This window comes from Poromitra crassiceps (assembly GCF_964638095.1).
Source record: "Poromitra crassiceps genome assembly, chromosome: 1".
NCBI lineage: Eukaryota > Metazoa > Chordata > Actinopteri > Beryciformes > Melamphaidae > Poromitra > Poromitra crassiceps.
Window position 1 is genome coordinate 82,296,977 of NC_139623.1, and position 72,089 is coordinate 82,369,065.

The 72,089-nt window shown below is 43.8% G+C and overlaps 1 protein-coding gene across 1 annotated transcript; it reads left to right on the forward strand.

Annotated features, from left to right (window-relative positions):
• The first annotated feature begins 8,752 nt into the window (after nucleotides 1-8,752).
• Nucleotides 8,753-57,632, forward strand: LOC310784735 (14-3-3 protein epsilon-like). The gene is made up of 6 exons (XM_083645769.1): nucleotides 8,753-8,952; nucleotides 39,135-39,334; nucleotides 40,817-40,923; nucleotides 44,153-44,359; nucleotides 49,280-49,416; nucleotides 56,041-57,632. The coding sequence occupies exons 1-6, from the start codon at nucleotides 8,889-8,891 to the stop codon at nucleotides 56,091-56,093; spliced, it is 768 nt and encodes a 255-aa protein (XP_083501895.1). The 5' UTR covers nucleotides 8,753-8,888; the 3' UTR covers nucleotides 56,094-57,632.
• The last annotated feature ends 14,457 nt before the right edge of the window (nucleotides 57,633-72,089 follow it).

Below are 72,089 nucleotides of genomic sequence, written 5' to 3' on the forward strand. Positions count from 1 at the left end.
AGTTTTCCTGTTGGACACAAGATGTCTCCTACTTAACTGTAAAGTCCATTCTCAGTGTATGTGCACTGGAGACTTCAAGTTTACACATCACACTTGTGTACATTGAATATTGGACAGGGATTGGCCTTCAAACTATTTGTGATGTCACAAATGATGCTCATAGGCCCGCCCCCTAAAAATGAGATTTTCAATGAGCACAGAGAAACTTTACGCTTTCAGCAGATGAATGTGAAAACAGCCTTCTAGTGTCAAACTCTGCACAGACATTCTGCACAGTGAAGCTCAAACATCCAACTGAAAGAACAAGAAAAAAACAACTTCAGGTGGTCTTTAAAGATTTACAATATTGGCAGAAGATATCACCTTCGGTCAAAAACAAAACCTCAACAAAAAACAACACATCAGTCAAACCCTAGTTCAAACCTTCAGCCCAGTATTGAAGTCCGCATCACTCATACACAGCAGTCCACCTACCCCTCCTCTTCCTATGGTATATCTTCCCGTTTCAATCAAACACACTCAGGAGAGGAAACATTTGGGTTCTCTCACAGAATCATGAGCCCCCCCCACCCCGTAGTGCTAGACTGAATCTTAGAGTGACATGAGAAAAGACTTTCCTCGATGACTCCCTCTTGTGGAGAAGGACTGCCCTCACAGCAAAGAAAACGACACTACAAAGTCCTCTTTTTTTGTACTCGAATGGAAAATATTATGATGGAATTGACTATATGCACATTACATGCTAAATACTGTAAACGTTTTTTAATTCCTTTTTATATTTGATTTTCTTTCACCAGTCGTGTGTTACCAGAGACTGTACACTTATTATTTTGTGTTCCTCTTTAAAACACTATTCACCCCCAACATGGATCAGTGAAACTGGCTATGCAGTAGTAGTGTCAAAGAAGATGATGAAGACCCTTTCAAGAAGGAAGAAAAAATTCCTCAAGGCTGCTTTAGGAGATATGATTGTCTCCGACCACTCAACAAGTGTTGGGCTTTCAAACTGGTTCGACTTGACAATTGACTACAGGTATTTCCTAGTTAGTAACATCAGAGATGGGGATGGGAATCGAGAACCGGAACAGTTTAGAACCAGTTCCCAATTGTCCAATTACTCTTAATCATAGGCTTCTGAGGTTACCAATTCCTTTTGTCAATGCCGGCGTGTTTTTTGGACAGTTGCGCATGCGCATTGCAAAAACATGTCATGATGTCAAACTCTGCATCAACGCTGCTGGAAACTTGCAAAGAGTCATGGCAGAGAGAAGGAAACGGTCCAAAGCTAGGAGTCATGGCAGAGAGGAAGAAACGGTCCAAAGTAGGGTGTTGTGCGATGTCAATCAAATAACCATCGTGATGGTTCCACAGTGAGCCATCGTGATGGACGATGGCATCGTCATTGATGGGGGTGGGGGGAATAATTAATTATTTATTAAGTCGCTGCGGTGCCATTTGGCTACGCCGCTGCAATGCGTTCACATTAACAGGACAGCTGGGTTCTACATGAGACCAGCGGGCTTCGATAGGCTACTATTAGTAGCCTCTGTACTAACAGCACAGAGCCAGGTGACTGAAGCAGTGGGGCTGTCACTACCAGCAATTTGAACGGCGCAAAACAAATAACGTTAACGTTACAGATCCTCACCAACAACGTGTGTGTTGAATTTAACTAGCTGGCAGAAAACCGACTGAATTACTGGCTGATATAACGTTAGATTCGCGTGGGCTTTTGAACCTAATGAGAGAGAGTGAGTTGAGGAGAAATGGCTCGATAAACACAGCAGCAGCAGCAGCTGCTGTATCTAATGGAGCGACTCCAACTTTCACTTTGGAAACAGGCGAGTTAAATTCACAGTTGAAGTCTTGTACTCCCTTTGGGTCGAAAACAGGAAAGAACGTGAAGTTTCTTCTTTGTCTTAAAAAGTTTTCACAACAAAACAACCGACTTCTCACGCGCGGGGGACGCCCCGGCGACATTAAACAAGCGCACCCAGTTCAGAGAAGCAGTAGAGGGGAGGGGGAGGAGAGGATTCTCTGAACTGAACTGGGTGCGCTTGTTTAATGTCGCCTGCGTGTCACGGTAAGTGGACTTGGCCTTTTTTATTATTAAAGCGGCACAATTTTAATTTGAACAGATAATTAATTACGATGATCCGATGTAGAAGCCTCAAAGGTCGATGGGGGGTCGGATCATCACGATGGTCGATGCCATCGTCCATCGTGCCAACCCTAGTCCAAAACAAGGACTCATGGCAGAGAGGAAGAAATGGTCCAAAGCAAGGAGTCATGGGAGAGAGGAAGCGCTGCTGGAAACATGCAAGGAGTCATGGCGGAGAGGAAGAAACGGTCCAAAGCGTGGCTTCATTTAACAAAGAAATCTAACAGTGCTGCTTGCAACATCTTTCAAATTATCATTTTGAGAGTGGAAACACCAGGAACATGTTATATCCTTTTAAGAAAAGGAGCATTGTAATTTATTTTAACATGTTCAAATGTTATTAGGCAGACATCTGTTCAGAATCGAGATAATGAAATGGCTGTGTTGATCCTGAAAACCTGTGTAGGCATACTTTTTTCTACACAGAAAATTAATCAGGAATCGATAAAGAATCGGTCCGAATCAATAATGGCATTGGTATCAATAGAATCTTATCAATTCCCATCCCTAATCAGAGAAGTCACGGTCCATCACCAAACCTGGACAACATCGCACATAGAAAAGATAAATGTTTTTGTATGTCAATCAACAGAGAGGGTCTGCTGATTTTTGTCCTCTCTACCTCGTGTCTGATATTGTAAAGATGACGACTTTTGAATAGGAAATTCACTGACCTGAAGCTCCAGGCTTGGTCCATCAGTATTTTATAAAGAATGTTGTTTTTTAAGAACAATTTACACAGACACAATATATCCTGTTGTGGTATTTTATGCTTACTTTTTGCATTTGGAATCACGATTTCAACAAAGTCCCGATGTCCTCAAGTCTAGTCTTTGGATTTACAATGCTTTGTAACTGTATGCACTCGTTGATTTCCCCTTAATTCCTTTCATCATTGACATTCAAATGTAAGCAAAATAACTTTTTATATCCTGCGTTTATGCCATTTCTTTTATCGACTAGCTTTTGTAACAAATTTAATCTACACCACGAAGTGATACTGAAGCCTGAGGTGCCATTTTGTTACAGCAGTACATTTACACCAGTAAAATAAAATGGAATAGCTATGTCCCTTATAATCCACATTTCTGTGTTGGTTATATTTGGGGGGGGGGGGGGAACTGTTTTAGTTGAGAATGTAGCACTTTATGTGCTGATGAAACCTCCCCTATAACTGCATTATACACTACTGACACCAGATGCTTGTAAAGAGCTAACATGGGTATAAAGTTTAACACTAGTCCAAGGCATTTGTTGCTGGACAAATTTTATGGGAATGCGGGACCTCCAATGGGCACGCCTGAAACAATGCAAGCTACAAACAACGAACCAAGTTTACTCCTGCAACCATGGCCGTAACTACCATTGAAGACACCGAGGTCATGACCTCATTTCTTTTTTTCTTTTGTTTTTTAATATAGCCCCGGCCCCCAGATCTATTCATCTGTCTGATGTTTTAAAGCCCTCAAATAACATAATATATAACATAGTTGATCAGAAATGCAACAATTTGCTTCCTCTCTGTGTGCTATATAGAAGGAAGAGACATAGCTCTCACCACAATGTTCAAATTTTGCATTGGCACTAGATTGGGGCTAGACTTTGGGGACCGTTCTATTGAGGTGAATGGGTAAGTAACTCCCCTGTAAGTGATGTGTGTGTGTAGATGGGCCATTGTATTTAATCCAGCAGTATTCTACCATATGTGACCTGTATGCAGAATATATATTATGTGGGGAGACATTTATTTTTTGTATCGTCGTATCTGCGGGGAGTCCAGAAATCCCCTTGTGAGATCCCGTGCTGTCCGGCCCATCTGTGCCCGACCGGATCTCCCCGACGATGATATACACAATTTACTTGAAGTCAAGGCTCAGCAATTTACAACACTTGTATTTACTGCAGCAACTAATGCTCAGTAAATAGTATGCATTGAATGAGATCTGGGGTGAATTGTACCCCAGCAGGGTCAGTATGTGACTGTTTTTGTGTAACTGGGCGTTCACACAGAGCACGAATTCGAGTGGTGAGATTATATACAAAAGTCAACGCAAACACGCAAGCAGACCCCGGGCATTCGCTCTAGTTGAAAATGTACAACTTTGGCGATTAATTTGCTCGGTCAAACTCAAGCAAGTAACTCAATTTTTGCTCTTGGTGTGGAAGCAAAATAAGACATACTTTTTCCCCCTTTTTTTTTTTTTACTAAATTTGAAATCATACAATCTGTAATTTAAAATGACAGACAAACTTGCACAAATGAATCAAAAAAATCTAAACTGAAGATAAGACATGGGAAACTGCCCGTTTGCTCAACTTGAAATCAGTTTGATATGAAAAGGGCAACATTACCATGGTGGTTAGTGGTGTGCTGCTGTCATGTTTCCCTTTTACCTATCTTTGATTCTCTTGTTTTTTAATGGAAAGAAGTGGCTTTTGTGCTTCCCAGACTTGTTTGTGCCCACTGTTCAAAGCCCCCCCTCCCCCCATGTCTTTATGCAATATCACAACATCAGAATGCTACTCTGATGCATTGCATTCAGATACCTGGAACTGGAACTCCCTCTCATGCTTGCCTTTTTGAGAGGACGGGTCATCCCGATTTCACAGTCATAACACTATTTGAACTTAACTGTGCCATCACAGTTTATGACAGGGGTTCTCAAAGTTTCCATGACTGAGGGCCAATTTATGGACCCAACATTGGATTGAGGGCCACGGAAAAAAATCCCCTTCGTACATGTTTTGACAGATACCTGCCATATTAGGCTGTGAAAAGGGTTTTTCCCTTGCCAGAATTTGGAGCGTTATTTCGCCACCTTCCTGACATGCTAGCATGAATTGGTTGTTACCAATGGATGCCTTAGGTCAGCCATTCCCAACCTGTGGGCTGGGGCAAGGGCCGGCCCAACCCTTCATGGGGCCCTAAGCAGAATTTGATGGCCCCCCACCGCCTCAGCGTCGCCATTGACTATTATCAATGCTTGATCATTGGCAAACCTACTAAAAATATATTGCCTTGACACTCACCTGTAATGCAAAATTTCTGTTTTTGTCATCTTCTGTTTTCTTCTTTCTATTGTATGTCCTTTTTTACGAAATTACTTTTTTGCTGCATCAACGCAGAGGAGAGGACTATACCCTAACGTTAGTCTGACCGTGCTTGTATCAAAAATGGGCATGCATTTGACACAACAATATTCCATTTTTGTTTGATTAGCATTGACCAAGTGCTCTTAGGGGCCCTAAGCAGGTGCTTAGTTTGCTTATGTATAGGGCTGGTGTTGTGCCAAAAAGTGATTGCTAACAAGTGATTGCCTGCCAAAAACGGATTGCCAAAAAGTGATTGCTGTAACTCATCCATAAATCATGTTTACAGTCTAGTTTCCAAATAGGCCTAAACAAGGATAGACATACCAAACACATATACATTGCAAACAATACTATTGACACATAGGCCTATGTTATTATAGACATATTGGCAAAACAGCTTTAACAGGCTGCGCTGCAGACAGCAATCACTTTTTGGCACAATACCGGCCCTGGTCCCACTGGTGGGCCCCGAAGGTATTGCAAATAAGCAGCCAACTCATTTGCAAAACATTACGATCTTTGTGGAAAAAAGTAATTATTATATCTATGACAATGCATTTCTCCATTCTTGAATGATACCATTATTTAATTTGTAATCAATTATTTGTTAATTAGCCTATTGGCAGACAGCCCCTCACTTTTAGTTTGTGATTCATGTGTGGTGCTGATGGACAGCTCCTTCTATCATTAAAATAAGAAGTGCTCTGAGAATGCATTATTTGGCCTCCATACTGTTTACAGTCAGATGTGGGCCATGAACATTTTTGACATTTTCAAGTGGGCCATGAGTCAAACAAGGTTGGGAATCGCTGCCTTAGGTCATCTAGTTTCTTCATAGGATACCAGAAACTTCACTCTGGCCTTAAAAGCCCTGAGCATGCTACAACCTCTGAAAGACAGTAAACCTATCAAGAATCGGACCAACTACCATCATTTCACCTAACTTATTGCGGCCCACCAGAAATGTTCCCAAGGGCCGTACTTTGAGAACCCTTGGTTTATGAAGAACCATGATTGCTTGTGACATATATATATATCTATATAGATAGATATAGATATATATTATGTATTTTATAAGAGAATACCACTGACGATCCAACAATATATGCACCTTATCTCCTCTACGGATCAAGAAAAACACCTCACCATGCCAAATCATGTTTCATTGCTCTGTTTTGTTTCCCCTGTGATCTCCCCCCACACCATTTTATCCCATTTTTGAAGAACCAGCGAAATGGGAAACTTTTTTTGTTTTTGTTTTTAGATTGTGTCATTGTGTTATGAAAGTACATTATTTGAAGTTAAAATTTACCCTTTTTATTTTCTGTAGCATGTAATGTGTTAATATTACCTAGTCAATTAAAAAAAAACTAGCAAACTCAGTTTGGTCTATTCATTCCTGTATCAATATGGTGATATTACATGTAACATCATTCAGGGCATTTGATGCTGAATTATGGAAAATATGCATATTAAAACCCTTGTGTCCTACTAGTCCATCTGATGGATATTTCCTACAGTCGCGTATGGGCCGTTTCGACATTTTTTGATTAAATGGTCTGAAATTAAGGCTAGGTATTTTTTTGGGGGTATTTGACAAAAATCAATCATATCTATCATCTTTCCACCATCCTAAGACCTTGTTTCAAAAGGACAACTCAATTTACTGTTAGTCCATCTGATGGACCCATTGACTTCCATTGAAAACACTCTATTGGTACTCCCAGCTAATTTTTACAAAATTAATTTATTTCATTTGTTTCAGCGGGCATCCTGGACCAAATACCTTGAAATTTGACCTTAATATCTAACCTTGGAGTTGGTAGAAAATTTGGGGGAGTTACATGGTCTCAAAGTCCATTGCATAGTTGTCCCATTGGTTTCAATGTTAATTTTGCACAAAAACAACATTTTATTTTTGACTCCCAGCAAATTTTTCAAAAAAATAATTATTTCCTTGATGTTACACATCTCACCTTGACTCAAGCGGTTAAAATTGTAGTTTCTACTGTGTTTTGCTATTTCCCCATATTCCCCCAGTTTTGGCATAGCAATCAATTCCATACAGTTTACATGAAATGTAAAAAAAACTGATTCCTATGCCAAAGATGGGAAAATATTAGAAAACTGAATTTGACAGTCCACACTACTGATTTGAAGCCTTTAGACCAGGATGGATGCTGGACTAAAGCTCGTTTGTGTGTTTTGGGGAAAATGGCTGGTAGTCCAAAACATGCGCTTTTTGGATTTTTGGCTCAAAATATGAAAAAATATTATTTTTACAAAAAATACAAAAACCCACTGATGATGTCACAATGTCTGTGAAATCATCAGTAATGTCATCAGTGACATATTATTGACCAAAAATCATCTCATGACATCACTGATGATGTCATAGGCTAGTGATGTCATAGGTATTGTGACATCATTCCTGCCAATCTTTGACACCAGGCATCTTGCAGTGGTGACTTTTGTAAAACACCCCAACCTGCCCATAATATCAGACCCAAATCCAGTTTGTCTTTATGGAAAGGGGAAAAAAATCACTTTTTTTTTTTTTACTGTACACTGGCATTTGAGGGGTTAAAATTCGAATAGGTATGAAATGTTGGTATGAGGTATTAGGGAAGAAGTTACCAATGAATTATAAACAGTCCAAAATTTAAAAATTTAAATTCATATTTATAAATTAGTACAGTATTCCCATTAAGGTCCATCAGATGGACTAACAGTAAATTGAGGATTATTCGTAATTGGGGTACAAGGGTTAAAATATGGGAAATTAAAAAGCGGGTCAGATCACTTTGAATTGTACATTAATATTTTGGTAATTCTACAAATTTCAAGTAGCCCTTAGGTTTCTGATCATGGTTAAATCAGCAAGTTTATTTTACCAGGCATACGCAGCTCGCCCACAGCGCTACGCAGCCTCGCCTGCTCTATGACATCACGGATGACATCATCACTGAACTTATGCCTCAGCCAGGAAGGATGACATCACTGATGACATATCATTAGGTAATTAGGGCAATTACCTCATTAAAATTTTTGGCTCTGTCAGGTCACCTGCAGGGGTGCTCTTTACATTTCCTGAAAGTTTCAGCCCGATTGGTATCCGCAGTGGAAGTGGTCCCTGAGTCCCTGGGAAATTTGAGTTGGTACATAGTGGTACTTACTTGGTCTGAAAAGGTTGGGAACCCCTGACTTAAAATAAATCCATTAATCATTAGGAACCATATTTGGCCATGGCAGTGTATCCACAAAACAGCTAAATTCATAGAATGGTGGGCAGTAGTAGCGAGCAGTGTGCGTGAACCAATTGTAAGTTTATATTTTATTATCTTGGTGGATGATCATTAAAATAAAATAAAAAAACGAGCCCACATTAAGGCTCCAGATTTTTTAATTGAGTTTGTTGCATGTAGGCGTGTAGAGGGAAGACTGCAACTGTTTCCTGGATGCACTCTCGACGCCATCTTTACTACCGGGTGGCTCTTCGGTTACAGCGGAGGGAGGGACGCTGCTGTTGCTGCTCCACCACCACCACCAGGAATCGCCGACTGGGACCGACTAGCCCACGCTAAATCCTCTCTTTCCACCAGGACACTTAAAACAGCATCGATACCCGAGCACCATGGCAGATAGAGAGCACTTAGTATACCAAGCCAAACTCGCCGAGCAAGCGGAGAGATATGACGGTAAGGCTCTGGGTAGATGACGGTCATTGCAGAATGCCTGTCCCCTGTTCCCCTCCTTACTGTCCCTCGCAGGGGGCTTGGAGGAGCAGGTAAGGCAGTTCAGATGGGTTTGTTTCGTGAGAGGAGACAAAATGGCGGAGGTTTCGCCAGGCGATTTAATTATCAAACGTTTAAATGGGTAAATGATGGTTTCTAATTTCTAACTTGAAGGGGAGGAGATGTTTGTTGAAAGCGTCCAGTTCTTGGTGCTCTGGTCACTGGCTAGGCGGTGAGCTAACTTGTCGCCAGCCAACGTTAGCTCGCTAGCTAGCTAGGTGAGTCCATATGAACGTCACGCCAAACCCCATTCAAAATCCCGCAATTTAAATTAACGTTGTGTTGCCAACTGGTAACCGCACACGTCAATCGGGACCTAAAGTATTTACTAGTAACTGGTGATATACGTCCAATCCAACGAGTAGCATTTTGTCACACAATTGCAAATACTACGAAATGAGTCATTCGCTACTGCCCCACTAACGTGTATTTGGTGGAAGTGGTTGCAGGAATGGGCAAGACTAGTGTCAAGCGAACCAATTGTAAGAGACGAGTTGAGATTTTACCTAAGTGCTGCATGTTGTGTTGGGTGTGTGCCGAATTCAAGAGGGTCTCAATGGTTGGTAAAAGGCCACATTTATACGAGGTGTGTACGTTTGCTGAGCAGCAAAGCTACATAAACGGGCTATTTTAGAAAGGAGTTTGGCGTGCTTAGGAGAGAACACGGAATGCACCGGTGAGGCGGGTCTCTCTGGTCGATGCCATCGTCCATCGTGCCAACCCTACTGTTGCCTATTCAAACCAAAAATCTGTAAACATGTAGGTAATGATAACAAATAAGATGTCCATTAATCACACATACATAGTCCATCTGGAACTGTCAGGAAGCTTCTCTGTTCACATGTCACAATACTGAACCTCACAACTGACATATGACTGTGACCCAGAACCTCCATCACCAGCCTCTCCTCTGTCTGAGCTACCTGGCTGGACTGCTTCTGTCATCTGACAAAATAATAGACGTATGCCATAGGAAGAGTGACACATGTTATGCCAACTTAATTAGTTGAGTAGGCTATTGTGATTAATATACATCACTAGCCTAACTTAACATGTCACAATACTGAACCTGGCCGGACTGCTTCTGTCACCTGTCAAAATATTACATTGAATGTATATTATTTATAAGTTGAGTTGTGTATTATGATTATAGACCTTATTTGCTAACCCTGGATGCCACCATATTGTTGACATACCGTCCTGCACGCACACAGCGCTGCAGCTGACAACTAGTAACAGCCTTATTGTCGTTTCTGTTCCATTACAAAATAGCGATGGTGATGACAGCAATAAAAACCACAGTTGTTGTTTGTATGCTGCTGTTAATGCCTGTAATAAAAAACAAAAGAAAAAATGAGGTGAACAGACTTTGCTGTGAGGAGCTGTCAGAAAGTTTCACCTGTCTCTCCTGACTATCCACACATCTCCTGTGCTGACGTATCCTCAGTCTTGTTCCCTTCACGTCTGTGGACGGTAGAGATAGAAACTAACCACGGGGACTTTATTGCTATCATTACTACAGCCATGTATAACGCAGGTCACCATCCAAACGCAACAGGAACGATACAGGTAATGCTAACGGTGGCTAGCTTCCTATAAACCAATGACCTATATATAATGGACCAACATAGCTCATTGACTTTGACACAGCAAAATGAAGCTCACTTCCGGATATTGTTTGATTTCGTTTGATTGGTTGAATGGATTAATGCTACACGGAAGTACGAGGAGAAGGGGCGGCTGCCCCTAGCGGCTGCCGGGGGAGTTTCCGAATTTGCTCTGTCTCGCTTATCGCCGTAATGCATTATGGGTAGTCAGCTACTGTGGCTAATGTAGCCGCTAACGCTACTTACTTTACATTGCAGTAAAACGGCACTGTATGACCAAATTGATTTAACTTTTAACCATTTCGAGAAACACTGTTTCCATACGGACCCCCAGCGTTGGTTAGTTGTTTATAACGTGACTCTATTTAAAACCTTATAACGTAGTCCTGTTTCTGTGCTGAATCCAATGGTCTGAATACAGAGAAGGCTTAAGGCTTTATCTAACGGTATAAATAACGTTAAATGGTCCGCCATGTTATGGACGTTAGATGTATGGTATCTATATAGTTACGTGTGTCTACTAACATTCAAATATCATAAAGTAACGCTATTTTCTGATAATTTGCTCAACTATACTTGCTACCTGATGCCTTGCGGCACATTGCTGCCTCTACCGGTCGGAAGTATTACTGTTCTTTTTATCCGATGTTTGTCGTCAATTTTCCTCGAAATGGGGCTATCATTTGGAAAACGGAGCGCGTTAGAGCATGAAAAAGACTTGAAATTGTTTTTTCAGACCATACACTAATTTGGAAAGTGTTTATTTAATACATAGACCGAGAGAGAAGTTGTCTCGTTTCCCATATAGTTGAATGGTGATGTTCCTGGGAGTGCTACACAAGCTGCGACCCCCACTGGCCATTTGGAAATAATGCAATTTCCGCATTGGCGTCAAAAATAGGCAGGCTGAAATGCCCACTGCTATAAACGCAGCTCTTACATAGGCTGTCACTTGAGAGCTGCAGCGCTATGTCAAGAACATGGCGGCAGTGGGCGTGCCCGTACATGAGTTACGTCAATCGAATAAGGTCTATTACTACAACTACTACTACTATTGTTTACCGACTGCAAATTAGCAATCCATAAAATATATATTCCTCTAGCTATTACATTTTGAAATTTGACTGAAAAAGTTCTTAATGTCCCGAGCAGCCAACTTTCTTTTTATGGGGGCCATCCTCCCCAGGCACACGCGCGCACGAACGAACGTGCACACACGTGCGCACAAATACACACACACACACCCCCATCCATGCCATCATGCCTGGTTAGCTAGTTACTAAGCACTAATCAGGACTCAATATGAATAACATTAACAAAGAAAACAGGTATGAATGTGTATGAAAGTACTAGCGTTAAACACATGATAGTACTATGTACTGGCTAGTTACTATGGACGGTCGGTCGTCACTCTTCTTCACAGGTAAACGCGCAATGCGGTAACAGGCTACAAACACAACCGTTTGATGCATAGCAACACGACACGCTGTAACAGCTATTTATGTCAGTCACGTGGACCATTTGCAGACAGAATAATTGGCGAGACACTGCAAAGCTCTGTCGGACTGCCTAATGTGTGGTGTGCAAGTAATGTTGTTATGCCGTTTGCTGGGAGCGGATGCTTCCTGTTGGTGCCTCAAATGCGCATGTGCGACTCTCTACCAAAGACACAAGACTGGCGAGATGGATCACAGCATATAGCTACTTCCATCAGTAGACACTTTACTATTTTTCTTCTCTGCACCACTCTGAAACCCTGCTCTGATAACACACTTGAATTGATATCTGACAATGCAACGTACTGGTAGTGTCACATTGCCAACTGCTGCTTGCAAAAAATCAAAAATCAAATGCTCTCGTCTGCGAGGCCCTCTAGTGGACGAGGCCCCAAGCGACTGCTTGTTTTGCCTAATAGGTAGCGCCGCCTATGGGGGCATAGAGTAATGCTCTTATGTGATAGGCTGCTTAAAGACAAAGTCGTCCAAAAGTTTAGCTGCAGCCAACCTTTCTATGCAGCAATAGGAATTGGAGGTCCCTTTCTTACCTAAGTGACGTCCTAGGTATTGTTAAAGCTAGGGATGTTCATCAATTATCGAAAATCGATAATTGATCGTTAAGGATTGGAATCGATCCTGTGGCATTTGGATCGATTTTTTAATTATTAAAAAAAAAAAAAAAAAAAAATTGGACTAGGTTTGGGTGGAATTCGTTCCTCCTCGCACCACTCCATTGCACAGCCGACTAACGTGAGGTGGAGCTTCATATAGTCTCTAGTTTTCTGGCTCGGCACGGGCCTTTGTGCCAACAAAACTGTTTTAAACATGGGAAATTCACACCGGCATGCGCCGGGGACAGCAGTGTTGGAGAGGAGACACATTGAAATAAAGAGTTACCGTAAATTCCGGACTATAAGACGCACCGGTCTATAAGCCGCGGGACCAAAATTGACTATTTTTTTCTTCTATAAGCCGCACCGGTCTATAAGCCGCGGGTGTTTTGATGTTTAATTACCATATGAAAGGGTTCGTGCACAGAGAGGAATGTCGGGAAAGAGATCGCTGTTTGGGGAAGCTCCCATTTATTAACATTTCAACAAAACAAAACAAAAGTCAGGTCACTAATCCCCAGACAAAATCACACAACAATAGGCTATATGTGCAGCAAACCTGTAACCAGAGAAGTCAAGTCACTAATCCTCGTCTTCCTCTTCTTCCTGCGTACTGAAACCACCAAAGTCCTCATCTTCAGTGTCGGAAACGAACAGGTTCAGGGTGGCTTCGTCAACCACTCTCCTCTCTCCTTCATTGTCACTCAAAACCAACGAACTCCTCTTCATCACTGTCGGCATCGAACAGCCTCTGAAGCCTCTGACGGCCCTCAGCGCCAGCTGTGGCGGCGTCATTCTCTTCATCCCGCAGCAGTCCAGCGTTTTGGAACCCGTTGGTGATTGTGGATGTTTTCACACTCCTATAATATTCCGTGATCTTCCTTTGTGTGAATTCGCCGAAGTTTGTGATTTTCTCCTGGTAGTCGGGAGGGAGTTGTTCAGTAGTTCTCCCCCGGACGGACAGTCCCTTTCGTCTCATGAATCGAAAGCACCAAGATGGCCCACCTCTGAAATGTTCAATTTTCATCTCGGTGGCGACTGTTTTGGCCTTCTGTCGGATCTGCACCGTGGAAACGCCTCGGCCGTCTGCTCTCTGGGTCAACACCCAGTCCTCAAGGGAATCTTCAAGTTCCGGCCATCTGCTTTTGTGGCCTCTGAAGGACTTTTTTGTCTTCTTACACTGAGACAGTTCCTCCTGCTGCACCGTCCAACGCCTCACCATTGACTCATCGATGCCCAGGTTACGCGCGGCTGCTCTGTTTCCCTCTTTTAGTGCGAGTTCGACTGCTTTCAGCTTGAAAGCTGCTTCGTGTGAATTTCTGCGTACCTTCCCCATGGTAAGTGAGAGAGATACTGCTCGTCTTGTTGTGATTCCGGGCTGATGAACTTTGCTTACCGTAATTACCATATGTAAGGGTTCACGCACAGAGGGGATTGTTGGCTGTTTGAGGAAGCTCCCATTTACCGTATTACCGTAACATTTCAACAAAACAACATAACACAACACCTTTGTTTATTTCGACAGTGCACACAGTGTCCGCGGTGTGGTGAAAAGAGGGCAACAGAGGAAATTAAAACAGAAGTGGATTTATAGGTAGAAAGAGTGCTAAAAAAGAGAGATTTTATTTGTATTTGAAATTTTTTTTCTGAAAAAATCCATAGATAAGCCGCACCGTTATATAAGCCGCAGGGGCCAAAAAACGGGAAAAAAGCCGCGGCTTATAGTCCGGAATTTACGGTAATTGAGGAGAACACGTTGTCTTACGTATTTTCTGCCATAGGCATTCATTTTGTAAAAAAATATATATATATTGAAAAATTTCTAAGTATTAATATGATCGATAATCGATAATTGATCGTTAATTTTCACCAATTATCGATTTTGGAAAATTTTCAAAATGAACATCCCAAAGCCTCATCTTTCTTGTCTCTCACAAAAAGTCCTCACACGCTATGCGTTACAAATAAGGCCCTGTTTACACAGCGACGCTCCCCGCATAAAACGGCAAACTTTTTTAGCGTTAGTGCCTTCCTTTTACACGGTGAAGGCGTTATTGGGGGGTGAAAACGCAAAAAAGTGAAAACCGGTCTCAGAGTGAAATTCTTTAACGCTGCCCCATACTGTTGCCGTGTAAAGTGTAGAAACGCAATTCAGGTGATGACACAGCCCCCCTTCACCATGGAAGACAATGGTAGGCAATAGGAGCATTGAACTAGCCCAATACTATACAGCCTTATGGCTTAGGGATTCCGTTAGCCGGCAATTGCCGGCTTTTAGCCAGTATTTGTTGCCGTGGGCCGGCAAATTGAAAGGTCACCGGCTCAAGTGGCCGGCTGAAATTATGCCAAATAAATAAATTCCTTATATAAAATAGCCTAATATTGTGTGACCTATAGCCTAAGTGATGTTGCCAATAAGCTACGACTTAAATAGAGACTTATTACATCATATTTTTTGTTTGTTGAGTGTTTGTGAAAAAGAAAAATATAGCAGACGCTTTCGTTACTGTAGAGCGCTGTTTAAAAGCCGCACAACAAGCAGCATCAGTCCCGCCGGCCAGCGCTGGACCCGCTGTGAGGAAACACACAGGAGGAAACCGAAATGTCAAAACAGACATCCCTTGCTAGGCCAGTCCTTTTTTTTAATCGAGATCATGCAACAAGTAGCCTACTTCAGCCGAGGCCAGCAAGACGGCAGCAAAGAAACAGAAGCGTGCCTGCCACGGTCAAAAGCGAAAGAGACCCGACGTATAGGCTGTCAATTTAGCGGAGGTAAAAAGCCTTTTTACCTACCTCAGGCGAATCAATCAATCAATCAATGGCTCGCGCTTGTTGCCCGACGCTCGTATGATGAGGAGATGAATCAAAATGCTTACCACAAATAAAGCCACATGGGTGCCGAGAACGAGTGCAGGAGAGCTGCCGCAGCTGCCAGGTGTGGAGTGGGAGAGATTAAGGTGCGTAGCCTATTGCTGGAGATTCAAGTTGTGTGCTGCTGCACTGACACTGTCGCACTTATTACTTTTAGCTAACGCTACATTGTTTTTTCATCAAGGCAATGTCCAGAAGATATGGGTTCATGAGTGTCTGCAAATGCAGATAGATAGGCTACAGTAGGAGCATGCATGCATGTTGTCTGTTTCAATAATGAAAGCGTCCTTACCGAGAACGACGGCCGACCAATTAAATATTCTTGCTGCGACATCGGCCTCTTAACACGTTGAGTGCCATAGCCGAGATATCTCGTCTTACATAATCCAACGCTTGAGTGCCAAAGCCGAGATATCTCGTCTTACATAAACATTTTTTTTTTTTGACGGTGGGACATCAAGCAACCCCTTTTACATCTTCGAGATCACTATTGGAGCAAGAGAATGTGTATAATCTATTTTACCGACCACTAAGTGGCGACAGTGCTCTCCTGACTAGAGGAAGGCAAGCATTTTTTTAACTTGTCACGCCATTCTCACCCCAGCCATTCTCATGAAAATGGATGGGGGAAAACGCTTTCGTTTTTGTGCTGATTGCTGGCGATGCGGGATTGCAAATTTACATAATAGATTACAGGTGGAACACACTTTGAAACACGCAGCATAAATATGACCAGAATCGCAAAAGCTTCTCTCAACCAAAACTCCAAGAAGCGAGCGAGTCCATCCCGACTTCCTCAAACAGCGGCCGCGCAGCCACAGGCACAGGACAGCAGCAAAGCACTGAGACTGGTGACAAGCTTGTGACGGCCGCTGCAGCCAAGAAGAACGCCCACGGAGGGAGGAGTTGAAGCAACTCTCCCTCTCGCTCTCTCTCTCCTCTCTCTCTCTCGAGAGAGAGGAGAGAGAGAGAGAGAGAGAGAGCGCACAGAGTGGGAGACAAGGGCACCCATAATCACAGGCACGTGAGGTGGTTCTAAAAATCCATTTATCTCCAAACTCTCTGAAAATCTCTGAAACCATGCTGTACTCAACGGCTAATATCTACATAACTACTAACTCTGCAAACTAACTCTTTTAGACAGAGAAAGCACACATTCTATTAGTTATTTTTAGATGATTGGTGTTCACGAATTCTTAACAGAAAATAATCCTCGGCTCTTGTAAAATGAGCCAGAATCCTCAAAAAAAAACCTGGCACAACTTACCTACAGGATTGAAAAAATGGCTGGCACTCAATGTGTTAATGACAATAGTGGCCGGTAAATATTCGATATGGCCGGAATTTTGGAACTTTACCGGCTGCACTGGCCGTCTGGGAAAATGTCTAGCGGAATCCCTGCTTATGGCACAGACACAATGTCGCATTGAAATGCAACAAACGTGATAACGATTGCTAAAAACACATAATCTGCATTAAGTACCCCCTACTAACGTCGCACATAGCCTATTGATCACTGTCTCCCGCATTGAATAATTGAAAACAACTCACTGTCTGCGATGCATTTCCTCAAGTGAAGTCCCAATTGTGCTCAGGTCTTTTTTATGTTGCTTTATTGGGGTTTTATTCGGTAATCCAATCTGGAGCAGACTTGTGCCCCCTGGGACTGAGGCGGCCACCCACATCCTCACCCACGTGACTACGTCAAGCCCACTCAGCCCATGGAAAGCCACTCATTCGTTCTTCCAGGCGCGCTGAGGACGTGTTATTGAAAGCTCCGTGTTAGCTCAAGTTCGCGCTCTTAACTCATTGAGTGCCAAGGACGAGTATGTTCGTCAATTGCGTTTTTTGACGGTGGGACGTGGATCAAAGCCTCAGGCATCTCCTGTACAAATATTGTAGCTATTGAAGGTGTATAACCTATTTTACGGACTCATTGGGTGGCGACAGTGCTCTCCAGATTAGAGAAAGGTCCGGAAAACAGCAGGAAAAAGCCCCGTGATGAAAGAGAAACCGCTCATGCTGCAGCCAGAGCCATATAGATGGCTCTGTCTGCAGCTGACGTTGGCTGCGAACAGCAGTCAATCCGCGCCCACAACTGAGCCTCTCTGTCTCTGTCTGTCTGTCTGCATAGTTTCTCCACACGATTAGCCGCCAGAAAGGCAGCACCCGACGCCGAAGGGCCAAACCTTTCCCTGCAGTCCGGTTTGGCATTTCCGTGTCGCGCTGGGACCCGCCGCACAAAAACGGAGCGCTCCGATAATAGACTGGGTGCGTGTTAGGCTGTGTGTTAGTGTGGGGAGGAGTTTGCAGCTGAGGGGGGGAGAGGGGGGTGGGGCACGCAGGACACCACGTCACTACATCAGAAAATATTAGCTTCAGACTCAGTGAATGTGCTTGAAATGCTTCATTTCACAAAAGGCGGAATAACTCAGCTTCTAATTTGAAACGTGTCTTTTTGCTCAAAACAACCTATCTTCTCCGGCTTATAACTAAAGAACGGAAAATGGTATCAATAAACTTTTTTTTTGCAGATGATAGAAGAGAGTCTCATCGTTCTTTGTGCGTGTTCGGTGTTTACATAGTAATATCACACAATATTCTGTGGGCCTCGAGAAATCACTGAAAACGCTCTGAAACTCTGGCACTGGGAGCGTCCGTTCTCCAAAAGTGGCTGGCACTCAATGAGTTAAGCTAGGCTAAATTCCGTCTTATTGCCCACCTCAAGAGGGTTGTGTGGACGAGATTCTTCAGGCTTCGGGGACCCGATCCTGTTCTCTTCACCAGCGGCGTCGGAACAAGCTCATCTAAAGCTAAGAGTATCTTGCTTATTGCGGTTAACACCTGTAAAGCTACCGCCGTGTAGCGTGCTCCGTCTACCCCGGCTGGGGTGAAGATAGAGAATAGGCTTGAGAGCTAACTAGAGAAAGTCCCGCTCTCAAAGTGTGAATAGATAGCTAGCTTGCATACGTGCGAATAGCGTCTCACTTGTATTAGCACAGAACAATAGGCTAACACCGTGTAGCCGGCTGCGTTTCCCCCGGACGGGGTAACGCACCCAGTTGTTAAATAGATAGCTAGCTTGCATCCGTGCAAATAGTATCTTGTGTGCTAGCACATTATGCGCAGGCTACCTCTGTGTAGAGCGCGTACGTTCACTCCGGCTGGAGTAATGTTAAGAGAGAGTAGTAGCTCAAGAGCCGTGCTCTCCAGCTTAGCTAGATAGCTAGCTCGCACCTGTGCGGTGCCGTTGCAGGCTTACTGCTTAGCTTACACGGTAAAACCTCAGCTAATTCCAGGTACAGCCTGCGGGTGCTTGCTACGAGTTAGATTGGACATAACTCGTGCAATGAGCCAGGCGGCTGCCATGAGAAAGGGGGGGACAGCCAGGCGCTGTGAAAGGTGCGATGCTACGCTGGCCGGTTTCGATCGGCACGATGAATGTGTGTTCTGCCTGGGGCATGAGCATGCTGCTCAGGCGCTGCTGAAGGCTAGCTTCTGCAGCATCTGTGACGGCTTCAACCTGGGCGAGTTGCGGAACAGAGCTGCGCTCTTTGTCGAGGAGGACTTGCCACCCAGCGGCGCGCCCCCCGAGGGGGGTGCATCCGCGGGGTCCGACCGCCCGGTCGGAGGTGAAGCACCCGCTGCTCAGGGTCTCCCGGACCAGTCTGAGCAGCAGGATCTTAATTGGGGCGACGAGCCCATGCATCCCATGTTGGAGCAGGGCGAGCTCTACCCCTACGACCCCTTGGTCGATACCCCCCAGGAGGACACCCCCCAAGGGGAGATGTCTGGCGGGGAGGATTGGGACGGTGCCACCACCTTCACCACTGCTGTAGAGCAGGGGTGCCCACACTTTTTCAGCTTGGGAGCTACTTTTAAAATGACCAAGTCAAAGTGATCTACCAAACATATTTATTTATATATATATACACTGAGTATACAGTGGAAAACAGTGGAACAGTGGAAAAACAGTGGAAACAGTGGAAAAACAGTAAAAAAAGAAAAATCCTGCCCCTCAATGCCATGCGATCGACCACACTACCTTCGCGATCGACCGGTCGATCGCGATCGACGTATTGGGCACCCCTGCTGTAGAGGCTCGCTCAGAGATGAGCAGTAACGAGCCCTACCAGAAGCAGTTTCACGGGGTGATGTCGAGGGCTGTGGCGAAGCTAGGCATCGCCTGGGCCGAACCACCCCAGCCCCCTGCATCAGTGCTGCAGGGGTGCTATTTCCAGGCACGCCAGGCACCCCGCCCGAAACGCCGAATGCCCATCTGCGTAGACGTGGTCCGTGCGGTGCCACGCCGCTGTGTGCAGGCATGGTTCCATGGTCGGCGGTCGAGGGCGAGGAGAAGCTCGCGTTCTCTGCGATGCCCCTCCTCGAGGAGATGGTGGCTGGCCTCCAACGCCAGCAAACCCACGCTGCCCTCCAAGGCGTGCCAGCTGATGGCCAAACCGGCCGAAAAGGCGTATTTGGCGGCGGGGCAGTCCGCCGCCATCACGAACAACCTGGCCATCCTGCAGGGTTACCAGGCTGTGCTCCTGCGGGAGATGCAGGGTGACCCCGCTCCTGAGTTGTTCACGGAGCTCAGGATGGCCACCGACTACGCCTTGCGCATGGTCGACTGCCTGGCGCAGAACAGCGGGAAGGTCATGGCCTTCTCCGTTCTGACACACCGTCACCTGTGGCTGAACCTCACTCAGCTCCCCGAGCAGGAGAAGAGGAGGCTACTGCGAGTGAAGATCTCTCCGGGGGCCTATTCGGTCCTTCCGTGGAGGATTTGGCCCAGTGGTTGGAGAGGCAACAGCGAGACTCCGCTGCGGTTAGAGATGCAGCGGTGTGAGTATTTGACGGTATGATAAGCTTGGACAAAAATACCACGGTATCACGGTATCGCGGACCTTTATGTGTTATTGTGAAATCTGGCAACAAAAAAATAGCCTACTTTTTTTTGTTTTGTTATTGAACTATTTATTTCATCTAATTAACGTATGTAAAACTAAAACACACATGCTTATCTTTTGTCAAATCAGATTGGACACTGGACATAAATGTTTCAATGTTAATGTGCACACACACACACACACACACACACACACTTTTATTTGTATCCAAAAGTACTGTAGGGCAAATATTAGAGATCCAGATATTTTGGAAGAAAGTAGCAGTGCAGACACTGGATGCATGTGCTGTAAGCACAGGAGAAATAGTGGCGCGCATTGCTAGCTTATAATGGATCCAAGCAGACATAATGTAAACACACACACACACACTTCTGCCTCTCTGTGCATCACAGACACACACACACACACACACACACGCACACACACACCTCTGCCTCTTATTTAATGACTATTTATATATAAGTATTTAATTACTTCTCTTCAGTGCAATACGCCGGCATAACGTTCGCTCAGTCAAGTAACGTTATCGTTAGTTAGACCAAAGACAGCTGAGTGCTAATTAGCCATGTTATGTTATCGATAACGTTAGCCTATTTTACGTTCATCCTCCTGCCGGTGGAAATGGTTTATGTCCGACACGATGTATGATGACGCAAGACGTTTAACGTACCTTGAATTTGGCAAATAAGGAAGGGACGGGTGTTGTTCCTGTAGATGTGCTGATTCATGTTTGAGGTATTTCCCCCTGTAATCCTCCCTGGCCATCCCTGCTTTTACCAAAAATATTCCCACACACCGCGGAGTTTGTCTTTTTCGACGGGGCCGCAGCCCACCGCCCGGGGGAACGTTCTGGAGATTCTCCTTCAGCAGCCATTATCACGTTGAATTACAAAAGGCTACGCACAGGAGTAAACGATTGACTTGATGACTTCTTGACGATCACAGCTACACTGATTGCTGAGACTGGGCAGCTGGGGGGAGGGGCCGCGTAACTGCACTCTGTCTGGGCACTTTCTCTCTCAGGGGGAAACAGGTGATACCGTGGGGAAGGTATGACGGCAAAACTTAGTGGTTTTGATACCGTGACTTTTTGAAACCGAGGTATACCTTCAAACCGGAAACCGCTGCATCCCTAGCTGCGGTCAGATCCCTCTTGCCTCGGCGGCAACGAGGGGAAGACCGCCGGTTTCAGGTGGCAGCACGTGCGCCGAGTCGCCCTCCGGGGCCCCTGGCGCCGCGAGCCACCCCGCGGGTGCGGGCCCCGCAGGTTCGTGCGCCTTCAATGGCGGCACCCCACCCGGCCGCAGTGGGCCCATCCTGGGTCCCACGGCAGGCCAGGATACGCGGCCCTCGCCCTCAGCATGGACGGGGGGGTGCGCGGGCGGCGGGTGACCTGGCCCGCTCTTAGTCGTCTTCCTTGGGGAAGGGGGGGGGGCTATGAGCCCACCGTCGTTGGAGCTCAGCGCTCAACTTTGGTCTGGAGCTCAGCAGGGACCTGCCCAGTCCGCCACTCGCCGGCGCTATGTGCCCGGCGGGGACGGCAGCTCGCCAAGGCTTGGGCTCAGAGCCAGCCTTCGGCTTGTAGCTTTAGGGACAAGCCCAAGGCCCGAGTTCGGTCGGGAGCTCTCCCAGGGTCTCATACCCATCATCAAGGCTCGCCTTGGTCCATGGCTACGGCCTGGCCTCGGCTAGAAGCTTCCAGGACAAGCCCACCATCAATGGCGCCGCGGGCCCATTGTTGGTCAGGAGCTCTCCTGGGGACCGCACTGCCGGACGTTGGCCCGCCTTCCAAGGGGCCCAGATCCGCGTGCGGCCGGACTCGAAAGAGGACGTTGCTTCCGCAGTCCCCCCAGCCTGCGAAAGTCGCACGGCGGGGGGGTTACTTCGATACGACGCACCCACGGGGCGCGTCAGTAGTCGGAGCTTGCGTAAGGGATTTTCCCCCGGCATGCACACTACGGAGCTGACCATGCGGCAGGGGGGCATAGCCTCTCACGTCCTGCTCCCCCCATCAGGGCACCGGATTAGGTCCTGGTGCCCAACAATATACTCATGACCAGAGAGGCGGTTTCCGCTCCTTTTGGCCACAAGAGACCATCTTTGTCCAACAGGCTCAACACCTGGGAGCTTCTATGTTCCCCGACCCCATGGTTACGGCGCACCCTCCAGAGGGGATACGCTCTCCAGTTTGCCAGGCCCCCACCCAAGTTCGACGGGATCCCCGATTCGGCCGTGGAGGGGGGGTCCATGGACATACTCCGCAAGCCAAAGGGGCGATTCGCTCGGTTCCCAAGGCAGCGGTGCGCTCGGGTTGTACCACAACTGAACTGGCAGAAGAGTTGCCCCGTCCCAGCGCAGGTGGCGACCTTCCTGGGGCTCGAACTAGACTCCCGGGCCATGCGGGTCTGCCTTTCACCAGAGCGACAGGCTCGCACAGTGCTGACGGCAAAGATGCTACGTCTGTGTCCCTCTGTGTCAGTGCATCAGTGCACAGTCATGCTGGGTCTGATGGCCTCAGCAGTGCATGTGCTCCCACTGGGGAGACTGCACATGCGCCCGTTTCAGATCTGGTTTCTCAGGCATCGCCTGGACCCGGCCAGGGACCGTCATCGCAGGGTTCCTCTGACGTGTCCGGCCCGTTTCCTCCGATCCCCCTGATCCGTCAGGTGTTGGACAGGGTGAGGGAACAGCGCCTTCAGCTCCTTTTAGTGGCCCCCTTTTGGCCCAGGCAGATATGGTTTGCGGACCTGATCTCCTTGGCGCAAGGTCCGCCCTGGGCGCTGCCGGTGCGGGCGGATCTTCTATCCCAGGCGGAAGGGGAGGTGCTCCACCCCTCCCCAGGCAGGTGGAAGCTAGCAGTCTGGCTCCTGAACGGGACCATTTGCTAGCCCAGGGCTTGCCCGATAATGTGGTTTGCAGTATTCAGAGTGCTAGGGCTGCTTTGACCCGCTCTCAGTACACATACAAGTGGCGGGTCTTTTCGCGTTGGTGCACGGATAAGGGCGTGGATCCAGTGAACTGCGGTGTGCGACCAGTTCTCTGTTTCCTTCAAAGCCTGCTTGACGCGGGCCAGTCCCCGCAGTCGCTTAAGGTGTACGTAGCCGCGATTTCTGCTTGCCACCTGGGAATTGAGGGGAGCCCCGTGGGGGCGTTCCCTCTGGTCTGACGCTTCATGAAGGGAGCGCGTAGGCTGCGCCCGCCGTCGCGGTGCGTCTTTCCCAAATGGAACTTGGTTACGGTGCTGGACGGGCTCGCGGGTCATCCATTTGAGCCCTTGGACTCCGCCGAGCTGAAATTTCTGTCTTTGAAGACGCTGCTGCTGCTGGCCTTGTCGTCAGGAAAGAGGGTTGGTGACCTGATTGCCCTCTCGGTGCAGCAGGCCTGTATGGTTTTTGGGGATGATGGGCGCAGGGTTACGTTGCGACCTAACCCGGCTTATCAACCTAAGAATATTAATGCCAGCTTTAGGTCTATGGTCATAGACTTGTCAGCATTCTGTCCCCCGCCATTCAGTTCGGGCGAGGAGAGGCGCTTTCACATGCTGTGCCCCGTAAGGGCGCACTCGCCCTATGTGGCCTGGATGCGTTCATTACGCACTACAAACCAGTTGTTGGTCTGTTTTGGGCAGAAGGCCCATAGGGTGGGCCCCTTCCCATGGATCGCTTATCACACTGGATAGTGGAGGCGATTGCTTTGGCATACTCTGCCATGGGTAAGGTACCCCTGGAGGGTATGAAGGCACATTCTACGCGAGGCGTTGCGACATCTTCCGCGTTGTTGCGTGGTGTATCGGTGGAGGACATGTGCGCTGCGGCCTCATGGTCCGCTCATCACACGTTTGTTAGATACTACAGCCTCGACGTGTCCGGTTCGCGTTTCGCACATGCGGTACTGTCAGTGGCAAGAAGGTAGTATCGTTGCCGCTCCAAATGTCACACGGTTGGGCATGGCCGTTTGCCATGTGGCCGTGGTTCACCGATGCCTCTCGGGTCGCTCTGAGGAGTGCTCCCGGCAGCAAGGGCAGTTGAATTTGGCACTAGAGTGAGAGCTTGAGTTCGAAACGAAGTAAAACGTTAGGGTTGTGCTACAACCCGGGTTTTACGAGTGAGAACGAGAGCTCTCACTACCCAGCCTTGCTGCGTCGATGCGTCGTTGGTTGCGTCGTTCTCAGCGGGCTGGAAGAAGGAGTGGCTTTCCCTGGGTTGAGCAGGCGTGACGTAGTCACGTGGGTGAGGATGTGGGTGGCCACCTCAGCCCCAGGGGGCACCACGCCACCTGTTGGTGGGTGGTCGGTTTTATATATAAAGATCATTTTTGGAGCAAAAATAACATTCTTCCAGTGGCTGCGTACGCAGCGGATATGGCACTAGAGTGAGAGCTCTCGTTCTCACTCGTAAAACCCGGGTTGTAGCACAACCCTAACGTTTTCTTATATTGATCGATGTCGATATTTATCACGATAAATATTTATTAATAATAATAATGTTAAATTTACAGTTTTAAGATCAGTATTCTCCTTAGACCCCAAAGAAACCAGGGGCCGGTTGCACCAACTGGTCTTAACTATGCCTGGTCGCAACTCCTACGTCGGTCTTAGTTAAGACCAGTCTTTAGAGTGGATTTACGCCTGTTGCACCAACACGGCTTACGTCTGGTCTTAACTACGCTGGTCATAGCAATGCGCGTTCATGTGAATTGCCGGGGAATGCCCTCTGATTGGATGATGTGTGCCTCGCGACCTGCTTGGAGCGCACTGTGCCACTACGCTCTCTCAGCCACTACTGTAACACCCTCCCTCCTCCCACCCTCCCTCGCTCCGGGGGAAAAATGGCGGCGATTGAGCCAGACAGACAGTCTGAATGAAATTGAATGTAACGTTCCCAATTCTATGTATTAAATTCTAAAAGAATTAACGGCAACATTTGGGAAGGCTAAGCCACACAACTAGTTAGTTATACTCTTAACATCGTGCTTCAAAGACGGAGAACTGGCTGTGTTACGACGATGACGGTAAGGATTCAAAAAGGTCTCCGCGGAGACAGGCAGGCTCTAAGCCTCCTCCTGACCAGGCGTAGGAGTTACGCCTGGGCGTAGTGAAAATAAGGCTTAAGCCGTCTTGGTGCAACCGGCGTAGCTGTTGGGTCGTAAAGTTACGACCAACTTAGCTTAAGACCAGTGTAAGACCAGTTGGTGCAACCGGCCCCAGAAGGTAGGGCTGCACGATTATGGCAAAAATCATAATCACGATTATTTTGATTGATATTGAGATCACGATTATTTAACACGATTACTCATTGACATTGAGAACATCATGAATTTATTGAACATTTACACTGGCTTTTTATTTAACATTGGATGTCTTTGGATTTTAGATATAATTGAAAATAAATAATAAAAGTGCAAAGATTTAGAAATAAAATAAAAACTAAAATAAATATACAGTATATGTAGGCCTACTATGTTGCAGTGAACTGCCACAACCAACTGCAACTATTAATCTACATTCAATATGTTGGTAAACATCTGAACTAGTAGTCCTTAAACCTCAAAACTAACCAAATGAGAACGCTAGTAACGTTCGTTTACATTACATTAAATTACTCATTTGGCAGATGCTTTTATCCAAAGCGACTTACGTCGTTTAGGTTCATAATAGGCTATTGTTAATGTTTATCTGTGAGCTCGTTAGCTGTTGAATATGCGGTCGCATTGTAAAGAGTGTCCTGAATCGATGACTGTATGCGGTGGCAGTAACTAGATGGGGCTTTGTATTTTTGTTCGTTTAGCGTTTATTGCTTGGTCATAGACCACTTTGTGAGTGGATTTCAAGTGATTAAAGAAAGAGGGAGAGGTTGTGTTGCGGGGTGCTGCCACGACCGCGCATATCTTGCACTATTTGTTTCAAGTCTGTGGCTGTGATTGACAGGTGGGTCAAAACTCGCATCGCAATTCCGTGCTGTATATTCGCATCGCTCTTGATGTGTGGACCTTTAAACTCGGCGAAACCATAGTGTTTCCACCCCACATACGTTGTTTTACCTCCTCTCGACCAGCGGCTCTCTTTCTGTGACTTCTCTCATCTTATTCTTGTGCTACCACGGAAATAAGCGGGGAGGAGAAACATGTTCACATGACAGTCATTCCCAACTCGAGCGGTGTGTGTTTTGGGCTTTGGGGGAGGGGCCGAGCACACCGCTGCAAAGGAAGGGGTGCGCTTGATTTACAACACAAGACAGAACGAGAGTGACAAGAGCCGCAAAATCGTTGTATGTCGATTATCTTGTTTTCATAATCGTGGACAGCCCAAATCGTAATCATGATTAAAATTCGATTAATCGCCCAGCCCTACCAGAAGGTTAATTATGGTTTATATATTTATTGTCAGAATTGATAGGTGACAAACACTAAATCTCCTGTTCCAGCACTCGCCCCACCATCTTTTGACGTGACCCCCATGTTGTATTTTTTTTTATCTAAACTTGTTTGTTTGTTGTTTACAATAGTTAGAAATGCATTTATGTAGCATTTATGCACCAATTTGGAAACCTGTCTAAAAGCGGCCACTAGGCGGCAGTATTGCTTAAGTTAACATCAGAATGCCTACATATTCAGTAGAAGAGAATGACAACCAACGAAGAAGAAACAACGATAAGAAAGGCAGATGAGAAATTGCAGATCAGTGATACTGCTGTAATGACAGAACGATCAGTAAAGACAATACATTTGACTTTAGAATCGTTTCTGTTTGTTTATTAAGTTGTAGAAGTTGTAGTTATTGTTGAGAAACAGAATACCCCATCTTGTTGTCTCTCCCACTTCACTCTGAAAATGCACAGAAAGTAGGGGTGGGCATTTTAAGCAATTTAAATACTCGAGTACTCTCCTATTATGGACGAGTGCTCGAGCACTCGCGGAGGGGGGGGGGGTCTGTGTGATTACTATGGTAATGACTGAGCAGGGGTAATCTGCTGTTTGGGAGGCTGTTCACACATTACGTTTGCATTTTTGCATGGAAAAAGCGCTACCTGGAGCATTTTTTGTCAGGAGCTGACTGATATTGGGTGACGCTAAGCTAACATCTAAAGCCTACCTCAGACAGTAGCCTATCTCTGATGGTTGGATGGATGGCATTAGCGCTTTGGAGCAGACACGTGGTGAAACAAGCGAAGGCATTTCCATGTCTTGTCCAGCAATGTCAGGTTATTGTCCAGTATCATCCATTTTACTTTATGATCACTGTTACATTAACTCATTGGCTGCCAGCCACTTATGGAAAACGGATGCTCCCAGTGCCAGCCCTTTCAGAGCGTTTTCAGTGATTTCTCAAGACCCACAGAATATTGTGTGATATTACTATGTAAACACCGAACACGCCCAAAGAACGATGAGACTCTCTTGTATCATCAGCAAAAAAAGTTTATTGATATCATTTTCCGTTCTTTAGTTATCAGCAGTAGAAGATAGGTTGGTTTCACCAAAAACAGATGTTTCAAACTAGAAGCTGAGATAATGAGCCTTTTGTGAAATGAAGCATTTCAAGCACATCACTGACTCTGAAGCTAATATTTTCTGATGTAGTGACACCTCAAAAATAATTGCCTTCAATAAAACAGCGAAAACAAAGGAATTTTGATGGCAAAATAATATTTTTTAGCTGCAACCAGCAGCGCTGGCCCCTGCGTGTGCAGACCTACACCTTCTTGCTGGTCTTGATTTACTGCTGGTGGGCATCAGGTATTCCAGCTTGTGTTTGCCAATCTGTCCATCGAGCCTGCTATCTGGGTCGGTGTTGTTTGGTGCCCTGTGTGCCCCACCCCCCTCAACTGCAAACTCCTCCGTGGGAGTGTCTCTGGTGGCTCTCTGCTGCACGTTTGCTCTGCACGTTTCAAAGTGCGCTGCACCCAGCTTTTTCACAGCGCTCCATCGTTTTTGTGCGCCGGCTCCCAGCGCTTCCAGCTGAGAATAATTTGACTCTTCGGAGGGACGCTCCTTTTCTGGCAACTAATCGTGTGGAGGAACTGTCGCAGCGGAGACGGGGGGGGGGGCTCAGTTGTGGGAGCAGATTGGCTGCTGTTCACAGCTAACGTTACAGCATGCATCGGTTTCCGTTTCCCCACGCTTCTTCTACTCTTTTTTCTCATCTTTCTCTAATCTGGAGAGCACTGTCGCCACCTAATGGGTCCGTAAAATAGCTTATACACCTTCAACATCCCCCATATTTTTACAGGAGATGCATCAGGCTTTGATCCACGTCCCACCGTCAAAAAACGCAATTGACGTCTTTAGACGTCATTGGCACTCTACGTTACTATTTGAATTGACGTCTTTAGACGTCATTGGCACTCAATGAGTTAACGTAAATCCACGGATTACAAGGTCCGGTGTCCGGTGTTGCAGCAGGATATCCGCTCCCCCACTTGCAAGCTCTGTCACGCTCTGTCATTGGCTCCGACCATGTCAATCAGATCGGCTTCCGCTCCCATGTGTGTCGCTCTAATGCTCCCGGCTGCCGAATCTGAAAACGACGACGCTAACTAGCTAGCGTAGAAAGCTAACGGCAGAAACCTACAGGCTAACTCGTTGCTACACGCTGAAAATGGCAAGTTTTGAAGAAAATTTGGATTGTGCAATAAAGAAGGCCTGCTCGGCACAAGTTCCACCCCGAAACTATTTTCCAAGGGCACTAACGCTAAGCACCGCCCAAGACAAACAGAGCATTTTTTTCGCAATCCCACAATGTAAACCTGCGGCGCCAGACTCTCTGACGGAAGGGAAGAGAGGCGGGCTAGCGAGACTACATTTCTTGTGACTAACGTTATGGGAAACGACAGTGTAGTCAGTAAACTAGTGCAATGTTTTGAATGAGTTTTATCGGGCGTGCGCTAGGGCTGGGTCGGTTTGAAAATTTTAAAACCGGTTCGATATTGCCGTCTAAACCGGATCGAACCGGTATACCGATTTTTTTTGTAATAATTTTTTTTTTTTTTTTTCTTTTTTTCTTTTTTTCAAGCAGGGCTCCCGAGTGTGGCCCATAACTGTCTGTAGTGCAACTTCAGTCCACCTGATAGCGATAATACACCTCTAAGCTGGTATTGTCAACCAGCAATGATACTGAATAAAAAGAAGCAGGACACCTGTGTAACAAACACCCTGTATTTATTTCTCATAACTATTCAGCTCAACTTTTCTTCTAAACATCAAAATAATAAATGAAATAAGACTTCTGCCTATAGTGCAACTTGAGAAAAAGGCTAATAAAAACACAAGCAGTGCAATCAGAATGGATTGGCTTACAGCTGAGCTGCCTTATAAACTTCAAAACTCACAAATTCACACAATATAGGGCCTAGGCATGGGTCGGTTTGAACATTTTGAAACCGGTTCGATATTCCCCAAAAAAACGTATCAAAGCGGCTGCAGTTGGTGGCGATAATGCACCTCTAAGCTGGTATGCTGCCAACCAGCACGAACACTGAATACAAATAAGCAGAACCTTTTAACTGTAACAACACACTGTTTTTATTTCTCATAACTATTCAGCTTAACTTTTCTTCAAACATCAACATAATAAACAAAATAAGACTTTTGCCTACTAGTGCAACTTGAGAAGAGGCTAATACGAACAATAGTGCAATCAGAATGGACTGGCAAAAAAAAAAAAACGTAATTTTTTTTTTTTTAGGTTTTTTCGGTTTGCACGTGATCAAACCGGTTTGGGCTCGTATACCGAACCGAACCGGTAAAACCGGAAATCGACCCATGCCTAGCGTGCGCTATGAAGAAGCGTGAGTCTCATTCGGGAGAATATCTCCAGCCACCAGCCTTTTTCGTCGGGATGAGCTGGAAAACTTCAGCTTAAAACTTTCAAAATAATGTTACTTAAACAAAAGTAAATAGCTTATTGATGCACGTTGGAGGAGAAAAGGTATTTCAACGAATGAAGCAGCAAACCTTGTATCAAAATACTCGTGATGTTATATGGCGTGAAACTGTGGCTGTAACGCATTACTCAAAATAAATAAGGTTACGTTACAATAAGCGTTTTATTTTGAAAGCAACAAAGCAGATGACGTACTTGTACATTCTGGCTGACTTGACGCCCGTGCAGTTCATGCTGCCAGATCCACATGACGATGCGTGCGTAGATCTTAGACCATTTTTAAAGGTGTGGGGAGTGGGGCGAGTACCCGAACAGCAGAAACGCTACTCGAATACTGACATTATGAACGAGTGCTCGAGTACCCGAGTACTCGCGCCCATCCCTAATAGAAAGACAATAGAAAATATGTTAAAAACAACTCAGCAACAGTCACTGATGACATGACAAAATAAAAGATTATCTAGAATGTCTTAACACTACAAATAAGATAATATATTTTCTGGTGTTACTTGGTTATTTATTTGGGTATTTGAACAGTGAACAGTAGCCTATTTTGCAATTTATACAGATTGGCTGCAACTGCGCTCACTGCTTTTCTTTCTTTTTCTATATCAATTTTAGCCAGCACTAGCCAGCAATACAGGGAAATCATTCACAAGCTTTGCATACTAGAACATATCATATGTCATGTTATGATAACCTCAGCTTCTGTATGTAGGGTAATCTAAAACAATATCCCACGTTTGCTTGCAGAACCCTTCATTAAAATATGGACACCTGAATCGTCATCTGTCATTCATTGTCATCATTCAAAGTGTGCAACACGACAAATTATAATCCATTTAACACTAGGTCTACTACAAATGTTTGAGTTAACGCTAATAGCTTACCGATGGATAGGTGGAGCCGCCGGTGACCAAAACACTGCATTCGTGTTCAGTTGTTTAGGGCTGCTGTAGTCTCGCTGGCCAGCCTCCACACTCTGTTGTGATGCACACCATGTTTTCCAGTCCCTATGATGTCGTCCTGGGTCCGGCTAGTTGCAGGGAGGCTAGCGGTAGCATGATAAACTCATGCTCTTCTGCCACAGTCACCGGTGGTGTTAATGCTGACGACTGGCTGCCGACATATTTTGCACCTAACGCTGGTCTGTGCTTTGTCAGACAGACAACTGACTGATAAACTCAGTAAACTGATCCAGGGCAGTTGTTAGAGTACAACGACCCTCGGTTTCGCTTGGACTGCTAATCTCATTTAGCAGACTGCTATAGATGGTTTTCACCAGAGCGCAACCCCACAGCACTTCCTTTTTCTCAGCATTCGGCAAACTGCAGAAATATTCACTCGACATCGTTACTTTTGTTTTCGCCGCTCAGCTGTATAGACGGTTTTCACGGAATGGTCAGTCCTGCACTTGAATGTTTTTTTTTCTTTTATGTCCATAGCAAACACTGCAACAGGAAGTGAGCGGGGGTTCAATTTAGAATGTTTTTGTTGTCAAGTTAAAACCGTCTATAGGAGCTGGATATTGGAGAGCTACAATGTGCGCCCAGACTGAGTTGTTGTGACTGAGTGGGAGGAGGAGCCGAGATTGTGGAAGCACGCAGTTCTTTCTCTGCTGTGGCATTGGCCGTTCATGTAGCACGCGCTTGTTTCTCTGCTGTGGGATTGGTTAAAAAAATTACTTTATCAAAATTACAGCTCATAATTTTATCATCGTTATCGTGGAAGATTTTATCGTGAAATTTATCGAGATCGTTTTATCGCCCAGCCCTACTGTTAATATATATGTTATCTTCGGTGTATTTCGGATCACACACAAAAAAACGTTGCAACATGCATCAATAAGACTAGTGGTTTATTTAATTACCATTATTGTGAAGGTTTTAACCAGAAGTTTCAATGTTATTCTGGCTCACTTGACGCTGCACTTGAGTCTTTTGCGGCTTCAGTCGGCCTCAGTCTGCACGCAAATCGTTATCACAAACGCTGTGTATAAATGCAAAATAAAAGGTAAGAACGCAACGCTAGTTTGCCGTTTTATGCAGAGATGGTTGTCGTCTAAACATGGCCTAAGTGCTTGTCAAGCCCATGGCAAACCAATCAGACATGACAGGCTACAGACAGACAAACAAGGTTTGAACATGTCAAGTCTGACCAACTATATTATATATATATATATATATATATATATATATATATATATATATATATATATATATATATATATATATATATAAACAAAAAACACTTTAGAACAGTTTAGAGAGGTCACTGAGTTCAGTGGAGTGTACGCTGGCCTGGAGAGGCAAGTGATCGAAGCAGCATAGTGCTCTTCCTGGCTTCTGACCGGCGCATATCAGGTTTCGCCAGCATGCTATATGGAGCCCTGTTGGCTCCTACAGATGCACCCTGTCTCGGAAGCTAAACGCTATACAAATGGCACTCCTCCATTTGTGTGTTTGGTAACGGGGGATTTAGTCTTCTGCTGCTTGAGCCACATTTTAGTTTTAACCAGTAAAGTATAAAGTGCTTTTAAAGATGATAGTGGTAATTTTTCTGCTGTATCATGAGCATTAGCCACACCCAGTGCCACTTACTAGCGTGTATGGGAAACGCTTGGCTTGGTGTTGTGTGGCATTTTCACATTGTAGCACGTAGTAGTACGGAATGATGTTTCATATTTATTCACCTTGATCCAATAGAAAGAAATTGCTGCACAAAATGCCTTACTGACAATTGCAGAGTCAGTCAAATATATTTAAGTGTTTAAGTAAAGCGCCCGGCATGGTTCTGCGCAACCTCGACTTGGCGCCCTGTCGCCGAATGGCGGCGACAGCGAGACTGTGCATACTCGAATGTAACTCGCCGCGTTGACTGCGGTACACGTCCAAAACGTTAACGTGTCGTTTACCAAGAACTTGCATTCATGTCGGTGGGGGGACATTTTATTGTCCCTCCATTTCAAAACTCATTCCGGTGAGCCTGCAGAAGGCTTTGCTAGATGAGTGACAAGCACTGTTAAATGAGGAAATGGCATTTCCTCATTCCTCACAACAAGGAGTTGACGCCGCAGAGTCACATTTTCGAGGAGCTGCACGCCGAGCTGCGCCGATGGGATGCCCAGCTGCGGCGACCCCCTCGGCTCAGTGAGCGCCGGCGATTTCACTCGAGCATGATTTGCGCTTTACAAGTGCAGTGCCCGTTACCCTCCCTCCCCTTCCCCCATTTACACATCATGCTCTCGCTCTCTTCACCCCCCCCATCCTCCCCCTGCTTACACCACTGCCCCAATTCGTCAAATTGCATGAAATTCGACACTGCCCTTTCTCGGGTCCCCAGCAGCGCACATGCCAAGTTTAAAGTCGATCAGACAAATGATTCTCGAGATGCCAGAAAGCTGTGTTCTGACTAGGGATGTCGAAAATCATAATTTTCTTTGACCGACAACCGACCCTCATTAGCCGACAATTGTCGGTTAACCGAGAACATTAAAATGCGCATTTTGACTGTCTGTGCCCCATTAAACCCTTACCACAACAAATGCTTGATTTTTTTTCATTAGAAAGCGTTTATTATGCCTCCGCCGGCGAAGCCAGGCCGAAGGCATTATGGATCCGGGTTGTCTGTCCGTACGTACGTACGTACGTACGGCCGGCCGCCCGTACGGATGTCCGTCCGTAGGGATGTTTGTTAACGCCATATCTGAGGAACGCCTTGACGGAATTTCATCAGATTCGCCTTAAACATTCACTTAGGCTCAAGGATGATCTGATTAGATTTTGGTGGTCAAAGGTCAAAGGTCAAGGTCACTATGACCTCTCGAACGCCATTTTCAAGCTTGTTAACGCGATATCTGAGGAACGCCTGGACGGAATTTCATCAGATTCGCCTTAAACATTCACTTAGGCTCAAGGATGATCTGATTAGATTTTGGTGGTCAAAGGTCAAGGTCACTGTGACCTCTCGAACGCCATTTTCAAGCTTGTTAACGCGATATCTGAGGAACGCCTGGACGCAATTTCATCAGATTCGCCTTAAACATTCACTTAGGCTCAAGGATGATCTGATTAGATTTTGGTGGTCAAAGGTCAAAGGTCAAGGTCACTGTGACCTCTCGAACGCCATTTTCAAGCTTGTTAACGCCATATCTGAGGAACGCCTGGATGGAATTTCATCAGATTCGCCTTAAACATTCACTTAGGCTCAAGGATGATGTGATTAGATTTTGGTGGTCAAAGGTCAAAGGTCAAGGTCACTGTGACCTCTCGAACGCCATTTTCAAGCTTGTTAACGCCATATCTGAGGAACGCCTTGACGGAATTTAATCAGATTCGCCTTAAACATTCACTTAGGCTCAAGGATGATCTGATTAGATTTTGGTGGTCAAAGGTCAAAGGTCAAGGTCACTATGACCTCTCGAATGCCATTTTCAAGCTTGTTAACGTGATATCTGAGGAACGCCTGGACGGAATTTCATCAGATTCGCCTTAAACATTCACTTAGGCTCAAGGATGATCTGATTAGATTTTGGTGGTCAAAGGTCAAAGGTCAAGGTCACTGTGACCTCTCGAACGCCATTTTCAAGCTTGTTAACGCGATATCTGAGGAACGCCTGGACGCAATTTCATCAGATTCGCCTTAAACATTCACTTAGGCTCAAGGATGATCTGATTAGATTTTGGTGGTCAAAGGTCAAAGGTCAAGGTCACTGTGACCTCTCGAACGCCATTTTCAAGCTTGTTAACGCCATATCTGAGGAACGCCTGGATGGAATTTCATCAGATTCGCCTTAAACATTCACTTAGGCTCAAGGATGATCTGATTAGATTTTGGTGGTCAAAGGTCAAAGGTCAAGGTCACTGTGACCTCTCGAACGCCATTTTCAAGCTTGTTAACGCGATATCTGAGGAACGCCTGGATGGAATTTCATCAGATTCGCCTTAAACATTCACTTAGGCTCAAGGATGATCTGATTAGATTTTGGTGGTCAAAGGTCAAAGGTCAAGGTCACTGTGACCTCTCGAACGCCATTTTCAAGCTTGTTAACGCGATATCTGAGGAACGCCTGGACGGAATTTCATCAGATTCCCCTCAAACATTCACTTAGGCTCAAGGATTATCTGATTAGATTTTGGTGGTCAAAGGTCAAAGGTCAAGGTCACTGTGACCTCTCGAACGCCATTTTCAAGCTTGTTAACGCGATATCTGAGGAACGCCTGGACGGAATTTCATCAGATTCGCCTTAAACATTCACTTAGGCTCAAGGATGATCTGATTAGATTTTGGTGGTCAAAGGGCAAGGTCACTGTGACCTCTCGAACGCCATTTTCAAGCTTGTTAACGCGATATCTGAGGAACGCCTGGACGGAATTTAATCAGATTCGCCATAAACATTCACTTAGGCTCAAGGATGATCTGATTAGATTTTGGTGGTCAAAGGTCAAAGGTCAAGGTCACTGTGACCTCTCGAACGCCATTTTCAAGCTTGTTAACGCGATATCTGAGGAATGCCTGGACGGAATTTCATCAGATTCACCTTAAACATTCACTTAGGCTCAAGGATGATCTGATTAGATTTTGGTGGTCAAAGGTCAAGGTCACTGTGACCTCTCAAATGCCATTTTCAAGCTCGGTAACGCCATATCTCAGTAACACATTGACTAAATTTCTTCACATTTGGCTCAAATATCCAATTCTGCACAGAAATGCCTTGATGCAATTTCTTCCAATTTGGCTCCAACATCCACTTGGACTCAAGAATGAACTAATGGCGGAGGCATAAGTCCGCGTTGCGGTCGTTCTAGTTTTTACATCTACAAGCAGAAGAAAACACATTAACAAAACGAAAAGACAAGTTGAATCCTCCAGCCATCTAAACAAAAACATTCCTCCGATAGGCTATACTGCTTAGAGCTGCACGCTTTGCATATTAAGGACACGTCAATTGACACGCAGCTGCCCCGTGAAGTACTTTGAGTGGACGACAGCCCAGGCTGCAGGTCGCACTGACAACGCGTGCATCACTACAGTATCTTCTACTTTTAGCAATATATAATACCTGCTTTTGGTCTCACTCCTTCTCCCTCTGTCTTCACGCACGCAAAGAGGACTATGCTCTCTGTGTTGCAGGGCTCCACAACAGTCATTATGAAGACGAGTCCGCATGCAGCTGTCAGTAGCTGCTTTCACACCGGCTTTGAAAGTGTCAATGAATGCAGTCTACAAACAATCCGTCTCTCGTTGTGAAACAATTCCTCCGAACTGCTCTGTGTTGGACAGTAAAGACTAACGTTAATTGTTACTTTTCAATCGTCAATTAGACGCATGTCTGCATTTTTGTAACATGGTAAAAAACTACTGTTTGATCATTGAGTGTGAGCGTATGCATGATGAACATGCAGAGAGGGAGGGAGAGAGTGAAACCGAATGAACCAGTGAAGAAAAAGTAATGTGCACGTTCCATCAGGTTTGACTCCAGACACGGACGTGCGCAGTGCACGCTGAACGCTGAGCAAGGTGTCGGGTTTCAGGCCATGCGCTCCTGTCCTGACCAAACTGAAAAGCCGTTTCATGACAGCGGCTGGAACACAGAAGCAGCAGAGTGACTGGCTGGCTGTAGTCTGCACAGGGCAGGCAGGGCGCCGCGTCAGGGGAGAAATGCATCGCACTTCTCCTGTCTGGTCAAATCAGAGGGGGGCGGGGCTGTGGCGCATGTGTGGAGCGGACAGAGAAGTCACTGCTGCTGACAATGCACACTGCTTTTCTCTCAAACATTTGGAAAAGCCTTTCTCTAAATGAATGTTGTTCTGGCAGGAGCTTTTAATTCCTATATCCTACTGCTACAGTAACTACTTGTTAACATTGCTTACAGCGAAGGAGGAAAAAAAACACCATATTGGCAACACGTTGTATGCCAATTTAATATGCAAATTAACCGTTTGACCGACATGCTTAACCGACATGCTTAACCGACCAATGACGTTGTCGGCGGTTAACCGGTTAACGGTTAACCGTCGACATCCCTAGTTCTGACTGGTCAATCTGCACAAAATGTAATGCTGCATTTTCTCAGGTCCCCAGCAGCGCCCCCGCCAAGTTTTTAGTCGATTGGGTGAACAGTTCTCAGGATAAACCATTTCTTGTGTTGCCAGTAGGTGGCGCTATGACTATGCGCTTGTCTGAATTGCGTGAAATTCGGCACTGCACTCTGACGGGTCTCCAGCAGTGCACCAGCCAAGTTTGGAGTCGATCGGATGAACGTTTCTCGAGATAAAGCACTTTTTGTGTTGCTAGTAGGTAGGCATGGGCCAATTTCTGGTTTTGCCCGTCCGGTCCGGTGTACGATCTTAAACCGGGTTGATTTCATGGCAAGCTCCAGAACTGACATGTTTCATTATGCCAGGAACTGGTCATTTAAAACGCAAATTAAAAGGCAGCCTCAGTCAGCAGCCTATACAGGGCTATACAGGGTTTATTAGTTATAGTTACTCTGTTTATAAACTGACATTCAGACACAATCCGACGCTCTCATTGTCCCCTCCCCCCGCGCTCCATTCAGGAGCATAACGGTAACGTTAGTGACTTCTGGCTAACGTAATGTTACGTGTTATTTACTCACCGGCTTTGTTTACTAACGTGGAGTGACTAAGAGCCGTGTAGGCGATCGCAGCAAATGAACATAGATCAAATTTCACTAGCGGGGGAGATGGCACAGAGCACTGTGAGTTTTGGGGTGAAGTAGATGAAAGTATAAACGCAATCTGGGAACCCAGAGTCTATTTTCATTTGAAAAATAGACTGGGACAGCCCTACCGTTTTCACAGCTTCCTGTACAGCGCGCCTCTCCTGCCACCGTCACTTCCTTTTCCACGTCCGTGCTCCACTGTTTACAGTCTAAATAGCAACTTACGCCACGACTTTCCAGTAATTTCCCACTGTTGTTGTAAGACGAGTTGATGTCTTCTATGCAGTTTTAACGTTATTAGTGAATAGCCGAAAGGGATGTGGAAAAGGAAAGCGGAAGTGACGGAAAAGCCACCGTTACTTCATTTTCCGCGTCCGTTTCGGCTATTCGCTAATAACGTTAACGCATAAACACATTGCATATAAAGCGTCAACTCGTTTTACAACAATAGTGGAAAATTACTGGAAAGTCGTGGCGTAAGTTGCTATTTAGACTGCAAACAGTGGAGCACGGACGTGGAAAAGGAAGTGACGGTGGCAGGAAAGGCGCGCTGTACAGGAAGCTGGGAAAAACGGTAGGGCTGTCCCAGAGTCTATTTTCAAATAAAAATATAGACTCTGGGTTCCCAGATTAATATAAACGGGACAGTGGTGGAACAGTGTCAGATGGAAGGCGTGCAACAATCACCACTTACCTGGTTAAAGATATGGTGTTCTTATAGCGTATTTACCACACAACAAACTTTTTTTTAATTACTTGGGGGGCATAATGTTTTTTAACTGATAGTAATCGGTCAAAATTATTAATGTCTGTTAACGGTTAAATGGTTAATTGTTGACATTCCCATTGGAATGTTGTGAATGCTCAGTAATCCTTGGATACATAAAGTTGGGACTGAACAGGAATCAAATTCAGGGGAAAAACTTTAACTGTTAATTAAAATAACTGAAATCTGAGCTTTCAGATGCGGCAGCCTGTTCTTTCTACACTCGTCGTACGACTATTGATTCTTTCTCTCTGTCAGAAATGGTGGAGTCCATGAAGAGAGTGGCGGGCATGGACGTGGAGCTGACTGTGGAGGAGAGGAACCTGCTGTCGGTAGCATACAAGAACGTGATCGGAGCCAGGCGAGCCTCGTGGAGGATCATCAGCAGCCTCGAACAGAAAGAAGAGAGCAAGGGCGGCGAAGACAAACTCAAGATGATCCGGGAATATAGGCAAACGGTCAGCTACCGCCATGACAGCCAAGTTGACTGGTTAAACACACTTTTCAATGTATTCATCAGGGTTCCTATGCAGCATGGGAAAGTATGGGATTTGATTTGAGTAATTTCCAGGTCTGCATACGTATGCAAAAAAGATGTGTATGGATGAATATTTGTGTTTCCTCACTATGTTCCTTTTCTGTTTTCGAAAATATAAAATTCAGAATGTTTAAAAATAAATTGACCATACAAGCAGCATTTTTCATGGCATTTGGAGCATGCAGCCAGCGCAGTCGAAATGTTCACCATGAAAAAGCACTGCAAGAAGTATGGCGTGCGACTGAAGGAAAGCACACTCCTACACAGAGCTTCCTCTATGCCTGTACCCCACAGCCTGCAAAACAGCTCTGCCCCAAGTGCCTTATAACTGTACCAAATCCAGACATCCAGAACCAAATTAGTTTGAAAGAAAATGTGGCAATATCTTTCAATTGCATCATGTAGTATATATATAGCATCACAAATAACCAAATATCAAGCTTGTCAGAACATTTATGACTTGTTTATTTTTGTTTATTAAAACAAATCCCATTAGGTGCCGCCTGGACAACAGTCTTCCTGGGGTCCAAGACAAAAACACATTACATGATAGACAATAATTAAAAAAACAAAAACACAAGGTAAAGGAACAGAAGATAGAATAAAAAGCAAATCTAAGCTAAGACAGACAATATCGTGGTCAGCTAGCCCTCTAGCTGGTCAAACCCCAACATTTTAATATTGTACGGACTACTCTATCCACCTTCCGGTGTAATTTTTACACTGTTTTAACTTGACAAAAAAACATCTATGAGGATTTTACAGCAGAGCCATTCTGCTCTACAGCCGTGTCATTCGGGTGCTGGGATAACGTGATGCATTGTGGGTAGTCTGCTACTGTGGCTAATGCTAACGGCTAGCGTAATAGACTTTACATGGCAGTAAAACGCCACTGAATGACCAAATTGATTTAACTTTTAACCATTTCGAGTAACACTGTTTCCATACGGACCCGCAGCGTTGGTTAGTTGTTTATAACGTGACTATATTTATAACTTTGATAACGGACTCCAGCTTCCGGTTTATAATTCGGGTCTGCAGCCGAGTACAAAGGCTGCAGAAGAAGCCTGCATGACTCATTGTTGCAAGCTGCAACAATGAGTCACGTTAAACCAGACCTTGTTCCCACAATTATTTTTTACAGTGGGGCATTCAAAAATAAGGTGGATACATTAGAAAACAGACATAAGAAAAAGTGGTTACATCATCATTGTGAGTGAATGTTAGGCAGTGATGTAGTACTGTACTTGTATAATGTAATTTGTTAGCTGGTATGATATTGGTGTTTCTTTTAAGTTTGGTCTATAATAAGACTTTAAAATTCAAAGACGTCAGGCTGTTGTAATCTTTTATGTCACCCCACAATTAATTTACGTGTGTGTGTGTGTGTGTGTGTGTGTAGGTTGAGACGGAGCTGAAAGGAATCTGCAATGACATTCTGGATGTACTGGACAAGCACCTCATTACATCTGCTACCACGGGAGAGTCAAAGGTTTTCTACTACAAAATGTACGTGTGAGGGACACAGCATGTTTTAATCTTCTCCGTAATATGTCGGCACTGACAAATTGCATAGGCCCAGGCCACACATCTAGACTATACAGTTTGATTTGACCAGATCCTCTATCACAGGGGTACACAAATTATTATTTAATCAATCTCCATAACATAATTTAAACATAACTTTAAGTACACACACAAAATACTACACAGTACGGTCATGGGTGAAATGGCAGCGCTTGCCCCTCCCTCATTACCACCACTGAGGTGCCCTTGAGCAAGGCCCTTAAACCCCAACCGCTCCAGTGGAGCTGCTCAGTGGCCACAGATCAGACTGTGGTTGTACTGGGCAGCTTCCAGGTATGAATGTGTGTGTGAATGTGAACAGGGCACTCCTGAAAAAGAGAGCATTGCTCTCAGTGAGACTCCCCCTGTATAAAATAAAAGGTAGAAAAAAAAAAAATGGGAGTCATGGAAAAAAATTTAATCCCCCAAAGTTTTGGAAAAGTCATGGAAATTTGTTTAATACATGTTTTCATGGCATTCATTTACGCTGAGTTTACGTACTGTATATGACAGCGGGGTAGTTAGTGTGTGCGTGTGCAGCTGGCAGCGCAGAGTGCTCTGACTCCCAGCCGTGGACGTTCCTCCTCTCTCACTCATTCAGTGCTGTAGCTTAGCTTCATCACAACAAACATGGCTGCTCTGACCACACGCGGTCTTGTCTTGGACATGCACAGAGATCGAAATATGGAATTATTTTTGCTTGCGTTGCTGACAGGGGAAGCCCACGCACGGACACAACATAGCCCGTCTGTAAACAATATTTGAAAGTGCGCAGGCGAATGGAGCAGACACGTCCAGCTTGGCCAGATGCTGATAAACATCCCGACTTCTTCAAAGAGCAACAGGTTAGCGAATGTGATTGATAACATAATTACATTCCCTCAAATAAGTCATCAAATGAGTCTTATTTTGTGACAAGCAAACGTTTTTCACTGTTGGAGTTTGACAAGGAAATGCGCTCAGTACCAGCACAGCCCCTCTGCCAAGTAACGTTAGTCATGACGCTGTTTAATAAGTGATCTGGTTGTAAAAATATCAACGAAATCACATTAACGTAAGTATAGGGGACATCAGATCACGGTATATAAGCTTTGATAACACTGACCTTGATCTAATTATTGTAGTAAAATGACATGATGGTTGTGCTGTGCATCATCAATAAGTGATAACAGCATAGCAAGCATTCATTGTTATAATGGGCTGCAGTTGGTCAAGTGAAAGTGGATCCCTTGATTTAGAGTCAACCACAAAGCATTTCCGAGTGAAAGTGAGTGATTAAAATTCATAAACTGACCTCCGGCTCATTTAACTTGACAAGACGCATTTACATCAGAAAGAAGTTGAAAGCAGTGATTGATCATCAATGAAATAATCTACCGGTAATGATGTTTTTCTGCAAATTGCATCATTGGGAGGTTGATTCTGGCACTCAATATTAGAGGTGGACAATATATAGATTTTTATCAATATTGTGATGTGAGACTAGACTTAGATGTTGGATGGTGATACGGCATAAATGTTGCCTTTTCCTGCTTTTAGAGGCTGCATTACAGTAAGTGAAGTGTAGGCTAGTGACATTTTAAAGTAGAATGTCATAACTCACTCACTTTTTCATGTATACACCGAGACTTCACTAAATGTTTGCAAATTTGTTTTGAAGTCATGGAAAAGTCATGGAAATCCATTGGTCAAAATGTCTATGCCCCTTACTACAGTACTATAGTGGCTTGAATTAGGGTTGTGCCGATTGGTGATCGGATCGTATATTGCCGAATCAATGGCTGAAATGACGATTGATTTTCCTTAGCCAATCTCGATCGCCCCCGCCCCCCGTGTGTGGCTGCTCCCTGAGAGCAGAGATGCGACGCAGCAGTTTGACTAGGCAGAGTTCAGAACAGACCATTAACAAACGCCACTAGCCTACTGCATTCAAACATGTTTCTGATGTCCGCAACGAGCCTCGCCACCAAAATCTGTAATTACAAATCTCCCTGCCGTCGCCCGTCCCCCGATCCGTCTCATCTCGTCTTCCCTTCTCATTCTCCACATGCTGCGCCGCCTGGCATGCAAAACTACTCTGTGCTCAGCTCCATAAGAGTAACGTTATATGTAGATGTAGGCAGGCACAATGACCGATGAATAAAAAGTTGTTATACCGTAGTTTTGCGCCGCTGTCAGTCAGAGGCTGTAATTAATCGTCCTACCTGTCCGTCTTGCAGTGCTGCGGGAGGATGAAAGCAAACCATTCCAGTCTGTCCAAACTTAATACCGATCTAATCTCAGTATGAGATGCAGGGAAATATATTATAGTAGCCGATGTGTTTAGAAGAGCATTGTCACGTTGTCCAGACAGTCTTGCTATAGTATTGCATTATATTTTACATATATATATTTAAACTGCCATTAGATTTGTTTGCGGAGATGACAGAAGTCGCTGTGTGGGGGGAGGCTCACTTTTAAAAGTGTGTAGGCTACGTGTGTCTATGTGCTTTGGTGCGACAATATCACTGCATCTCATGTTCAGTTTAACATATCTTATCTTATCAACGTTACTCCGAGCCGAGGCGAGGCAGTGGAGAACGAGAGTGAAAAAAGAAAAGAGGCAGACTGAGGCGCAGATCAAAGGGCAAGTGCCGGCAAACAGGGTTGTAATCAGACCTTACTAACGAGGCTCACCGCGGACACCAGAAACATGTCCAAATATACAGTACAGCAGCATCCATTCACTGACAAATAGTCCTAACAACACACACTCACTGCTGCGCCACACATCTGTCTGCAAGTTGCCATCAGCGTCCACTGACGCACACATGCTGTCCGACCACGTTTGCGATGACATCGTGCATTGGCGATGTCAAAGGGTGGCGATTGGACGATCTGACTGAGGTCAAGATCGCGCAACTCTAGCTTGAATCAGTGGAGAAATGTTTGACCTGTAAGTATGCCTTGCACCTGGGCACTTGGGTATTTACACAATTGTTCACTTGTCAAACTATAACTGAACTGAACTAATCTAAGCATGGATACCGATAATGTGCTGATATCATCGTGCACCCCTGAATTTAACTGTTATGTGGGCTTAAATGCGATCAGCCAATGAAAACTGTGGACCAATGTATGGTGCAGGCAGATTTCTCCCTCTGATCCCAGTGTTCCCCTCTCTCTTGTTCAGGAAGGGAGATTACCACAGGTACCTGGCAGAGTTCGCCACGGGCAACGACCGGAAGGAGGCAGCGGAGAACAGTTTGGTCGCCTACAAAGCTGCCAGTGACATCGCCATGATCGAACTCCCTCCAACGCACCCCATCCGCCTGGGACTGGCCCTAAACTTCTCTGTTTTCTATTATGAAATCCTCAACTCGCCAGACCGTGCATGCAGGTGGGTATTTTTCTTGTTGTCTTGACCCTATCCCCCCCCCCCATTTTTTTTGCCTGTGTACCTGCGATGTCATGGGCTTCGTTCCATGTCTGAGACGATTTCGCCCCCTCTCCAATCCCCAGCCGCTCAGCTTTTACATGAGTAATGTTGTTCCGTTCCCGGGTACACTTGCATATCTACACACTCCCATACAGTAGGTGGCGATATGCACCTAGTTGGTTTGCAGTCTGTCATTAAACACAAAGAAGATGAAGAGTAGGCTACACTGCGTTTCACGTCTGTCTGAATTAGATAAATCAGGTAAGCAACAAGTAATATGCTTTTTCATGGCAATCTCGCCTGCCTTATTGGCGCACGTGCAATGTCTCCCTCTCTCTCTCCCTCAGTATCTCTCCTCCTCTCTCCCTCTCCCTCAGTCTCTCGTGTGTGTGTGTGTGTGTGTGTCACTGATGACATCATCAGTGATGTCACAATGCCTATGTATGATACCGCATTTAAGACAAATCGGACCGCCGTAAGTTTCAACACGGAACCTCCGGCCCGGACAGATTTGCTCCTCATTCCCTCCGTCCGCCATCTTCCCCCGGCTTCCAAACAACAAGCAGTGCTGCAGCCTGGCTGCATTAGACAAGAGCTACAATGCGTGTGACGTCACCATCTAGCTTTCAACAATAGGGCTGGGTTCAAAAAATCGATTCTCCGATTTTTAATCGATTTTTATTTTAATCCTCGATTATCGATTCATATGTCCAGAGATCTTTTTTTTTTTTTTTTTTTTAATAAACAGGCTAAAATATTATGCTGTGTGTGGTAGTTGAAACATAGTTTCAAGTTGATGTTTATTTATGTTTGTAGTTTAAACAAAAACAAATACTGTAGGCTACATGAATGGAAATGTTTGATCATTAATATCTACTTTTAGAAATTATATAGGCTGAAATCAAATCACTGCATAATTGTGGAAGTGTCTTTATTGACAAATGAAAAGGCTGTTATTTACCCTTTGTCACCACCTGGTGAGTATATGTGTAACTAAAACCATTAAAATTGACAACAGGTCTGCAACTTTTTTTCCCCGTGTATCTACTTGGCTGGTTGGGAACCCCTGTGTTACATAACTGGACATGTAATTCAGGGTACAGATCAAAAAACATTTTGAAACGTATTGAAATCGATTGAATCGGAATCGAATCGAAATTAATCGATTCGCAACCTTGTGAATCGGAATCGAATCGATTCTTGAAATTTGAACCAATACCCAGCTCTATTCAACAACATGGCGGCGCTCAGTGGCGAAACAGGGCAAAAACAGGCAAATACATTTTAGTTTTGCAGCCAATGTAGGTGTAATTCACATTTGATTGCAGGGTTCTGTCTTACCCAAGGTACAAAGCAAACAAACCACACTTGTATTGTTCAATGCTTCATCTCCACTTTAAATCCATACACTGAGCTTTTAAACTGGTTAGGAAATCCTGTTGCCTCTATGCAAAAGTTAATTTCCAACACGGACAGGAATGCCCCACCACAGCTAAAGCTGGGGATTGGCAAGGACCTCATGGGTATACATGGGTGACGATACCATGCACCGGCCCTATGCTAGGTTTCGACCTGGCCTTGTTTAGATTAGCTTTGGCTCTGTTATGTGAATAAGGGCTCGGTATTGTAAAACTACATAATATTTTGGGATACTCTTGGTCCCTATCGTTGGATAACGATGCGTGCAGTTGACTGAGGACTTGCTACGGCGACACTCAACCTGAAGAATGAAGGCTGAGTCTCGCGTTGAGACCTAACAAAAGTCCAAAACATAGGATAACTGCTCATCACACTGTAAAGAAATAGCAGTCCACTTCTGTGTTGTGGGACAGTTGTGTTCACACTTGATGCAAATCGTCGCCGAGCACGCCTGAACCCTACTCGAGACCACATTTTCAAGTAGACCCGAGCAAGGTTGGTTGATCCGTGCCCAGGTTCATTTCATTTCATTTAACATTTTTATTAGGATTAACCCCTTGAGATGTATTATCTCGTTTCTCGGTCCAATACACAGTGCTCACTGTACACTAGTCAAACCAACTGGACTTTGGGGTCAAGTGCATGGCCGTAACTAGCTATGAGGACGGGGAGGTCCGGACCTCCCCTAATATTTCAGCCTGCAAAAAAAAAAAAATCTTTTTTTTTTTTTTTTTTTTTTTTTGCAGGCCAGGCCAGGCCAGGCCACTCACTGAACAGCAGGCCAGGCGCCGCCTACTGGTTTACTATTGGTTTTATTACTTTATTCAGGTTTAAAGTGGGTGCATCTCATTGTAATCATGCATGATGCCAATTGCCAAGCTCCCGAAGTCAGGTATGCAGGTGGCTATATGCATGGTTTCAGTTTCATGACCCAATAAGTAACAAAAAGAGGTGGTGTAAAGTTAAAAACAACATAATATATTTTATTTTATTTTTCAATCGTTCCTATCAGGAATAAATAAATGTCCCTCTGTATGTTTTTTTTATTATCGATGATGACTTTGTGTGTTGTGTACGGCTTGGGTTGTGTACCTGTGTTTGTAGGTGTCATTTTGATATGAATTTGGCTAAAACAGTTTGTGTTTGTTACAATTATGTTGACAGGAGAGCTGAGCAGGTGGTGACATGAAAGAGAATATACTGAATAATGACATCACAACAGTATAATCCTAATGTTGATTTAAAATGATATATTACTCTAAATATGGCTAAAAAAGGGGGGGGGGGGAAACTCACGGGCGCCGCCGAATCCGCCTCCCCTTGCTGGACCTCCCCTATTTCGGAACCCTGGTTACGGCCCTGGTCAAGTGTGCTCAGATCCGGACTGGTCCCGGTCCCTGATGTGAAAACAGCCTCAATCTTTTCTTGTCTCTTCTCTTTTTACTGAAGGAAAGCAAAATGCCAAAAAATAAAGAGCAATAGCAAATGGCTGAAGGGAAATTATACCTAATTGCCAAGGCGGTCTGATTTAGGGCCAAATAAAAATACATAAAAGTAAATACAGTAAAGCTGACATGAAACAAGGCCACATACCCAGAAAGGGATTTTTGTTGCTGGCATTTAAGATAATTCACTTCAGTCACACCAGCGTTCCCAAATTGAAATGGAAAATCTGTCTGTGATAGAGAGCCAAAGTGGAACGTCACTTCCTTCTTCAGCACTGTACCAGAGATTTTCATCCGCCATTTATTTTCCCATCAACATTTCGTAAAATACTTATAAAAATGTTTTTACTTGTTCAAACCAAACGGTACAGATATATTTTAGAAATAGGAGAGATCGCATCACATTTCACTCGGACCAAAACGTGAAAAAAAATGCGGGTTTGAAGAAAAAAAAAATCTATGTTTTTTTAGGTTTTGGTCAGAGTGAAATGTTCTATTAGTAGAGCGGATACGCACAATAATCGTGCACTTTTTGAGAAAAACGCTAGGTAGATAGTTAGGGAATACCATAAGATTTATTTTAAGATTGGGAGGGATGTCAGATTTGACCAAAATTACAAGATGGCCGCCATTTCCCCACATCTAATGTACAAATGTGCTTATAACAATTGTGCACTTCTCCAAAAAAACACAACATTTCTCATAGTGAGTGAATACCATAAGGTTTATTTTAAGATTGGGAGGGAAGTCAGATTTGACCTCAAATCCAAGATGGCCACCATTTCCCCAAGTCCAATGTACAAATGTGCTTATAAAAATTGTGCACCTTTTCAGAGAAGCATGACATTTCTCACATAGTGAGTGAATACCATAAGATTTATTGTCAGATGTGGAGGGAAGGCGGATTTGGCCTCAAATTCAAGATGGCCACCATTCCTCCCTAGTCTAATGTTCAAGTGTGCTCATACCATGATCAAAGTTTCACAAATCTGAAAGTATTTATTGGTGAGAGTGTAGGGTCCCCTTGGTAATCTAGAACAGATTTGAAAGGTATAAGTGTAATGGTCTTTGAACTAGACCTGGTTTTATGCGGTCTAGATCGGGCAAAAACAATTAAATCTTCCATTTTTCCATTTTCACAGATAGGATACAATTTTCACAAATCTCAAAGTGTTTCTTGGTAAGAGTCTAGGGTCCCGTTGGTAATCTAGCCCAGATTTGAAATGTGTAATGTAAGTGTAATGGTCTTTGAACTGTACCTGGTTGTATGCTGTGTAGATGGGGAAAACAATTAAATCTTCCATTTTTCCATTTTCACAAATAGGATAAAAGTTTCACAAATCTCAAAGTGTTTCTTGGTGAGAGTCTAGGGTCCCCTTGGTAATCTAGCCCAGATTTGAAATGTGTAAATGTAATGGTCTTTGAACTCGACCTGGTTTTATGCGGTCTAGATGCGAAAAAACAATGAAATCTCAGTGAAAATGACGGCCATCTTGGATTTGAGGTCGAATCTGACTTCCCTCCACATCTGAAAATAAACCGTATGGTATTCGCTCACTATCTGACTTGTGAAACTTGTATCCCATTTGTGAAAACTAAAATAATGGATGATTTCACTGAGATTTCTCTATTTTTGGGAGCTAATCCGCTCTACTACTGTATATGGTCTCTCCCGATTATAGCGTTAGATTATGACGTTTACCTTGGATGTCTTAGATTGCCGAAACATTTTCTGCTAACCCTAACTCCATTGTAACTGAGCTGAAAATATGTCAATGTGACGTCATGTTGTCTACATTTGGCCAGGAATAAGAAAAACACACCACTATAACAAAATCGGCAATACCTTTTTCTTTTATTTTTGTTACCGTTTTAACAGTTTTAAGGTGTTAAGGGGGAGTTTTCCTTTAGTTTACATTTTAAATTCAGGTTGAAGATGAGACCAAATAGTTTCACTTTAGCGCTCTATAATGGAAGCCTATGTGACTGTACTGCCGTGTGTCCTTTCCACCTGCAGGTTGGCGAAGGCGGCATTCGATGATGCCATTGCAGAACTGGACACTCTGAGCGAAGAAAGCTACAAGGACTCAACACTTATAATGCAGTTGCTACGCGACAACTTGACACTATGGACCTCAGACATGCAGGGAGACGGTGAGAACCCCATACACACCTCTAGAAGAGAATGGCTGTCTTTATGTCTTCTAGGGATGCATGATTTTTTTCCACCTAATTTCAGAGAACGTCAAGTCTCTCCTGTAGTGGAATTAACACATTATGCCCAATGTTATCGTGATGGCCCACTGGGAGAGGCAGACATAAATACAATGCTTTTCAAAATGTACACATTCACAGGGCAAAATAAGAAAACTACGTCAAATTAACTTATGTAAAACATGCCATATTTATATAACATCATTTTTATAACATCATTTTATCGGTCCATCATTTAGAAAAGTTAATTTTGGGCGGATGCTGATATTAAAGCTTTTATTGGCCGATACCGATGACGTTCCGATATCATCGTGCAACCCTACTTCTCAGGTCATTTTGAATAGTCTTTTGAAGAGTGTTGACTTGTTCACTGCTGGGGCCATGCGCATAATTGGGGGACATGCACATTGAAGATGCATATAGTACATCTGTTTTTATTATGGGTCTATATTAAGCAAACAGGATGGGATCATTTGTGTACAATTGGGCCTTTTCTACACCATGCTTGCATATAGTTTTTTAAGGTGATTTGGGCGTGGAAGTTAGGCTAATGCAAAATCTTCAAATTCCAGTATAGGCCTGCCCATAATCAATCTAATTTCGAGTGGCCATTATAAAATATTCATAATAACTTTATTCCAAAATTAACAGGTGGAATTATGTGTTATGTTGACATACAGATCCTTTCCAAAAAATTAGAATATCATGGAAAAACCATGGATGACCGTGGGCTTCAGCGGATTGTCAAGCAAAGACGATTCAAAAATTTGGTGGAGATTCAGAGGCAGTGTACTGAGGCTGGAGTCAGTCATAACTGAGAAGTAACTGCTGATTTTCTTCACACTATTCTAATTTCTTGAAATACTGTTTTGGGGGTTTTTCTGGAGCTGTAGGCCAAAATTATGAAAAATGAAACAAATAAAGGCTAGAAATATTTCACTTTCTGTGTAATGAATCTAGAATCTATGAAAGTTTCACTTTTTTAAATAAATTATGGAAAGAAAACAACTTTTCCATGATATTCAAATTTTTTGGAAAGGATCTGTATCTGGGTCTTATGTTTTTCTTTAATTCAGAGGGGTCGTTAATACTAATGAGCCTTAAAGACAGCGACGAAAACAGCCTGTTCTTGGTAAGGCAGAGATGTTGGAAAATGAACCTCTAAAAATGGAATGACAGTGTTTTTGGTCCATGACAACCACCCAAACAGCTTTGAATGGACCTCAAAAAACACTAGTAAGTGTCGAATATGGGATCTCGTTCAACATCATTGTCATTATAAAAGCCATAATGAAATGGAATGAAGGAATACAATGCCATCATCAAGCTGATATATTGGTCTAACCCTACAAACTTATTAACTCCAGAACTGGCTAATTCAAATTACAAATGATGTTGTCAAATGCAATCATCGTCATCATCAAAACACCTGAACACTTGCATGACATTTTCTCACCAGAGTCTGCCCTGTCTTCCAACAGTGACAAGCAGGAGGCTTGCATCATTATACTTCAACACAAGCAGAATTAGGAGAGTATGGCCACAAATGGGACTTTGTGTTCAAGAAGCAGAGTCCTAGTTGTCATATTTTCAGAGGCTTTTAGTGTTTGTGTAATGAAATGTCTAGGGGCACATGCAGGAGCATCAACAACTTTTTAAAATAATTTCTGCTTGTAGCTTTTGTGACAGTTTTAAAGCTACATGGCAGGCATAATAAAAAAAAACGTATTCAAGTGTATCTATTACCGGGTGATTTTCCCTTTTGTCCTGATTGGCTAACCGTTTGAAGAGTGAAACATTAGACACCACAGCTTGGCACCGCCGGGTATGGAAAACTTTCCAGTAAATAGACAATGACAACCGCTCAACTGTTTGAGGGGGGTGGGACTTTTCTTCGTTTCTTGTAAAACATTATAATGATGACTGAACCTTTGTGACGCCACAAAGTTACAGAAGGCCAAACAGCTCATTTAGAGTCTTGCTTTTCTAGCATGGATTGTGTAAACAGTGGATTTAGTTGCGACTGCGTGTTTTTTTTTCCCCCCCAATTTTATCCCCAATTGTACTTGGCCGATTTCCCCCTACTGCCCCAGTCGCTGCTCCACCCTGTGCCGATTTGGGGAGAGCCGTAGACTAGCATCATGCATCCTCCAACACATGCGCAGTTGCCAGCTGCTTCTTTTCACCTGACAGCGGGGAGCTTCACCGGCAGGACGTAGCACGTGGGGATCACGCTATTCCCTCCAGTTCCCTTCCGTCCCAAACAGGCGCCCCGACCGACCAGATGAGGCGCTAGTGCAGCGACCAGGACACATACCCCTAATCCGGGTTCCCAACGGCAGACACAGCCAATCGTGCCTGTATGGACGCCCGACCAAGCCGGACGTAACACGGGGGCGCGAACGTGCGACCCTTGTGTTGGTAGGGTCGTAGGTTAGTTGGTGGACATCATTGATATGTTTATTGTATTTGTTTTACTGTATTTTACTCTACTTTGCTTTTAACAGGTGTTTTAAATAACACCTAGGGACGGGCATTGCAAGTTAGCCGTAGGCTATAAATGCTGTGATACAGGACATCAGATGTTTTACTAAATGTTATATGTACGTGTATCTGTCCCTACATAAATAAACAAAAATGAAATGAAATGTAGGCAGGGAATCGACCGCTACACTACCCGGACGCCCTCGACTGTGCGTTTTGATACCTTCATGATATTTAGACAGCACACCCAATTCCTTTATAATCAAAGAGACAAGGGAAATCCTGTTTTCCACCATATGGGACCTTTTAAGATGGCCGTCCGTTCCCATCTAAGCCCATTCTCTAACCTTTCCCTTCAGCACCCTTCTGAGCTCACAAGCCTTTTTCCTCTCGCCTCTCGTACTCTTTTTTTTCCTCTTCTCGCTCCAGGGCTTAAAATTCGACGCGGGAATCCCGCACATTTTACTGAATTCCCTCATATTTTCAATTTATAAAGGGGGAGTAATCCTGCAATGGTTTGCGCAGATCTATGTTTGTGCGGAACGGTCCTTAGCAAGTGAAACGGCTGTCTGTCTGAGTCTCTGAGCACAGACTGTAGAAAGAGATGCAGGATAGCCAAGCGAATGTGATTGGATGAACGTTTGACACTAGGCCAATCACTGGCAGAGAGGGGCGGGTCATGCCTTCGCCTAGCCTTCGCCATCATGGGGAAAAAAATATCGCGTCCCTCAGTCCTCTCTTGACATCAACGCACCTCTGCTGATTTCTCGGTGGATACAGACAGCTGCTTGTAAACATGATATATCGCTGGCTAAAAAGGCAAACTATGTCCTCAGAAGGGGGACCCGCTCAGAAAAAACAAACAGGACAAGTCGAACAACAAGGCACTTCTAGCTGAAACGTCAACACCGAGTAACGTCAGTGATGTTTAGCGTTATTAGGTTTAGGTTATTAGGTTATTGACGATGAAGAATCTGATATCGATAATGACGTTAATTATTAACGTTAATCCTCCTTATGCCGAGTGCCAGTGATGTCAACGATGTTGTCATCACTCATTAATCATTAAGCAGCGTGAAAATCTGGTGGAAGCATTTTCAATAAAAAGTGAAACGACAGACAGATGGATTATAGTCACTTCAATAGAACTCTCCCCAATGCAACATTCAAACAGGTTTAGTTGCCAGTAATGACAGTAAGAAAGGCAGATGTAGTGAGCAACGATGGATGATTTAATATTCCACAGCTCTGGCCTAACCGGTAGAATTTAGAAGTTTTAGTAGAATGTATCACTCAATACAAAAAAATAAAGGCTTTCATAGAATCAAAAGCCTTAGTCTGCAGAAAAAACACAACAAAAGCCATAGTAATTTAGACTCAGGTGTGCATAAACTACTTCCTTTTTTAAATACAAAAATGTGAAATTACAGTATTATCGCTTATTGGACAGGAGAAGCAGGTATTTGTCATTATAGTATCGCCTGAACCCCACCCCCCAAAGTCTATAAATCCCCCTTATCTGAAGAACATAAGGGGGGAATTCCCCCCTAGTTTGCAACGTGAATTTTAAGCCCTGCGCTCCATCACGCTCACTTCCTCTAACTTCTCATCTCTCCCCTGTTCCTCTGTAGATTCTTAAGGACAGCCCCTTCCTCCACTCTTCCTCCATTATAGAACTGTATTTTGTAAGTCATTCCTCCTGTTTTGGGCTCTTTTTTCTGTTTTCTCGCAAGCTATTGCTCGCTATTTTCACCGACTTGCCACCCCTCACTCACTAACCCACCTACAGTGCAACTTCCGGTGTTGTTCGAATCATTTGGGTGATGGCCTCTTCCATCCAGTTCAACCAAGAACTCTAAAGGGTTATGGAGTGGCATTTTAGGAAAAATGTGTACTTTTTTAAGCACCCATCCCCCACCTCATTTTGCATGAGTGAAACTGACTGCTGTGAGTGTTTTAGTGTATCCGAGGGTGTCTGCAGGTCCTTTTAAAACAAGTATAAAATCATATGACCTGAACTCAAGTCCTTCAAATCACTTTTAAGAGGTCTTAAAATTCGTATTTTTTCCAGTCAACTCAGGCATGCAGATCTACAGTCTGCTAGGGCTACAGAAGCTTTCATTTTCAGGTTGTCAACTGTGAAATTAATATTATATTTCATTCTGGCATAAAAAAAAAGTCTTAAAACATGCAAGGGTGCATGCAATTCAAACTTATTTGGGTTCATGTGGCCAGGTCAGAAAAGGTGAAATGACCCCAAAATGCAAGGCTTTGACATTTGGTTGCCAACAGTTCCTCGTGCTGTTTTTAACTGCTTTGAACACCAGAGAAGGTCAGTCACAGCAAAGTCCATCATGCTTTAGCTCAAATTGCCGCATCGCAGGAATCTCTCACCTGATGGGCTGACAGTGTAAACAAACCAAATACAAAGATGCAACAAACTCAACTTGTCCACTATGGTTTGGACCAAAGAAACTGAGCTGTGTAGATATGATCGCACCCTTAAACTTCACTTGATTAAACTTGCGGACGCCCTTCTCTCTCACTGTGCATGTCATTATTAGCACCTTGTTTTGAGTTTTGGCAACCTGGCACTTATTCAGTAGTAGTGATTTGGTGTAGTGGCTACAGACTGCACACCATGTGACTGAACACGGCACTCCCGCTCTTCACAGCAGCTCCGCGCTGGGCTGAGGTAGAGAGCTTTGGACGTGGCTTATTCATTGTGACGCAATGGACAAATTAACAGCATGCGAGGCTGCTGCTCTCCGGCTCCTGTGGCTTTCACACATCCCAGTTAGCTACGGCGCTAATGAGCAGCGCTGTTATGGATTCTATTTTGATCATGATGGATTCTCAACCCTTTGTTATTTGTGTCTTTTAATTCTTCACGACACACATGGCTGTGCCGTCTCTATGGAAACCTTTCAAAGCCACCAGTTATACACAGGTTCAAAAGGCATCCCCCCCTAGTAAATCAGACTGGTCTGTCACTGTGAACTAACTCTGGCTCACTGTGTTACGTACCGACAGAATCACCTCCACACCTTGCAGTTTGTGTGGTGTCGCTGGCTGCTCTGTCCACCAGTATGTTTTTGGACTGATCCCACTGCGTTTCTAAAAGGAAAAATATGGTTGTACACTCTTCCCTCAGTCATATGATGTTTATTGACCAGTGTTTCAGCGAGAGGCTTTGTAGAGATATTCTGTACACTTCCTTATATACAGTAGTAGAGGGATCCATCCTTCCGAAATATAGCCCTTCCATTCCAATCAACAATATGAAAAACCTGTTGCTCATAACTTTCCCTGAATGCATTCATCACTAAAGAAGTGATGAAACCCGTGTGCCGAAACGAGATAAGAGAGCATGCAACTGTCCTTTTCCTATTTGAAATGTCCTCTGGTACTACGCAGGTTCTTTTTTTAGTATTATTACTGTTACCAATCCACCCCACCTATCATCACCCTCTTGCCAACACGGTCTCACAAAAATGTCATTAAATGAGCACAAACTATGAAATGCAGATTACGTGTTCTATTAAACGGATAATATAAAGATCACATTCCACCACCCAAAAGGATTGTGCGGTACAGGGAGGCAAAGTAGTCACCTTTAGGTGACAGTCACCTTTATCATCCGGAAATAGGACGCTTAACGTTAGGCTAAGTGAAGCATTTATGGATGGTTTGTGTCTGCCCTGGTATCTGTCACCTTTTTCATTGTGTGACAATGGCACATATTTCATGTGAAATGGTTCGCTTATTTTGGCACGATACCGTAGAAAGTACTGATGTGGAAGCTGTCAATCTATTGCCTGTTTCACGTCTCATTTTGTGATGGGGTGTGCTCCAAACGTGAGAGGAACGCGCTCATTTCATGAACTTTTGTTAGAAGTTTCGCCCCTTCTCTTCCCCCAGTCAACCTCGTGGGACCTTAAACCTGTCAAGGCAGAGGTTTTCCTGCTCGCTCCGGTCCCATAATAACATTCACTTGCCTTCCTGTTTGGTGATTTTATTGAGAACAGAAAGGTAATCGCAGTGTCCAAGAATCCACGTTTGTACCTTTCTCTTCCATAGGCGAAGAACAGAACAAAGAAGCACTGCAAGACGTCGAGGATGAGACCCAGTGAGACTTCTCGGCCAATACAAGAAATCCCCTCATCTCTCTCTCTCGCTCTCTCTCCCCACAATGCTAGCTCCATGTCACCAGTTGGAGTTCTCAGCTGTGTTCGTATCGCAGCCCCACTCTCTCTGTACCCGCCTCCCTCACTCTCTCCTCCACTTCTACCTGTCTCGCCCCCTCTCACTCCTTCTCCTCGTCTGTCCATTAGCTCCAAGCCGCCCTCAGGGAGCTGGAGCTGCCCCCGGGTTTTCTTTCTTTTTTTTTTGTACTCCTGTTGCAAGCCCTCTATACCCACAAGAGCCATGTCTTTTTTTCTTTCTTTTTTCTTTGCTCTATCATCTGTTGCCAAGTATGCGTGCCTGTATTTGTAACACACATATGGAAGAGTTGATTTAAAGACTTTGCTGCAGGTGTGCGTGTGCGCACGCGTGCGTTTGTCTGTGTGTCTGTGTCTGGAGTTTACCTTTGTGCAATTAAACAGAATTGGTTTTAAGAGCAAAACTGTTGCAATTGTTTTTTTTTAATTGCAAGTCAAATACATTTGTGATTACAAATGTATTGGTACGAATCAAAAGCTTTTGTTTGTGAATCCAAAAGCAATCTACGTGCACCAGTTTAAACACAACATTGTTGTCATTACTACGAAACTTTTGGATTTGCAAACAAAACTTTTGGTTTCGCAAACACTATTTTGGGGTTCGCAAGCAATAGTTTTTTTATTCGCATGAATACATTTTTAATCACAAATGTGTTTTACTTGCAATACAACTTTTATTGCTGAATTTCCTGTTGATAGTTTTGCTCTCAAGCCTTTTATGTTTGATTGTACGAGAAAGACACAAAAGTAACTCCATATGTGTTACGGGACGATAAATTCATCATGCTTCTGTTAGCCTGTCCCCAACGTTTCTGGTTGGCAACATGGGGGAATAGCGGTGACGTGAGGTTTAAAAGGGACATGGTAAAGCTTGTAGAAAGAACGAAGTACCCCATTTACTTTGTGGTTACCCAACCTACTCTTGCATGGCATCAGTAGGTCTCGGTTTTCTAAAATGACGAATAACAGTACGCCCTCCCCTCCCCAAGCATCACACTCTGAATAACAGTATGTCCCCCCTCCCCCCAAGCATCACTCTGACCTCCATTCATGTCCACTCTTGGACCAAGTATTGTGCTGCAAGGCCGGAGCACTTCTGCTAATTGCAGATAGTTAGGTTAACGACTTTTTAGTAGACGAAAGTGCGGGGGGGGGGGGGGGGGGGCAAGATATGCCGAACACTCAGTTTTGCACGCCGTTTTGCATTGAAACAATATAAAGATGTTGGGGGAATAGAGGCCTGGTGTATCTTATGCCCCTGACTCTGTTTTCCCCTCTTTTCTCCAGTCTCTCTCTTTCCCGGGCCATCTTGTTTTTCTCTCTCTTCCGTTCTGTATGTGTAACGTGAATCTGATTTGTACTACTGGGTATTCTGACCGGAGCCACAAGTACCATCTGTATTCTTACTGAAACACAGCATGGAATTAACATTAAACTTCAAATAAAAAAGTTAAATTAACATGCATAGGATGCTGTCTGTCTGTCTTTCTTTCTACATGCTTAAAATGGGCTTGTTAAAAAAAGGTTTTAATCACTAGAGGGCAGTACAGGTCAACAGCTGGAGGAGGATTCAATGCAGTGATCTTGCTACAGGACCTGGGTCTGTATTCACAAAACATTTTATCTTGCCACTCCTAAATGACACTAAAAGTTCCTAGTTAATGGTTTCCTCTTAAAACCTACTCACAAAGCATAGACTCATAATTTATGATGATGCTGTCTTTTTTCTCTTATCAGATTGGGTCAGTAAGTTATAGGCGACTTGTTGCTATGAATAGTATAGTAACACAGTCGATAGGCGTCACTGAAGTGCCAATGATGGTAAAGCATAATATTGCAATTATACAACAGTTACGTTTGAGTTACAGTTACTAAAATATACAAACAAAAGGTGTTCATATTGTGGGGCAATTCACTCACAAAATTCCTAGTGTTATTTCCATTTCTGTTAGACAAGAAATAGTCCCTGTTGAGTAGCCCACTAGCCCAGCTGCTGGTTTTTGCACAGGGGTTGGGCAGTTAATGGAATGTGATAATGTGGTTGGCTGTTGAACAGATCGGCGGAGCAATATTTGAGTGATGAGTTTTTTCATTTGAGCACAGCTGTGTGCTGTTGTGCTGATTTGAGAACGCTCTAAATATCTAGTTGACCAATCAGATTGCTTGGTTGGAACTACGTGTTGTATAATGAGTTTTAGTGTTGCATGGAAATACTGTTACTGGACTTGTAAAATCAATAGGCTAACGCACAAACATTATTTTAGTTCCTTCATTTGGATTTTCAATTAAGGACATCTAATCACATCAAAATACAAATTTCAAAGTCACAATGCAACAGAAAACCTGAACCATAACCAGCACATTGTACATTAGATACACAAGCAGGTTATAAACAAAACACTATGGATAGAGGTTGCAGCATCATGTAGTAGCTGCCTATGTTGGTGGACAGTACACAGAGCAGTATTTAGCACAAGATGATTTGATGCCCCTTCCTCCAGTCCAGCTATCTGGAGTCCACGCACACGAGCCATAAACTACCAAAGATTACAGCAATGGTTTTGCCATTGTATCCGCATGCATCAATGGCTTCTGCAAGTGGTTGGTATTTTAATATTTTACAGCATCTATAAAGGGAGCATGTGGGCAATGTTTCTCTGTTTAAATTTTGGTCCCACTGATGATGTCATCAGTGATGTCATAAAGTCCTGGCATTGTGTCATAAAGTCCCGGAAGTGAGTGACATCATCAGTGATGTCATAAGACTGCCAGACTGCTTTTTTTTTATTTTAGTTCTGCTTTTAATACAATCCATCCAGACATCCTTCTCAAAAAATGTGTTCAGTTAGACGTTAATCCTTTTTTAATCAACTGGTACTTTTCCTTTTTGGGGCCGGTGTGCAGCATGCACAGCAGGGCCCCTACATTCGACTCTGTCGCCGATTTGAGCACGGATTCAGGTTCTAAATGTCACTCCCAGCATGCATTTCGGCATAGTGTCACTCCCAGCATGCATTTCGGCATAGGCAGAGGCAGACCGCAGCAGAGAAGACGTATAATAACCAATTGCCCGAACGATTAATTAATATGCTACGTGAACGTTAGCAGTCCATAACGTTACAGCGTATAATAAGCTATTCCCCGAACGATTAATTAATTAATATGCTACGTGAACGTTAGCGGGTACTTTAGCCTATGCAGTAGGATAAGTAATAGGCAATAGGCTACCATGCACCGGCCCTATGCCAGGTTTCCACCTGGCCTTGTTTATCTAACAGGCCAACTTTAATTCAGTGCTTTCTGATACAACAGTAAGCAGTACCGGGGGCCCCCAGGGATCTGTCACTTCCTCCTTTTTGTTTACTTTATACACAAATGATTGTGTCAGCTCCCAGCCCAATCCATTTATTGTCAAATTCTCTGATGACACTAAATGTTATCCTCAGTCTACTCACAAGCAACTCTAACATCAGTAGCCATACAGCTGGAGTGGACAGGTTTGTGGGCTGGTGTGATGAGCATCACCTACATATGAATGTACGTAAGACTGAGGAGATTGTGGTGGATCCCAGGTCAACTGGGGATCACAGCACGGTTACCACACATGGCCATGACTTCAAGCAGGTCACCACCTACAAATACCTAGGGGTCCACTTTGATGATCTTAACTGGCACACGCAGGTGACAAGTGTCTGTGCAAGAATCCATCAGAGCCTCCATTTTCTTCGTAGGCTCAGAGTTTTTGGTGTCTGTAGGAACATTATGTTGATTTTTTTATAGAGCGAACATAGAGTCCATTTTACGTTATGGTATCACCAGCTGGTTTGGAAACCTAACGGTCAAATCCAAATCTCAAATTATGTAGTCTGGTCAGAACGGCAGGGAAGATTATGGGAATGCCCACTCCGCTCACCCCTCAAGAGATCCTTGAACAATCCACCCGTTCGGCAGGCCGACAAGATTTTGTCTGACCCCTCCCATGTGTTGAACTGAGTATGTGCTGATGAACTCTGGTAGGAGATACAGGGTCCCTCTGTGTAAGCACAACAGATACAAGCACTCATTTGTTCCTTTATCAGTTGAACTGATTAATGGGCGCCCCCTTGAGGTCAGACAGGGGGGATAATTTCACAGGCTCTAATATCTGCCTGCTTGCCTATGTATAGTTTTAACAATCGCTTGTTTGCTAACATGTACAGTAAGTCTAACAATCGCTTGTTTGCTTGCCTGTAATATATGTGATTTTTTGTACTCTGCAGAATTTGCACTGCGTTATTGCATGGTGCTATGGCCTGAGAGGTATGCCTGAAAGGCGATAAGTATAAATGACCGTGACTACCTCAACTTGCTAAGTGTTTTGCACATGTGCCCGTTTACAGTGTTTTTAATGTACTGTCTATGTCTGTATGTACTGCAGCATTTTTTTGTCTTCTACTCCAAGACAAATTTCTCCCATGGGAGACAAATAACCTTGACTTTGACTTTGACCTTGAAGAGCAAGTGAGCCCGCACAGCAGGCGAGCTGCAGGGCGCGGCTCAGCAGGGCAGGCGACGCCGTGCAGCGGGCGAGCCGCGTATGCGAGCTGCAGGGCCAGCCCTCAGGTTGTAGGGCAGGCTCGCACGCACAGTAGTAAGTTAAAAAAGAACAACCAATTTCCAAAATAAGAACAGTCTTGGTGGATTCATTAATCATGACAACATCCAGAGTTTTAGTAGAGCTGATGTGGTTGGCTGTTATTGGCCTTCTAAAACCAATAGGCTGGTATTGCTTGAAAGCCCCCACCTCCCTAAACACACACGCACGCACGCACGCACACACACACACACACACACACACACACACACACACACACACACACACACACACACACACACACACACACACACACAAGTGACTCCTGACCATCTCTTGTCAACCTGATACTTGAAGGAAAAACAATCCTAAACATGTGTTTGGCGCTCCCACCTACCTTTGCTCCTGACATCCGAATGAAACCAAAGTTATTTGGGTGAGTAAAAGATCATATTTTAAGCTGGAAATAAGGACCGTGGTGTAAAAAAACGAAATTCTCCTTTAAGTTTGCAAACATGTAAAGAAGTTGTGCAAAACTGTCAAAAAACTGTCATGCATCTCATGATATTTTCTCATTTGTCTTACTATAATAACCGTTTGTGGCCTGTGTGTGTGTGTGTGTGTGTGTGTGTGTGTGATGTGTGTACGTACGTGCGTGCGTGCGTGTGTGCGTGCATGCGTGTGTGTTTTTTGTGTGTGTTTGTGTATGAATTTCACGGTGGCTGGACTCTTTTAAGAAGTGACCTGTCGTAAAGTAGGTTAGTAGTGCAAAGCCTGTGCCTCCTGCATGGACCCAGCACTTAAAGTCTCTCTCTCTCTCTCTCTCTCTCTCTCTATCTCTCTCTCTCTCTCTCTCTCTCTCTCTCTGTCTCTCTCTCTCACTCACACACGCACGCACAGTCTGATCTGCTGGCCACTGAGCAGCTCCACTGGAGCGGTTGGGGTTAAGGGCGTTGCTCAAGGGCAGCTCAGTGGTGGTAATGAGGGAGGGGCAAGCACTGCCTTTCACTTTCCCCATCCAATTGTTGCAGTTCCTCCTGATCGCCTGTAGAGGCCATTCATCATTACAGTAACTCAAAGTCCCAATGAGAGTCTTGAGAGCATCTTCTTGGGATGGCACATAAAGCAGGGAGGATTAGTCAAACCAACCAATGAGATGTCTGATATCTGAATGTGAATTTGAGCCACTGTGCTGCCCAATTTAATTTACAAATGGCTTCGTTTCCATGTTGAGGGGGGAAAATCCATCAACTTAAGCTCTAAATATATAGAATCCAGCCGGCACCAGGTGTTTTTACTTTTACAAGACATTTACAAGTAGGCCTACGAACTTATTTTAAAAGTATCATGAGTGTGTTTTGATATGTGAGAATATGTGTGACTATTCGTGGCAGATATCTCCTCATTTCTCATGGCAGATTTCTCATTTGCCAAATTTCACTCAGTCAACATTATTATTTACCAAACTACCAGTTCACCATGATGTTCTAACATCAGTGTGTGCTGTGTGTATGTTTAAACTACCAGTTCACCATGATGTTCTAACATCAGTGTGTGCTGTGTGTATGTTTAAACTACCAGTTCACCATGATGTTCTAACATCAGTGTGTGCTGTGTGTATGGTTGAACTTAATACTAATGGTGTTTGGATCAACTAGGTGTCACATCGTGCCTTTCACACAACTCAGCGATCAGCATTGATCTGTTTACGTTTTCACACTTCACTCAGCAGCCAGTAACATGACCACAAAGTGAACAAAGCAAGTAGAGTACACACTCCATTATCATTATTTCATGCATGTCTCCCTTCTTATTATTTATCATTTTCAAACCAAAGTCTTTAACTCTGCTTTCTCATATCAACATGATTATATTATTATTGTGTATCCATACTAAACCCTGCAGTTCACCTTATGATGTTCTCACTAGGGCATTCACAGACTAGTCGACTAGTCGACTAGTAAAACCACTAGTCGACACTGTGCTTAGTAGTCGACTAGTCGTTTTAGCAACAAAAAACAAAAAACAATTTTTTTTTTTTTTTTTTTTTTTTTTTATATCTTTAAGAAAGAACATACATGGACTATCATATCCCATATCCCCCACAAAGAACATCAAAACACAACAAAACAAAACAAGAAAACTGCATAAGATACACAATAATCCAAGAACAAACAAGACTATTGGACAAACAACCAAACAAAAACAATGCATTCAAAGTAAATACATAGATCTTGCCCTGTTGGCAGCTAGGAAATGCATAGCTTTAAATTGGAAAGCATCCAATCCCCCAGCTGTAGTTCACTGGTGGAATGAACTCTCAAGCTACCATACGTTGGATAACATTTACTACAAGAGCAAAGGCAGATTCTTAGACATCCCCAAAATATGGCAACCACATACAGAGTTTGACTTTAAGAACTTTTTACCCCAGTGTCATTAGGCTTATCAGGATAGGAGCTGAATGCATTGTTTTTGTTTGGTTGTTTGTCCAATAGTCTTGTTTGTTCTTGGATTATTGTGTATCTTATGCAGTTTTCTTGTTTTGTTTTGTTGTGTTTTGATGTTCTTTGTGGGGGATATGGGATATGATATTTCATGTATGTCGTGTAAATACCTCATGTTCTTTCTTAAAGATTAAAAAAAAAAAAAAAAAAAAAAAAATTTAATTAAAAAATAAATTAAAAACGGTTAGTCGACTAGTCGACTACCTTTAGGGACGACTAGTCGACTAGTAAAATTCACTAGTCGTGAATGCCCTAGTTCTCACATCATCAGTGTGCTATCTCCATATACTGTACACTATGATAAGATGATGATCTGTTTAGATCATATTTACTCTGTGAATACAGTCATTAGAGCTAGGATTTCTGAGGGGAAGTCCACTTTTGTGGATTTTCTGAAAGCGTTTGATTGTGTTGACAGGGATTTAAGTTTAAACTTTTTTAAACTTATTTCATCTGGTGTGGATGGAACATTTTATAAAGCCATTAAAGCTTTATATAAATCCCCGGTTGCCTGTGTGCAGGTGAACAATATGAAAACAGGGTGGTTTTCTACCCCACTTTGGGTCAAACAGGGTGACGTTCTTTCCCCTACCCTCTTCGCTTTGTTTATCAATGATTTAGCCCAACAAATTAAAATGAAAAATCTTGGTCTGCAAACTGGTGATATGAATTTGAATGTTTTGTTGTACACAGATTATATAATTCTCCTAGCAGGGAATGAGAAAGAGCTGCAGATTATGTTAAATGTTGTTAATCTTTGGAGTAGGAAATGGAGATTATTAGTTAATAGAGAATAAACTCAAATTGTACATTTCCGGAAATCAGGTACAAGGAGAAGCACTTTTGATTTTCATGTTGGAGCTATGTCATTGGCATATACCAGTTCATATCAATATCTGTGTTTTACTTTTGATGCATTTCTTACATTTGAAGAGGGCGTTAGTGTGTTGGACGACACTGCTGGTAGAGCCCTGAGTTCAGTAATAAGTCAAGTGAAAACGTGTAAAAATCTTGGTTATGCTACATTTTCAAAGCTTTATGATGCATGTGTGTCACCAGTTTTGTTTTATGCAGCTGGAGTTTGGGGAAGTAAGGAATTTTCCAAGGTGAATGCCATCCAAAACCGTGCAATCCGATGTTTTCTGGGTGTACATACATTTGCACCTGTGTTAGCTTTTCAAGGGGATATGGGTTGGGAGCCTTGTTTGATCAAACTTCTCAACTAAAAGGTGAAATGTTGAGATTGTGGAACCGTCTATCTAATATGCCAGAGAGTAGAGTAGCAAAACAAGTGTTTAACTGGGATAAAGCACATAACTATCAATGGTGTAATGATATGAATGCTGTGTTCAGGGAAGCTGACCAGCAATTTATTTTCAGAAACAGTTTACGTTGTAGTGTTCGCTATATTAAACATAAGCTATTTCTTGACTATAAAGAAAAATGGGCTAATGACATCTGGCTCAAACCAAAACTCAGGACATATTATGTTCAAATTAAAAATATGTTTACTTCAGAACCTTATGTTACTTTACCCCTGGGTAGATCCAGAAGATCTTTATGTGTCCTCCCTCCCTTTGGCTATTGAGGTTGGCAGGTTCAATTCTATTGCTGAGGAGGAGAGACTTTGTACTGTAGCTATGTGAATTAGGTGTTGTGGAAGATGAATTTCATTTTTTGTTTCATTGTACGCTGAGGAACCAAGATTGCCTCTATTTCAGTTAATGCAAAATAAGAAAGCTGAACTATTCTGGTCAGGAGATGATGCTAAGTATTCAGAGATGAAGTCGCAGTTTGGCCAGGTTTATTGGGAGTGCTTGGATCAAAGACTTGGACCCTTTATACGTCTACGGTCTGTCTGAAAATACTGGAGCACGATGAAGCTGTACTCAGTTAAAACAACTAACTAAAAACGTAGTATATCTTATGATTCGAATGACCACCGTTCACTTCTGCTTGACTGTAAGCGCCTGTAAGCTGCCGCCAATTTGACTGTGGCTGTGTGCTGTGCTAATACTGGTGGTGCATTCAAATGCGGTCGGACGGTCACAATGTGATGCTGCCTTCAAGTGCCGTTGGAATAATCATAAAAATGACACCAAAGTGGGGGAATCACACAGACAATGCATTTATGCTTGCTGGCCATAAAAATCAATAATGACGTTAATAGATCATGCCGGGGGGGCCCTGGGGGGACCCAGCATTTTTTTTTCTCTTTTTTTCTTCCCGCCACCCCCCCCCCCCCCCCCCCCCCCCCCCCCCCGGGCTCGAGGGCCCCTTCACACCGAGGGCCCCTGGGCACCTGCCCAGGTTGCCCTATGGTTAATCCGGCCTTGCTTGGAAACTCAGAATAGAGAAGTTGTTCATCTGAATACTGTACACAGTACAACTCTGTCTTGTCTTGTTCATGTTTGAGCTTTTTGTAAGTTGGTTGATAATTTTTTTGTATTGTTGAACTTGAATGATTTGTGTCCTGTAAGCCCAGATGGGCTGGGCACCATGATTATGGTGCATGACACAGAAATAAAACATATCTATCTATCTATCTATCTATCTATCTATCTATCTATCTATCTATCTATCTATCTATCTATCTATCTATCTATCTATCTATCTATCTATCTCTCTATCTATCTAGCAGTGTCCTTCCTCAGAGTCAAACCTGACATCATCAGTGCAACAAAAAACAATGTACCCATGGCGGGGGGGGGGGGGGGGGGGGTGCAGGATGTATGAAACGGGGGAAGGGGAGCAGAGGTAGATGTACCCATCTGCTTAGGTGCATATGCAGAGTTTGAGCTTTGGGGGGGGGCACTTTTGCAGGAGTCAGACGCTCACCGGTGCACGAAACATGCTTGTGTGTCTCTCTGACATGCACACAGGACACATTGAGAAGTGTATTGTCTGCAACAAAGTGATGCAGTCACCTGCACTGTTACAGGAAGGAAACCTGTATTTTTAGCAGTTTGTGTCTCTTGTTGAGCACAAAAAGTCCCTTAACAATTTCCTCTGCAAGACCACATCCTTCATACAAGTGCAGAGTGGGCGGGGCATCGTCAGCTAAATATTAGAGGCGTGTCTTTGATGTGACTATATTCTCATGTTATGTCCTGTGTTTGAACGTCTCTGCAGCCTGGACAGAGAGACGAGAGGACGAGATATGAGATTCTCAGGAGCAGCCCGTGGATTTCTTCTTCTTTCCTTCTGTCTGTGTCAGGTAGTGTATCATTCAATTTACATTTTTCTGCTGCTCTGCCACACAATTTACAATGGTGGAACAGTGGAATACACTTCACATCATGTTAGCTGTTCAGAAAGATCATTGCTTGACGTTCATCAATATCTTGTAAAAACTGTAAATGGCCTGCATTTATTTATCCAAAGTGCTTTAACACGTTCACTGCCGTGGACGAGATATCTCGTCAAGCAGAAACCAACGGTTGACTGCCGTGGACGACATATCTCGTCCAAATTTATTTTTTATTTTTTTGACGGTGGGACGTCGATCAACCCCTTTTACATCTCCTATAAAAATATGGGAGGTATTGAATGTGTATAATCTATTTTACCGACCCACTAAGTGGCGACAGTGCTCTCCAGGCGAGAGAAAGCCCAAGAAAAAACAGCCGGCGTGAGGAAGCCATTCTCATGAAATGGATTGGCGAAAACGCTTTCGCTTTCGCGCAGGGAGCTGGCGGTCGGGGATTGCAAATTTGCATAATAGATTATGGGTGCAACACACTTTGAAACACGCAGCATAAATAAGACCAGAATCGCAAAAGCTTCATCAAAGCTCTCAACCGAAACCCCAAGAAACGAGCGAGCCCATCCAGACTCGCCCGACGAGGGGCAGCCAGGCAGCACAGACAGCAACTCGCTTGTCACACACCCGCTGCAGCCACGGAGGGAAGAGGAGAACACACACGGAGGGAGGAGTTTGAAGGAGAGGGGGGTTTCCTGCTGTTATGGAGGAAATTACTGTTCAAAACTATTGTTTAGATGTCTGACGTCTTACTGATGCCAAAATAAATGGTTAAAGTGACTGTTCTATCGAATTTCACAAAAAGCCATTTATCTCAGCTTAAATTTTCAGACGCTGAAACCATGCTGTATTCAACTGCTAATGCCTACATAACTACTAACTCTACAAACTAACTCTTTTAGACAGAGAAAGCACACATTATATTAGTTCTTTTGAGATATTTTGTGTTCACAAAATACTAGCAGAAAATAATCCTCGGCTCTTGAAAGATGAGCCAGAATCCTAAAAAAAAAAACCTTGGCAGAAGCTACCTACAGTAAAAAAAAAACTGGTGGCAGTGAATGTGTTAATATGCCCACATTAACCCATTCATGCAAACATCGATGGCGGCAAGCAGGTTTTCGTTTGTGTGTGTTTTTGTTCATGTAGTTTTCTGACTGTGGTCTGTTTGTGTGACTGCTCTGCCCCATAGCACTTTATGTTGACACACTTTATGATTGAGTTTCCTTTAGGCACCATAATTCATTTAAATTCCCACTGATGATTGTACAGTACTGTACTGCTCTCAGCCCCTAGTGTAGCTATTGTATACCTATATCCATATGTATTTAACTCTTATATTGTTGTGTTTCAAACTGTACCTGTGTAATTGCAATTGTATTCTTAGGTTGTCTTTTTAAATTCTGGCAGGGGGACTGCCAATGGAAACTAGCCTCTTGCTACAATTGGGTACTTTTACACTAGACTGTGTTCATGAATGTACACTGTCCCTCTATATCAAATAAACTAAACTAAACTAAACTAAACTAAACTAAACTAAAATAAACTAAAATAAAATAAAATAAAATAAAATAAAATAAAATAAAATAAAATAAAATAAAATAAGGGTGCTGGTGCAGCCATCATGCAGAAGCAATTTGGGGTTCAGTAACTTGCCCAATGACATGTAGACTGGAGCAGCGGGGGATCAAACCACAACCCTTTTTTTTTTTTTATCTAAAGCCATTACAGTAGTGGATGACCCACTGTACCTCCTGAGCCACAGCTGCCCCAAAATACAGCAGAAAGACTTTATCATGTTACAAGGTTAAAGGTTATGGTATGGACTTGTAAAAAAAAGTGTGTTTGATTGTTTTTGCTGTCAATTACTTTTTGAGTGGGGTCTTTTTTTATTCTTCAAATGGTGGATTTATCATGTTGTTTTATGTCATTTTCTTTACTGGAAGACAGAATGAGAGAGAGAGAGAGAGAGAGAGAGAGAGAGAGAGAGAGAGAGAGAGAGAGAGAGAGAGAGAGAGAGAGGAGAGAGAGAGAGAGAGAGAGAGAGAGAGATAATGAGAGTGAGAGAGACCTATTTTTAAACATTTAAACTTTGTCACCTAGCCTATGTACATATTTGTTTGCAAGACCGAAATGTTTACATATCTCTGTATTATAACAGGCTAACATTATAGTTTATATTATTGTTATTATCGTTATTATTATAGTTTTGTGCTAACCTTTCGGTTATAATTGTGTTACTTTTTGTTTTGTTGCACTCTTGCTTTGGCAATGTAAACTTATGTTCTCCATGCCAATAAAGCCTTTTTGAATTGAATTGAATTGAATTGAGAGAGAGAGAGGTAGAAGAGAGCTACAGAGAGAGAGAGAGAGGCAGAGAGAGAGAGAGAGAGAGAGAGAGAGAATGAGAGAGTGAGAGAGAGACAGGAAGAGAGAGAGAGAGAGAGAGAGGTGGAAGAGAGCTACAGAGACAGAGAGAGAGAGGCAGAGAGAGAGATACAGAGAGAGAGAGTGTGGGGGGGAGCGTGGTGTGTGATGTGACAAAGTTCCTGAGTTGGATTCTTTCTCATATCAACATGATGATGTTATTATTGTGTATCCATACTAAACCCTACCAGGTCACATGATGCTCTCACATCAGTGTGACATCTCCATATATGGTGATACTGCTGCAGAGAGGCTGCAAACCAAGCAAAGGACAGTATTGCCCCTTTTCACAGCAACCGTTTTGAGGTGGTAAAGCACGTGGTAAAGCAGGTGCAACGAACATTAATGAGGGCCCTGGCACTGGAACACCTAAATTAAATGGAGCCATCATTAATGTATTGTAACACCTGCTTTACTTCCTGCTTTACCATCTCAAAACAGCTGCTGTGAAAAGGGTCTATTGTATTTCAGCATCATGATGTTGAGTCAAACTGGCTCATGGTCCACTGGTCCAATGCAGTGGTGTTCCTTCTCTACTGCTCCATACTGTAGCACAGCCTGCCTCCATCCACACAACAACTCACTGTAGAAACAACACATTCAATCATCTGTTCCAGCACTTTAAAAGGCCAAATGGAAGTGCTACACCATTTGTTTACTTACTACTGATTGGCAGAGCCGAGGCAGGAGAGGCATATGATTGGCTCATAAGTTGCCTGCATCATTGGTGGGGGACTTGAACTGAATATGACAGTGCAGTACTGCTGCTCTACTGCTCCACCCCAGAGACAAAACTGATTGCATTTATCTTTATCACCTGACAGAATGACCAACATGAACTGGCAAACAATCCCCGCCCCTTTTTTAAATCAGATATCCTCAAAAACAACATTCTCTGGCAATTGGGTTTTTGTAGTTTTCTTGTAAAAATTTACATTCAGATTTTAGGCATTTAACCGACACCCTTAACCAGAGTGACTTAGACAGAGTGCAATAGGCCTACTGTGGAATCCACTTGAATTTAGAACTTAGATCTGTAACATGACCAGCATATGACAGCTGGTGATCAGCACGTGTCATTCTGAGGAGTTTGAAGCTTACCCACAAAATGCCCTTTTCCTCTTGGTACTAAGATCCTCTCTGACTTCACATTGGAGCTGAGATGATGTGAGTGGCAAAGTGGTTATGGGAAATGTAGTCTAGGTCTCTGATAGGGTCACATACTGCAGCTCTGTCTGTCATGTAATGTGTTTGTGATGTGCTCTGTGTTACAGTGGTCCAGCCTCAGGATGACTGGGGAGTGACTGACACTCCTACTGAGATCTGTGCCTTCAAAGGATCAACAGTGGACATACGCTGCTCCTACACATACCCAGCCTACTAGTCCATGGGCCAAACCCCAAAATTTCACATATCGGTACCACTCAAGTGGGCAAATTCTAATCATGATTTTTGAACAGGTATATATCCATAGATGATATTTTAGTATGATAGCCTTTGCAGAATGGTAGCTTTGTCATAGTTATCAGCTCATGAAGTTAGCCAGCCCTTACAATAAATTAGATTATAGGTGCTGATGCATACCCTAATCTATGCAGATTTTCAGGACCTTTACTCATGTTCTGTGAGAACATGTTTGACCCCATTTTAAAGGGTAGGTTCTTAGCTTTCATTTGAGCTCAGTTGTGTGAGTCTGTCTGACAAATAAAGAGGTCACATGGGCTCTTCAAAGTGTCAGTGACATTCATTTTTCCACAATTTTCGCCTAAACTATAGTCTTTATTTCAGCACTGTGGCAACTAGGAACATCACAGACACAAACAACAAACACTGGAATACTCATAGGACTATAAGGATTCAGAAAAGGTAATAATGTGCCCATACTATCCCATCGTGAGGGGTGAATGTGGCCCTTAAGGTAGAAGAATTACTTCTCAAGGGAAATGAGCCAGAGCCCCAAATTTAACATATCGGTACCAGCCAGGTGGGCAAATTTTACTTGTGATTTTTTAAATTCATATACATCCCTAGATTATGTTTTTATGTGATAGACCTTGATGACTGGTAGCTTATTAGTGCTTATACCCTCTTAAATTATGGACTGCTGTCGTTCAAAACCAGGAAAGTGCCCTCCCTGGAAATCATCTTTCTTTCATTATCCGTTGCCTAGGGTGTGTCTGGACTACTGTTAATATTACATAGATATAGGCAAACTATCCTATGATATTGTACATACTATACTATAATATACTATACTATACTATACTATACTATACACAGTACACTATACTAGATATATATACTATGCTTGTCTACTAAATTGACACGTTTCTCAGTCAAAAATAGTTGTATTTGTGTTACATTATATGAACAGCTACATTCAAAATGTTTCTAGTCTTTCAGGACAATATTAGGACAATCTACCCTCCCTGAGACACCATGCCACCCACGAGGGCAACACCATCATCATCATTCACATCTGAGTGTGCTGGTTGGCACATTTTTGTAGTTTGCACAGGTTTGTGCACTTCAGACCATTATTGAGACCTGTGCACTCTGGTGGTTTGCACGACCTCACACACTTGCAGGAGAGCAACTGCAAAACGGTCTGGTGCTGGGGAACCGCACATCCACTGGATTTCAAGCTGCCCCTCATCGTCTGTGGTCCACCCATGGTCCTTGGGGATTGGTACAGAGGGCTGGGTTTGAAGAGACCGTCTACAGATTGCAGTCTGAACGTTTGCATGAATGGAATGCATTAATAGCCAATCCTCAAATGGTGGAAGCTGGCTGGACTCGACCTCCCCACGTCTGGTGCAGAAAAGTTGGTATCGGAGGAGGTTGACATCTGCAATGTGTGTAGAGGGTACATATACATGTGGCACATGATTTCCAGCAGCTTCTTGAAGAGCTCATTAGAGACATCCCAAGCACGGCCGAGCTCAAGGAAGGCTTCTTGATATGTCCTGTCTGTTCAGGGTGCCCACTGTTCCGTGTCCTGCAAATGCGCTGACAGTGTTGCAGCCAGTGAACGTGTGCATGCCAATCAAGGCGCCAGCAATACTATCGCCGTGTGATTTGCATAGTTTGGTGATGTCCTGGAACATTGTCTTGTTCTGTGTTCCACATTTTGGTAC

Excerpts from the sequence above, each read along its gene's own strand:
- LOC310784735 (XM_083645769.1), top strand. The coding sequence starts at position 8,889 with ATGGCAGATAGAGAGCACTTAGTATACCAAGCCAAACTCGCCGAGCAA. Across the intron at positions 8,953-39,134 it reads GCAAGCGGAGAGATATGACG|AAATGGTGGAGTCCATGAAG; the intron begins GTAAGGCTCTGG and ends TCTCTCTGTCAG. Across the intron at positions 49,417-56,040 it reads CTCAGACATGCAGGGAGACG|GCGAAGAACAGAACAAAGAA; the intron begins GTGAGAACCCCA and ends TCTCTTCCATAG.